General features: G+C 47.2%; 1 protein-coding gene across 1 annotated transcript; it reads right to left on the reverse strand.

Moving 5' to 3' along the window:
* Nucleotides 1-26077: 26077 nt before the first annotated feature.
* On the reverse strand, nucleotides 26078-39367 carry RND3 (Rho family GTPase 3). The gene is made up of 5 exons (XM_062498274.1): nucleotides 39128-39367; nucleotides 38961-39048; nucleotides 32120-32229; nucleotides 30479-30613; nucleotides 26078-26358 (listed from the first exon to the last, which is right to left on the reverse strand). Exons 1-5 carry the CDS (start codon nucleotides 39275-39277, stop codon nucleotides 26107-26109), a joined length of 735 nt encoding a protein of 244 aa, XP_062354258.1. The 5' UTR covers nucleotides 39278-39367; the 3' UTR covers nucleotides 26078-26106.
* Nucleotides 39368-71106: the final 31739 nt, after the last annotated feature.

Raw genomic sequence — 71106 nt, forward strand, 5'->3', positions numbered from 1 at the left:
GTTACAGGATGCAGGCAATTCCATCTTTTTTTTTTTTTTTTTTTTTTTTTCCTGGGAGAATATCCTGAGCTTCCTTTTCCCCCTGGATGCAGGCAATTCCATCTTTTTTCTTTTTTCTTTTTTTTTTTTTTTCCTGGAGCAATATCCTGGTTTAAAGCACTGTCTCCCACTGCCAGCCTGGGAGGGACAGGAATTCCTCTTCCTCAAGCTTTGAATTCCCCCACCAGGAGCTTCCAGAAGATAAAAATCCATGCAGGATATTATTTGTAGGGAAAGTTTGAAATAATCAGGGGATAGAATTACAGCAGCTTTTTTTTTTTTTCCCAACGCTGTGGTTTCCAGGCAGACAAAGTGGGAAAAAAAATGGGATTTAAGAGGGTGACACTCTGAAAGGTTTGTTGGGAATCCCTAAACCTGCCCCAGGTCCTGCTCTGGGTGGCAAATTCTCATTTCCCTGTGCCCCCCTTGGTGCTGGCTCCTGCCCCATTCCTTGCCTCCCCTCCTCTGGATTTCGTTCCTGACATTTCCAGGCATCTCTGATATTTTTTTATTTTTTTTTTAATGTGGTTCCCTGCCAGGTTTTCTGTTCCTGCTTCCAATTCCTGGCTGCAGGAGTGGGATTTGAGAGCTGGGCCCGGTGCAGCGGGGATTTCACCTGCTCCACAAATTCCTGGGGGTTTTCTCTTTTTCCCACACTTCTACAGGGATTTTTCACCACCATAGGGTGTTAAATCTGAGGAATTATCTCCATGTGCATGCAGCATCATTATCCTGACACTTGGCTATCCTCATGAGATGCAAGGAGCACTTGTAGGCATCTCATTAAAATAAATCAGCTTCAAATGGCACCACAAATTTTTATTTTCTTTCCCCCCATCTTTTATCCAGCCCGGAATCTTTCAAATTAAGGCAGGTTTAAAATGCCACTATTGATTTTGGTGCTGGCTGATGGAAGGGTCTGGGTGAGATTTGGGAAACAGGACGTGCTTTTAATGCAATTTGATTTTATTTCATTTCCTCTGTGCTAGGACAGCACCTTGCCATCAGCATTTCTTTTATTTGCACATCTGGAAGCAGGCAGGGAGCACAGCTGGGAAGAGCTGCTGGCCATTCCCGATGCTTTGCTTGCCTCTGGAGAGCTCGGAAAACCACCCTCACTGAAGAGTAATTAAGCAGGAGAGTTAATAAATCCACGCTGGAGATGAAATGAGAATCGTGATACCAACAACCCTGAGCGTATGGGAAGGATTTGGGAATTTATTGGGTTTTCAGCAGTTGGACCATTTGTGGGAAGGCATTTTTAGGGAAGAAGCTGTGGCAGGTACAGGTGGGAGCAGAAATTCCCTGGAGCAGAGGCACATTCCCATGCTGGATTTCCCAGGGCTCAGCATCAACCCACTAAATTCAGAGAAGTGCAGTAGTAAATCATTTTTTAAAAACTGTGGGTAGAAAAACCAGGATTTCAGCCACCTGTGGAAATTTATCCAGGTGCTGAGGGAGGCAGGAGGAGCTGGGCAACACCTTCAGCTTTAATTTGGATTTGTGGTTCTGGGATAGAGACACAAGGAGCCCATGGAGATGGTTTTTAGCCAGAAATAAAAGTGGAATCCCTGCAATTTTGGACTCAAAAATCAGGACTCTTGGCAGCTTGTCTTCCCAGCTAAGCAAACACTGGATTAACAAAATGGGAATAATCTCATTCCATGTCCCTCTGGCTCAGTTTAGGGTCTGAGACTCGGTGATGTCACTGATGCACTGCCAGCGTTGGGTTTTCATCCCTGGTTAAGCCAGGCCGGGGTTTAAGCTCGGCTCAGGAAGGACAGAGCTCAGTAAAACACGGCTGGGAGATGTTGAGCAGTTTGCCAGTTCTTGGAATAAGGGTGTGGGTTCTGGGAGAATTCAGTTCCCAGTCATCCCCTAGACCTTAAATCCCACCCCACCCCATCCATGGGACACCTCCCACCATCCCAGGCTGCTCCAAGCTGGCCTTGGACACTTCCAGGGATCCAGGGGCAGCCACAGCTTCTCTGGGAATTCCTTCCCAATATCCCATCCATCCCTGCCCTCTGGATCCTTCTCACATTTTCCCCCTTGTCCTATTGAAGCATCCCATTCCCATCAGGTCCTGCACATCCTGGCTCACCTCACCTTGGAATGCCATGCAGAAATTCCAGGATTTTCCCTGATCAGGAGCACTGGGCAGCTCCAGGATCTTTAAGCCCCACATTTGCAGCACAGCAAATCTGGTAAATATTGTTAAATAAATCAATCCTTGTTTGTGCAGGGAATTTTCCCCTCAGGGCAGAGCCACGGATATACCTGGATGAGGGAAAAGCCTCCGGCAGAATTGAATTCACATGGAAAATAATCCCACAATAAACTAACACAATAGCTGGGCAAATAAAAGGAGGGGGAAAGTGGAGTTAAAATATAGCTCTATAAACCAGCAGCTATAAAACAGAAATCCTGGGAAAAGGAGGTTTTCCACGGATTTTTTTCTGTTGTATGGAGTCAGAGGCCACCTTAAGTCAAGAGACCACACTGGTGGAGGAGCAGAATCCTCCTCATTCTGCCTTCCTAGGATCAGCCAAAAGCTTGGAAAAATACAGCCAGGTGGGCTCTGAAGGTTGGCACAGGGATTTATAACCCGTTTTATGGGAATTTGGGAAGCACAGACCCCAGGGATGTGGTTCCTGCTTCTCTTCCTGGATTTCACCTGTGCTGCAGCAAGGGGAACATCCCTGGAATTCCAGGTGGGCTCTGAAGGTTGGCACAGGGATTTATAACCTGTTTTATGGGAATTTGGGAAGAACAGACTCCCATCAGCACAGATCCCATGGGAGCTGCTCCTTCAGACTTCACCTGTGCTCCAGCAAGAGGAACATCCTTGGAATTCCAACGGAATTCCAACGGAGCTCAGGATCATTAGGCACTTAAAGCAGGATTAAGGAACTCAGATAATTAATTGGACCAGCTGACTGCGGTGCTGCATTTGAGGACTGCTTTAGATTAATTCCCAGTGCTAATTAATTCCCACCAGCACGAGCTCACGGATGTGGAAGTGTGGGAATCTCTCCAGGTGGGAATAGATCCCAAGGAAGGGAGGGAGAGCAGCAGGGGCTGCCTGGAAGCATCACTGGTGGTGCCACCCCTTTTCCATGGGCAAATCTCCAGGTCTCCAATGAATTCCTGGCTGGATGCAAATCCCTGGGATTGCTGGAGGTGCTTCCATCCCCATTCCCCAAATGTTCCTTGCCATTAGTAACCCATTCCCTAATTAATTCCCTAATTAACCTCTGCTTTTGCAGGTGCAAAGCAGTGGAAGGTGAGTAGGAATAGGAATGGGAATAGGAATAGGAATAGGAATAGGAATAGGAATAGGAATAGGAATAGGAATAGGAATAGGAATAGGAATAGGAATAGCTGTGGGGCCACCAGATCCTTCCAGGACCAGGATTTTTGTGCCAGTAATAAAACCACCAATCAGTAAATAAAATAAAAAAATAAATATGGCACTCAGGGAAAATAAACAACGATTCCTGCCAGCTGGGAGGGAATATTATGGGCTGTGTGTTCCTCATTTACTTCCAGCTCTTGCCAATCCCTCAGGGATTTCTTCCCCCACCCCCGGCCCGGTGATCCCATTCCAGGTTCCAGGCACCAGCTCCATTCACCCAACTTGGGAAATTGTTCTTCCAAGAACAATTCTAAGGACAATGTTCTTCCAGGTGGGAACAATTCCCCCTAAGGACAATGTTCTTCCACTTTAAGCCCCTCCAGGATGTTTCCTGCCAGGAGTTATTTTAACCCTCCGTGGTGGGAATGCTGTCACTTCCTTTCCTGTGAGGTTTTCCAGCTTTTGGGCCATATCCTATTGTTTGCTAGAGCCACCCAGGTGTGCAGAGAGCCCCCAAATCCACCCTGGGATCACGGAATACTCAGAGTTGGAAGGGATCCACAAGGATCATCCAGTCCCACTCCTGGCCCTGCACAGTGGGACATCCAATTTCTCATTCCTGGGAAAGAAAGGAGAACGTTCCCATTTTGCCAAGCACATCCAGGGTCCTGGTGCACAATCCCATCCTCCTGCCCCCCTGGATGTGCTGGTTGCACCAGGGATGAATGAGGTCATTGGGGAATCTCACAAAATTCCAGAATCCCAAATGGTTTGGGTTGGAAAGGACATTAAGGATTGTCCCATTCCGTCCCTAGCCATGGACAGGGATACTTTTCACTGTCCCAGGCTATTCCAACCCAGCCTTGGACACTTCCAGGGATCCAGGGGCAGCCACAACTTCTCTGGGAATTCCATTCCTATTCCTCCCCACCTTCGAAGGGAAGGATTCCCCCCTAAAATTTCCTCGTTAATTGCAGCAGGGCCCCCAAACGGGGGGACTCCCCCACCTGTATCCCTGGAAAGGGCTCAGATCCCACCTTTCCCCAACCAGATCCAACCCTGTGGCATTTTTTTCCCCTCACCAAATTAAAAAAAAAAAAAAAAAAAGAGAGAGGGAAGATCCCAGATCAAAACCTGCAAGTATTTTTCTTCCTGCAGCTCCCAGCAAAGAGCTGCTTTATAAATCATCCCAGATAAACAGGGACAATCAAATCTTTGTTTGCACTCAGGAGATGGAGATGTTGTGCAGGCTGTGATATCCCGGGATTGCTTCATTCCAAGCCAATAAATCCTTCCTGGTTTCCCTTGGATCTTGCCAAGAAAATCCTTTCAGGCCTGGGCTGCTTTGAGCAGAGGGGATGGGAACAAGGCTGCACAAATATTGCACATTTAGGCCACTAAAAGTTCCTTCTTGGACACGGGAGCAGCAGATTCCAGGCCTGGATAGGTTTTGGGATGTGAATGATGTGATGGGATCCCACAGCCCCATCCCACTGGTGGGTTTGTTGTTTTTTCATGGGAACAAAACACCGGGATTTTTCCCTGAGGATGAGGGAAATGAGCCATTCTTGTGGCAGCCACCTGGAAAAAGCAACACCTGCCTTGGGAAATATCCCACAGAACTGAGCTGAGGTTTTCCAGGATTTTCTGCCTTCTGTGGGGGCTCCTCAGTGCCCTGATTTTGTGGAAAATTTGGGCTGTGAAGCAAAAACTTTGCTGAGTTCTCCCAAAGGATTGTAAATCCTGGTGGATCACGAAGGAGAAGAAGCCCAAGTGAGCCTAAATGATTTTCCTGAGGTCCCAAATCCCTTCACAGCCCCAGTTTGGAGGCAGGATTTGTGGGATGAAGTGCCACAGATCCCATATCCCTCAAGGCTCTTCTGTCATCCCAGCTTCCCTCCACATCCCAATCCCCATGGGATTCAGAATCCCAGGCTGGTGTGGGTTGGAAGGGACCTTAAACCCATCCCATTGCTCCCCTTCCATGGGCAGGGACACCTCCCACTATCCCAGGCTGCTCCAAAACAGATCCTTTTGTGCTGTGGGACAAATAAAAGGTGAAGGCTCTCTAAAAAAATTGAGCAAGAAAGCGCTTCATTCCCAATTTCCGATTTTTACTGGGAATGTCTCATATGCAAATAGAGGCAAACAGTGTTGGAAAGGGCAGGTTTTCCTCCTGGAATGCTGCAGCCCCCAAGAACAGATATTAAAGGGGCCCCTTAATCCCCAGGGTGGGTGCAGGAAAACCCAGATTTATAAACCAGGATCATCCCAACCTATAATCCCTTGGAAAAACAGGGATTAGAGTTAGTAGACTCCAAAAATTCCCAAAATGCATAGGGAAAAAAGAAAAAAAGAAAGGAGTGTAGGTTCCTCTTCTCTTGCAGTTTTTATTATGACATCTTTCTCCTTGTTGATTGTCTTGGGCTGGTAAAATCTCTGGGGATTGAGAGGGTAATCCATTAATTTATCATTAATTAGAGCCCTCAGTTTTTGGTGTCCCTTTGGACAGCTCCAAATCCGGGGAATGCAGAGAGCTGGGGGTGCTCTGCTCTTAAAAAACTGAGTCAAAAAAGCATTCAAGCCCCAATTCCTGATTTTTATTGGGTATGTCTCATATGAAAATAAAAATAAATTGAAGTTGGAAAGGGGCAGCATTTCCTGCTGGATTGCTGGAAGGAGCAGGGCAGGCTGCAGTGCTCAGTGAGGCTGGAAAAGCCCCGAGATTCCAAGGAAAGTCTCCTGTACAGAAACAGGGAATTAGAGATGAGAGAAATGCAATGGATGTGCAATTTCCTTTTTGAAGTTTCCTTCCTTGATAATTATTCCCATTATTCCCATTATATCCCTTCACTGGGATAAAACCCTTTGCAATGCTCCATGGTGGAAATGTTCTTTGTAATTACCTGGAAGGGGCTGCAGCCAATCCCTGTTCCCTCAGATCAGTTTTAATCTAAGCCTGGCTCAGCTGGGCAGGGCTGATAAACCTCTCTGCCCCAGACAAACAAGGCTTTAATCCCTCTTTTCCCATCTCTCTTTTCCATTTGTCTCCCAACGACCTCAGCAGATTAAAAATGATCCATCCCAGAGCCGGAGCTTTGCTTTTGAACTTCCTTAAATCCTGGTTTGAGCCTGAGGTCCCAGCAAAGGTCAGCAGTTCCCTCCCACGACATCCCAAATCCTGGGATTTTTTAGGGATTTGTTTTCCTGGCTGCCCATTCCCGAGGAAATCCTCTGCTGGGTGAGGGCTCTGGGATTTGGGGGGGGATGCTGCACGTGGGAATCTTTCCTGAGGAGGGTTGGGAGTGGGAATAACAAAATCTGATGGCTGGATTTGGGGTGTGGGCACGTCCTCATGTCTTCAGTCATGAGCCCCTGCCTGAAATCTCCAGTGATTTTGGCCTGCTTTTTGCTCTAAAAGAGAGGTTTTTTAGCCCAAATTTAAGAAGAATTTACCAGGCAAGCTTTCCCACTCTCCACCTGGGTGAGAGGAACATGACGTTCATCCCTTCCACCTCTGGAAAAATCCCACTGGCAAACCAGTTTTGTGGTTTTCCTGGGAAAATGAGGCTCCTCTGACCCACAAATCCCAACGAGAACCTTTCTTTCTCCTCTTTTCCCACATTTTATCCCATGGCTAAAGGATGAAGGAGCTCAGGGCTGCTCTGGCTGAGGTCCACAGACCTCCCAAAATATTCTGAATTGCAGGGGAAGTGTGGGGGGTCCTCATGGAAAAGGCCACCCCGTGGGGGGACCTCCCACGGTGGCTCCCATCGCTCCATGTCCAGCCACGGCTTCCGGGACAAGCAAAGACATCACAGCTAATCAATCCTTAATTAATTAGAGCAGGAGGAGTTGGGAAGGATGTGGGAACAGAGCTGAACTTCCTCAGAACAATCCCTGCCTGCTCCTGGTGAGCTGGAAACGGGAGTGTGAGGAAAAGGGGTGTCACAGCCCGAGCCAAAACGTGGCTAAAATCACATTTTTCCCCGGAATAATCCATCCAGGGTGGGCCAAGATGGATTAAAAAAAAAAAAAAAAGAGTCCCAAGTAGAGCAAACCCACTCAGCTTCGCTGCCTTTGTATTAAATTTGGGTGATCATGAAATAATTCCACATCCAAATCGTCCTCCTTGGCTTGAGATCGATTTTCCTGAATAATCCTTGGCACCTTTTTAGGATCGAAATATCCACAATTGCTCAGCCCCCAAACACCTCTGGGATTGCCAGGAGATAATGATAATAAAATAATAAAATAAAAAAAAAAAAATAATAATAATAATAATAGTAGTAGTAGTAGTAGTGTTGTCTAGGTGTGGCACCAAAAGCCATCCCAAATAACGCCGCGATTTCCGTGTTTCTGTCCAGATTCCTACTTTGGTTTTATTCCTATAAAAGGATTTTTATCCAATTGCATTAAATATCCCCCTGTAGGCCACACAGGCATGAGAAGCCAAACATTCATGGAATCATGGAATCCTGGAATCCTAGAGTCATGGAATCCTGGAATAATGGAATCCTGGAATAAGGGAATCCTGGAATCCTGGAATCATGGAATCATGGAATCATGGAATAATGGAATAATGGAATCCTGGAATCCTGGAATAATGGAATAATGGAATCCTGGAATCCTGGAATAATGGAATCCTGGAGTCATGGAATCATGGAGTCCTGGAGTCCTGGAATCCTGGAATGGTTTGGGTTGGAAAGGACCTTAAAGCTCATCCTAACCTCCCACTATCCCAGGTTTTTCCAACCTGGCCTTGGACATTCCAGGGATCCAGGGGCAGCCACAGCTGCTCTGGGAATTCCAGCCCAGCCAGGAATTCCCAGTTCCCAATATCCCACCCATCCCTGCCCTCTGGCAGTGGGAGCCATTCCCTGTGTCCTGTCCCTCCATCCCTTGTCCCCAGTCCCTCTCCAGCTCTCCTGGAGCCCCTTCAGGCCCTGGAATGTGCTGGAAGCTCTCCTGGATCCTTCCCTTCTCCAGCTGAACATTCCATGTGGCAGAAAAGACAGGGAAAAACTAAAAATTCATTTAGGCAGATGAATCAAATCTATTAAAATTTCAAGGGAAATGTTCAATTCCTGCAGGATGGAGCATTGGAAGAGGGAGATGAACAAGAGGAATGGCAGCACCCCGGGTGCTCTGCCTTGCAGGACAGGAATGGCTCTGTCCAGCTCTGTTTGAATTTAGGGTGTTTTTTTGGGAATAAAGGTGTCTGGCACTCCCAAACCCACAGTAAACAGAGATAAACGATCCCAGGAATTCCATGGTTCTTGTTTGCTCTGTCTCAGCTGAGCTTCCACATTCCCAAATCACCAGGATCTGATGGAGACTCCTTCAACAGCACAAAGCACAAAGGTTCCGGGGAGTTCTGAGGAATGAATCCAAGAAAATTTTCCTTTCAGATGCCTTTCTTCAGCTCCCAACTCTGCTCAGGGAGATTCATCCGTTCATGGTAAGGGAAGATGATTCCATATCAGCACCTCCCTCTCCTGTTTTAAATTGCAGCCTTAAAATACTTCTTGGTTTTGGGGAGTTTTGTTTGTTTGTTTGGATTTTTTGTTTGTTTGGGCTTTTTTTGTTTGGTTTTTTTTAATTTTTTTTTGTTTGGTTTGTTTTTTTTTCTTGTTTTGCTTTTTGGCTTTTTTTTTTCTTTTTGTTGTAGCTTGTTTTTTGTTTTTATTTCCCTTTTTCTTTTCTCCCCAGCGTGTTTTCAGCTGCAGTTGGTTTCTAACGAGGAGGAGATGACGCCAGTTCCCTGCTCACAATTAAAGGATTTGTCCTTGAGGAGAGGAGTCGGGATCACAGGGATGCAGAGGAGGGAAAAACAAAGCTCTTCACTCAGGATCAACCCCTCCTGCTCACAGCTGAATATTTTTGCATCCTTCACCCTCTCTCTCTCTAAAAACAAAACATCTCTGGAGGTCTCCTTGCTGCAGCTCCAGGGCAGGAAAACCAGAGGCTCTGCTGAGAAATGGAAATATTCCCTCTCTTTGGGAAGGCTTTGGAATGAAGGATCTCATCTCCTTCCCCACCAAGTGCTTTGAAGGCTCCAATTTGTGGTGATTTAACAACACTTGAGAGGAGGAGGCCAATGAAAATTTCACTCGAGGTGGAAATCACAGAGGAGTTGGAAATGCATATTTAAATATCAGAATGGAATAAAGTGATGGAGGAAAACTCAGGAAATAGAAAACAAACACTTCCACTCGAAGGCAGGAATAAAATAAAAACGTTTCACAAAAATAGCTCAGCTCTGCTTAAGCAAAGAAACACTAGCTTGCAATTCCTTCTGTTTAGATGTTTTTCTTGCATCCATAAATCCAGAGTTCTCCCCAGCAGCAGCGGAAATATTCCCCCAAATTCTCTCCCACGTAATGAACAGGTTGGAACAAGCTGAAAAAAATAATTCCACCTTTCCCACAGGGATAATGTGCCCTGATAACACCGTGCAGGGACCTGCAATTCTGCACAGGGAGAAATCTATGCCCAGGAAAACTCGGATTTATCCCTCGTGGTGGTTTCCCTGTGGTGCTCATGATGGAAAAAGATTTGGGTTTGGGGCAAAAAAAAAAAAAAAAAAAAAATTGAATTTTGATAATGTATATATTTTTTTAATATCATGTCCTTACACTGAATTTCAGTGAAAGTCCCAGCTGTTGATGGCTGAGCCGGAGGTTAAATCTGGAAAAGTTGTTGCCAAAAAGAGAGGAATTTATCCAGGTTTATCCTGGAATTCCCACCCAGCTGCTCCAGGGGTGGCTTTGATGGGTGAGCTCCCCAGGCTGAGTTTGGCAAAGCCCCTGCTGAGGTTTTGCAAAGAGCAGCTCCAGCCTGGAAGGGAAAATCTCAGCATCCCTTTTTTTGTGAGGTTTAAAAGAGCACATCCCACGGGGTGTGATGGCCTTAGGAGACTTTTCCAGGCAGGATTTTGTGCTCCCAGTTCTTTCCTGCTCCCCCCAGTATCCCATTCCATCCCTAAAATCCTAATTAAACCCCTCCCTCTCTGGCTTAATTGGTGCTAAACCTGACTTGAGGTGTATTTAAACACTTTTTGTCAGCAAAGCCGGTGCAATTTGACCACAGCAGAGCTCAACTTTATTTTCAATGATCATTATAAATATGTTAATTATGGATTCAATTCCTAAATCAGCTCCTGGTGGCTGCAGCTCTCCAGGTCCAGAACTGAGTTATCCTGGGAAATCTGTTTGCTCAGTGCAGCAGCAGATCCTTGAACACTTTTAAATGGGAATTCTGGTGGTTTGGGGAAGGAAAAAAAATCCCTGAATTTTCCCAAAGCAGAAAGCCAAAATTCCCAGGCGTTTCCAGTGTTTCCACTGTCAAAGTGGGATCAAATCCTTTGCTGTTTGGAGGTTTTTGTTTTTTTTTTTTTTTTTTTCCTAATCTAAGGGTTATTTTTAAATATTACCAGTTGTACATTGGAGCTGGAAAACAGAGGGGACCAGGAATGATGTCCCAAAAATCCGTTATCCACCCGTGCGGGGTTTTGGATTGGTTACAGGATGGGCACGGTGACACCACCAAGCTGGAAAATAAACCAGATTTCCCTCAATTTAATCTCATTTTCCAATATTTGAACACTGAGGGATTAGGGATTTTTTTTTTTTCCTTCACACAGAGGAAAATCTGTGGGTTTGGATAATTCCCAGGGTCCTAAAAAACATTCCTGGAGGTTCAAGGCTGGGTTTGCTCCTGTGCTTCCAGCAGGGCACATCCCAGGATGTCCTGGGGACGGGAATGGGATGATTCAGACCAGGTTGGGGATGGTTTTTCCTGCAAATAGGCAAAGTCCAGGGGTGAGTCAGGCAGCTCCTCCCTGACCATGCAGGAGCAGAGTTTGCCCTTTGCCCAGAGGAGTTTTATCCCAGCAATTATGAAACCTTGGAATGTAATGGCTTTTTATGCCAAACTCTCACTTTTTTTTTTTCTTACTAGGCAAAAAATAAAAAATTAAAAAAAAAAAAAAAAGTTTTTCCTCCGAGCAATGAAACTCCAGAATTTTTCTTTTTCCCCGTGATATTCCCACCAAGGTTTTGTCTGCTCTGTTTTTTCCCACTCTCAGGTGGGGAGGATTCGTTGGAACTCTGCTTCAAGTCCAGCCTGGCTTTAACCCCAGGCTCTGGGAGGGATTATTCCATTTGGGCAGGAGTGAAATAAAGGAGGAAGAAAAATAATCCTCCACTGAAAGAGAAAGAACAGCTCACCTGGCTCTGAGGGAAGCCCATCCTGGATTTGAAATGCTGGGAATCACAGGGGGATTGTGGACAGAGGGGGAAGACCTTTTTAACTAAATTAAGAGAAATTTAGGTGGGATTTTAGGAAGGAATTCTTCCCTGTGGAGGTGGGGAGGGACAGGAATGGGATTCCCAGAGAAGTTGTGGCTGCCCCTGGATCCCTGGAAGTGTCCAAGGCTTGGAGAAATTTGGGAGAGTGGGAGATGTCCTTTACAGTCTCTTCCAACGCCAATGGAAAATGGACCCCATGGAAAATCAAAGGATATTGATTATAAATGTCTGTTTTATTCCCATTCTACTTTTCCTGCTGGGTTCTGTTTGATGGGATGACGGATACCTGTGAGAAAACCGGGAATGGGCTCCTGGCACCATCCCAGACCTGCTCCACGTGCTGGAATTCTGGAATTCCAGGGGCTGGAACCAGAGGAATTCTCAGGAAAAACCCCACAGCAGATCCCCCAAACCCATCAACCTCTGCCCCCTCCCAGGCAACCACGAGCTGTTTGTTTGTTTGTTTGTTTGTTTGCTTTGAAAACTCGGTCAAAATATCCCCGGTAATTGTTAATTATTAATTATTCCCAAGCATTTCCTCGTGGAATGGCTTTGCCTGGTGCGAAAATGCCACGGAGGGAAGGAAGAACCTTTGACTCTGTCCTTGCTGGAAGATTCCGCTTTCATTAACCCCGGCTTAACGAGGCTGGGTTTAAAGCAGGCGTTTAAGTGCAATCATGTCAGCTTTATTAGGACGGGAATTGTCGGGGGTTGACCTTTGCCTGCGTTCGTTCGTGACTTGGCTGACTAATTAATCAAAGATTAATCAGCGGCCTTTGATAACGACCTTCAGCCCTGCAGCTCCCAAAGGTGGTGCCAGAGGATCAGCACCTTCTCCTTTCGGGCACGCACAGAGTCATTCCCTGGTGCTGAGCTGGGATTTGGGGTGCAGGGGGAGAGGTGAATATTGATGCTTCAGTCTTTCAAAGGGTGCGTGGTGAATTTACAGATGCTCTGTGGGTCCATGAAAATGAAAATGGGGAAATGGAGAACGGCCTTGGGTTGTGCCAGGGGAGGCTTAGGTGGGATAATGGGAGGAATTTCTTCCTGGGAAAGGCAGAGCTGCCCAGGGTGGAGCCCCCATCCCACAAAATCCATGTGGATGTGGCACTTGGGGACATGGGGCAGCGGTGGCTTTGGCAGTGCTGGGAATGGTTGAACTCGATGACCCAAGAGAATTTTTCCAGCCTTCAGGATTCTGGGACTTTTTGGGAATCCCAGAATGAGAGAGGGATGTGAATATTTGTGTTTACCAGGGATGAATAGTGAGGGTTCAAGGGGCCAAATGAAAATGAGGAAACAGCCTTGAGCTGTGCCAGGGAAGGTTTAGGTGGGATTTTGGGAGGAATTTTTTCCTGGAAAAGGCCCAGGGTAGTGGTGGAATCCCCATCCCTGGAGGGATTTCAAAGCAGCACTTGTATAAGAAACAGTGAATTATTTATGGAATCGTGGAAAGGTTTGGATTGGGACTGTGAAGATCATCCTGTCCCATCCCAGTTTGTTCCCAGCCTGGCCTTGGACATTTCCAGTTGCACTTTTCTGACTGGGATGAGAACAGCTCGGAGTGGAATCCCAGGAATTGTGTTTCCCTTTCCTGTTCCAGTGCTCTCCAGGAATTCAGGCAGGGTGGGAATCACCAAGGAAATGTCACTGTCCATGGCATTAAATGACCTTGAAAGGTCCCTTCCACCCCAAAGCATCCTGTGCTTCTCTGATCCCCCGTGAAGGGAATAAAGCTGCATCCCAGAGGGGAGGGAGATCCAAAGTCACTGCTGGAAAGAGCCAGAGGAAAACAACTCATGAATTTCCCCCAAATCCAGGTTCTTGGCTTGATTTTAAACTGCAGAGCCAGCCCAGGCCCCAACCCAGGCCCAGCCTCTCTAATCCAGGCACTCAGGATTATCTTGGAATAAAGGATAAGGACAGAAGGGAAAACCTGCGTTCCCTCCTGGAGATTTGTCTGGCTGCCCCACAGTGCTGGTGGCTCTGATTTTATTGTCCTGTCACACCAGGACATGGATTTATCCCAGTTTTCCATGGCAGCAGGGATGCTCCTGTGGGCTGTGCCAGGGAAAAGCCTCCTCCAGCACTGCTCATGGAGTAAACTAAGTTCGGATAGGTTTTGTTGGTTTTTTTTTTTCCCCTTTTGTCCCTGAAGGTCTGGAATGATTCTGGGAGGTTGCTGGAAGCAGAGCCCCAGCTCCTCTGCTGATTTACCACCAGATTGTGCCTGGAAAAGGGATGTTTAGGGAAAAGCATGGCTGGGGAAGGTCTGGTTTTCCCAAATGCTCTCAGTGGCTGCAGACCACACACAGCAAAGCCAGGCCTGGAGGGGTGCAGGCGCCCAGGCTGCCCCAGAAATGTTGATTTTTGTATGAACTGTGAGTAAACACAGAGATAAAAATGATCTCTGCGCATCCCTGGGAATTTCCAGCCCACCAGGAAATCCAGCTGGAGCAGCTCCTTCCTACCTGTGCTGGGGAAAAGGGGCAGAGAAGTGGGCTAAAGGAAAATCCACCCTGGCAGGCAGAGCAGCATCAATCAGCTTTTCATTCCAGCTGCTCCTCAGTTCATTTATTAGTTCCTTGAGTGAACCTAAGGGTGTGGCACTCCTCACCCTCCCAGGAACAGGAAAAAATACAGGGATACAGGGAAAGAGAAACAGGGAGCTCTGCTAGGCCAGGGATGTGGCCACCACCTCTTGCAGCAGGAACGTGGCTTTTTTTCCCTGCTCCAGAGCTGAAAATAAATCAGGATTAATTCCTTCTGGAGCTTCCAGAGCCAGATGCATCCTGGCCATGCCCGTGCCTGACATCTGCCCATTAAAGTTGTGCATAGATGCAGATCTGTAAATGTAATTACACAGCTCAGCTCTAATTTCCAGCTCTCATTTAACAACTGACTTAGCAGCATCCAAACAGCTCCAGTCCCATGGTTAATTCATGAGGATGCTCGGCTCCGAAATAAACTCAAAATCCTCAGAGATTCCCCTGATGAATTGGGAAAAAATTCCTAAGGGGATGTGGAGTGAGGGGTCCAAGGGCTGAGCCCGGCTTGGAGCTGCTTTCCCAGAGAAAATTCCAGCGTGGGGATGTGCTGGTTTGGCCACCACGTCCTTGTTTTAGGAGACCTGGGCAGTGAATTCCCGGAGATCCATTTCTCTGGAGATTTTAGGGTTATGAATCCGGCGAGATGTGTTGGTTTATAACCATCAGCCACAAATCCTGGTTATGCTTGGGTTTATTCCTGATCCTGCCTGATGGGAAATGCTGCCCTTTGATCCCAGCTCAGGCTGGGAGCAGATCCAGCTCTGGAAAAGAAGCCAGAGTTTCACACCCCTGAAGCTGAAACACCTTTATAAATCCTCCTTATCTTCTGCATCGTGGGAGAAAAAAAAAAAAAAAGAAACAAAAAGAAGTCGTTAGATGCTGTTCCCGAGGCTGCATCACAGAATCCCAGAATCCCAGGATGGTTTGGGATGGAAGGGATTTCAAACCCATCCCATTTATGGGCAGGAACACCTTCCATAAACCAGCAGGACCCAGCTCCCCCTCAGGTGCAGCAGAGCCGTTCATTTATTTCCTATTCAACACATCAATAGATTTTGCCATGTTAATGCATTTTCCCTTAAGAACGCATCCAACTATTCCCATTTTTCCCATTTAATGCATTCTCCTGCTTCAAATCCCTCTCCTATTTCAGAGCATCCTCCTATTCCAATGAACTCCCTCCACCTCCAGCCTCCCGGAGAGGCTTCCCCCGGATCTCCTGCTGCACCCAGAGCAAGCAGCCACCCCGATCCTGCTTTTTCCAGGATCCATCCCTGCCTGGGGACCTCTCCCGCATCTGCTCCCGGTCCCACCCATCCCTGTTTAATCTTTGGGAGCTGACTCACAAGGAAACGCCGGCCTCATCTGCCGGGAATGTTAAACAGAGCCTTTTTAAACAAGGGGATGGAAGAAAGCGGCCATCTGGCCGCAGGGAATCGTGCTGCTTCCCTCTTTCTTTTTCTGCTGGAAAAGGGACACAGGGAGCCAGGCCAAGCCGTACCAGGCACCTGGGGACAAACCCACCCGGGTTTTGTCCCCAAAGCCTCTCCAGCTCGGATGGAGGGGTTGTCATGGCAATAACCACCCCCGGATCAAACAATCCCGGGGAATTGGATGGGGACTAAAGCCCCGGGAGTTCTGGAGAAGTGAGCCAAGAGGTGCCCCGGGAGCTGCTGGCACCTGCGCTCCGGCTGCTCCTGCCACATCCCAGCGCTGGCCGGGCTGGGACTGAGCCTCTCCCCCATTCCCGAGGGAACTCCTGGCTCAGGGGGCAGGAGGAGGCTTGGCTCGCTCACCCCACGCTCAGGTTTAGGGTTAAAGCCAAGCCTCGCTTCTCCGTCTTGGTCCCGCAGCAGAAATGTAAAAATGGGAAGGAGCTGCTGGAAAATCACAAGTGATGGGCTGGGGAGCAGCCATCAGATGGAATCAGCTTTTCCTCCTGGTTATTCCCGAATTATCTTTCTGCTGGGATCAGGGACGGAGGGAAAGCCCCATCTCAGCAGCTCCTAAAAACCAGATTGCAGACAGAGTGGGGGAACTGGCTCTGATTTATCTCTGTGCTCACTCAGCCCATCCCAAATTCCAAATTCCAAATCCCAAACCACGGCTCCGGCTCTCCCACCTCTCCCAGCAGGGACCTGCCCAACCTGCCCTTCATTTATTTATCCCACAGGCATTGCTGACTCCCCTGTGGTGCTGCAAATCCACGGGGAAAACACGCAGAGCTGTCAATAAATCTCTGCAAAACGCCTGGAAAAAGAAATCCCTGCTTTTCCTGGGGCTGCCAAGGTGCCACGAGGAGCTTGGGAGAGGGGAAGGAGCTGCTTTTGCGCAGCCTGTTAAAATTCCCAGCACACGTGTGGGGTGGACTGAAGGGCTGAATTTATTCCAAAGGCTCCCTCATTCCTTATATCCATTTGGAGCTGGCTCTGGAGATGTTCCAAGGTGACAACAGCCAGAGAATTCTGGATAAAGGCAAATATTTTCATCTGCTTTTCCTCAGGGAGGCCGTTTCGGACAATCCTGCTCCCATCTCATCCCCGAGCTCTGGATTCCAGGCCTGGAATTCCAGCCCTTGTTTCCATCCAGGGTGTGATTCCTAGGTGAGAAATGCAACAGGAAAAGCTGTTTTCCAACAAATGGCACCAAAATCCCTTCAGGATCACAGACTGCTTGGGTTGGGAGGGATCTTAAATGGAATTCCATCCCCTGCCCTGGGCATGGACACCTCCCACTGCCCAGGTTGCTCCAAGCCCTGGAAGGAGATGCCTCTGGAAAGGTGGGAGGCAGCAGTTCTCCTGGGCAAGGCAAAATCTGGGAGAAAAAATTCCCTCTGCAAGCTGCTACTGGAAATCCAGAGCTTCTGCTTAGAGGAAAAAAAGGTCTAGAAAAAAATAATAAAAATCAACTGTAAGTTTCTAGTGTTGATCTTTTGGAGGACTTAATTACTTTCTTTTTTTTTTTTTTTCCCCATTCTTTTTTTGCTCTGTCTCACTTGAAAACCTGGAATTTCCATGGTCTAATTCCTTCCAGAACTTTGTGTCCAGAGTCAACTCCTGTCCCCTTCTCCTCAGGAATTCAGCTGGAGGCTCTCTGACCACTCTCCACCCCAGCCTGGGGGAAAACAAGGATGTTAAATCCATGAAAATCTTCCCAAGCATCCTGCAGCTCTTCCCATCAGTGCCAGAGCAGCTTTCACCTCCCCACTCCCGAAATTTTAGGAGAATGAACACATTCCCTGCCTTTGGAAATCCCTGCTCTGGGATAAGCAGGAGAGGGATGGGCACTGCTCCCTGCTCTGGGGTGGTCCCCAGCATCCCGCGGATCTCCCATCCCAAGGAGCTGGAAAAGAATTCAGGGAGTTCTGGGGAAACGTTTGGACGGAGCTGAGTTATATCCCAGTGAAATCTGCGTGGATTTTTCCATGCTGGGAGACTTGAGCAGGGAGATTAGGTGTGAAACCGGGAATTCCCGGGATTTCTGCTCTGCTCCTTTGGCGGTGCAACAGAACAGGGGGAATTTCTTTTCCTTGCTGTCATCAGGGGTGTTAATTGCAGGACTGTCACTTTTTTGGGGATGCTGCAGCACCTTCTTGGGATGGATATATTGATTATGAAGTGTCTCACAAACAGAGGGAACATCCTTTTAAAAACTAAATACACCAGTCATTTCCAGGCTTTCCTTTGCTCCAGACCCTTCCCAAGGTCTGTTGTCCTTCTCTGGACAAACTCCAGCACCCAAACCAGCTGGGAATTCTGCTGGGCATCGAGGAATGTGAGCAGGATGGGTCCCACTGAACTCGTGCTGTGAGAGATAAAATTAATCTGCTGCAGATATAAACGGCACAAATGATCCCTGCAAAGTTATTCTTCTCTTCCATTTTAATATCCCTGAGTGCTGTAAATATGAACATCTTGGATATGCCTTGGAAAGGCTGGAAAGGATCCAGTCCCAGAGCACAAAAATCTCACGCTCAAACCTCCAGTGAGGGTTTCAAAAAGTGATGGCTCAGAGCTGTAGCCATGGTGAGAAAACAAAATATATTGGGGAAAAAAAGTGGGAAAAGATGGGAAAAGGGGATTGAGGGCAGCCTGGAGGAGGAAAGGAAAGGAAAGGAAAGGAAAGGAAAGGAAAGGAAAGGAAAGGAAAGGAAAGGAAAGGAAAGGAAAGGAAAGGAAAGGAAAGGAAAGGAAAGGAAAGGAAAGGAAAGGAAAGGAAAGGAAAGGAAAGGAAAGGAAAGGAAAGGAAAGGAAAGGAAAGGAAAGGAAAGGAAAGGAAAGGAAAGGAAAGGAAAGGAAAGGAAAGGAAAGGAAAGGAAAGGAAAGGAAAGGAAAGGAAAGGAAAGGAAAGGAAAGGAAAGGAAAGGAAAGGAAAGGAAAGGAATTTATTTGAAGTTTGGGTTGGAAGGGACCTTAAAGCTCATCCATTTCCATGGACAGGAACATCTCCCACCAACCCAGGTTGCTCCAAGGCCAGACTTTGCCCTGGCTGAAACCTCTGGGAGCTGGGGGGATTCTGAGGACGGAGCAGAAGCAGCATCCGGGGGATTTTTGGCTGAGCATCATCCCCGGGCTGGCAAGGAGCAGGTTCCTGGTGGCTCCTGGAGGTGCCCGGTGCCAGCCCAGCCTGTGAGGAGAACTTCGGAGCCGCTGGTGTTTTCCCGACTATGCCATATGCGGGGAAATGGAGGGAGAACGCCCTTTTACCACCAAAATTAGAAAAGGAAAAAGACAAAAAAAAAAAGAATAGAAAAAAGCACCCCCAACCCAAGCCATTAGCACGGGCACCGTAGCATGAAACACAAACCCTTCCTCCCGAGGCACACAAAGGCCGGCCAGAGTAATTAATGCAATGAAAGGGCCGGGGCTTGCAGATGGAGGTGCGGGGAATAAAGGAATAAAGGCGCTCCCCGGGCTGGGCTGTCATGCATCGCATGCCGCATCTGTTATGGAAATCAGGGCTAGCGGGGCCTTTTGTTCGGGCTGAAGCCCTCCCAACAGGGATTTGGCCGGAGTAGATTTTCTTGTTATTAAACACGATTTCGGGCTAGTCGAGAGCAGATGCTGCCGCGGCGTTTGGAGCTAATAGCGGAGCTCGGAGCGCGCAGCATCCCCGAGAAGTCTGAGCGATTCCAGCTCCTGCTCCCTGCTTTGCACATGAATGATGCTGACACCAGCTGAGCCTTCTGGGCTCCCCCCGGCACCCCCTGCCCGCCTTTTCAGCGCCAGCCAGCACAGGGACACGCAAATCCCACACTCCAAACACATCCCTGCCCTCCTCGACCCCGCCAGGCACCAAGAAACAAATCCACCCGCAGCGTGCCGAGGTCTTTACAAACCATCTCCGATGTCCTCTCCGCTGGATGTGTCCTCTCCTGGATGTCCAAGCCGTGCCCATGGAGGAGGGAAGGACCGGAGGAGCCGGGAAGGGACGAGTTGGGGTCACGAGAGCAAGGGACAAAGGCGACAAAAGCCAGTCCCCGCAGCAGCACCCGGGGGTGGCGGTTTGGGATGGAATTGCCTCTGGCAGCTCCGGAGAGAAGGATCCTGGAGCTGGGATGAGCCACAGCTGGGGGTGGGAATGGGGGAATGGGGAATGGGGAATGGGGAAATGGGGAAATGGGGGAAATGGGGGAAATGGGGAATGGGGGAAATGGAGAATGGGGGAATGGGGGAATGGGGAATGGGGGAATGGGGAATGGGGGAATGGGGAACGGGGAATCTGGAATGGAGATGGGAAATGGGGAATGGGGAATGGGGAATGGGGAATGGGGGAATGGGGAAATGGGGAAATGGGGAAATGGGGAATGGGGGAAATGGAGAATGGGGGAATGGGGGAATGGGGAATGGGGAATGGGGGAATGGGGAATGGGGAAATGGGGAATGGGGAAATGGGGAAATGGGGAATGGGGAAATGGGGAATGGGGAAATGGGGAAATGGGGAATGGGGAATGGGGAAATGGGGAAATGGGGAAATGGGGAAATGGGGAAATGGGGAAATGGGGAATGGGGAATGGGGAAATGGGGAATGGGGAAATGGGGAATGGGGAATGGAGATGGGAAATGGGGAATGGGGAAATGGGGAATGGGGAAATGGGGAATGGGGGAATGGGGGAATGGGGGAATGGGGGAATGGGGGAATGGGGGAATGGGGAATGGGGAATGGAGATGGGAAATGGGGAATGGGGAATGGGGAATGGAGATGGGAAATGGGGAATGGGGAATGGGAAATGGAGATGGGAAATGGGGAATGGGGAATGGGGAATGGGGAATGGGGAATGGGGAATGGGAAGTGGGAAATGGGAAGTGGGAATGGGAAGTGGGAAATGGGAAGTGGGAAATGGGGAATGGGGAAAGAATGGGGAATGGGGAAGGGAAGGGGAAGGGAAGGGAAGGGGAAGGGAAGGGAAGGGGAAGGGAAGGGAAGGGAAGGGAAGGGAAGGGAAGGGAAGGGAAGGGAAGGGAAGGGAAGGGAAGGGAAGGGAAGGGAAGGGAAGGGAAGGGAAGGGAAGGGAAGGGAAGGGAAGGGAAGGGAAGGGAAGGGAAGGGAAGGGAAGGGAAGGGAAGGGAAGGGAAGGGAAGGGAAGGGAAGGGAAGGGAAGGGAAGGGAAGGGAAGGGAAGGGAAGGGAAGGGAAGGGAAGGGAAGGGAAGGGAAGGGAAGGGAAGGGAAGGGAAGGGAAGGGAAGGGAAGGGAAGGGAAGGGAAGGGAAGGGAAGGGAAGGGGAAGGGGAAGGGGAAGGGAAGGGGAAGGGAAGGGGAAGGGAAGGGAAGGGAAGGGAAGGGAAGGGAAGGGAAGGGAAGGGAAGGGAAGGGAAGGGAAGGGAAGGGAAGGGAAGGGAAGGGAAGGGAAGGGAAGGGAAGGGAAGGGGAAGGGGAAGGGGAAGGGGAAGGGGAAGGGGAAGGGACAGAGCAGCAGTGTCAGCCCAAGTTCAGCTCCAGCTCCAGGGGCCCATCCCAGATTTGTCAGGGAAGGACAAGTCTACAAAAATGGAGGTGGAGAAAGGGCAGGGACACATTCCCAGAACAAGGGACACAATCCCAGAAAAGTGGACACAATCCTGAGGGAAAGACACATTCCCAAATACAGGGGACACATTCCCAAATACAGGGGACACATTCCCAAGGGCAGGGGACACATTCCCAAGGACATGGAATTCCAGCCCTCCTGTTTGTTTATTTATCCTTCTGCTCTGTCACTGTGGGTGTTTGCCCCAATCCAGCCTCCTCCTGCTGGGGCTGAAGCTTTTCTTTGGGTTTTTCCCTCAAAAATCCAGGTGCCCCTGGCTGAGGGGCATAACCTGACCCCTCTCCATCTGCAAATATCCCATAATATTAAATTTCATCACCATTATTTCATGGCAAACACACTGGAATTTCCCTTTATTTCAGAAACGCACGCTGGTGGTTTTTATTTTGCTGTAAAATGAGTAAAATGGTAACTTTTATCCCAAGGTCACACCTGGACTGGCTCCAAGGGGGCAGTTCCCAGGAAAAGGAGCCCGGGAACGTGGATGAACCACGGAATGTCTGTGGGATTCAAGTCCACTTTAGGGGCTTTGCTCATCTCTTCCTCATTCCCATGGGAATGATCCCGGTGCTGGTGCCACCTCCAGAGCAGGAACCATCCTGAAAGGATTCACCCCCTTTCCACAAGTGAAAAAAACAGGGAATTCCTTGCCAACCCCCAGAGCAAATTGCAAGGGAAGGAGATTGAGGAGCACATCCCAGAATTTGTTCCATGAGGCAGGTGGAGGGATTAAAAACCCATTTTCCCTCTTGGAATTGCTTCTTCACAGATCCTTTGAAGATTATTTCTCATTCCTCATTCTCCAAAGCTCATTTAGGGAGGATAAAAAAAAAGAAACCCAACAAAAACAACACCAAAAAAAAAAAAAACCCCAAAAACAAAACCAAACCAAAACAAAAAAAAAACTAATTAAAAAAAAAAAGAAAACCACTTGGCTGAACATTCCTTATACCAGATCCCAAGGATCAGGATCCAAGGTCATTTTAGACACTTCAGGAACTGCTGGGAAGATGAAGGTGCTGAAGGGACTGCAGGAAAATAACAACAACAACAACAACAACAACAACAATAATAATAATAATAATAATAATAATAATAATAAATGTTCTGTTTGAACTTTTCAACTGGCAGCAGCCACCGTTGCAACTCCAGCCTCTCCATGGCTTTTTCAGGAAGGTTGGCACAAGAGCAGGATGAGATGGAGAATCCCTGGAAAAATAAGTCCATAAATCATTTAAGAAAGGAAGTTTGGAAGGAAGAAACTAAATGAGCTGAGAATTAATAATTACTTGATTTCCAGCAAATAATCCCTCCCTCAGGAAGGGGGGGTGAGGGAAAGAAATGCCAGCAGCTGACCCCAAATCCACCAAAAAATCCTAAAATACCCTTGGAGCTTTAAGCCACCACCGTCCCTAAATATCCATCTAAATATCCATCTAAATATCCATCTAAATATCCATCAAGCATCCCAACTCTGGAACATTAAGTCTGGTTTTATCTCCTTTCTGGAGTTAAAACTCTTCCTAAGACCACGCCACACTGGGCGGTGACCCAGGAGCACCAGGAAACACCAAAAATTCCTACAAAATTTCCTAAAAACTCCAAAGATTTGGGGGAATCTCAAAACCGGAGGGGCCAGGATGAAACATTTCCATTCCTGAGCCTCACCAGGAGCCAGGGAACAGCAGCTCAGAGGGAGCAGAGGAGCCAGAACTGCCCAGTTCACAGCTCCTGCAGAATTCCCTGCCCTGCTGAAATCCCAGGAACAGCAGCAGGAATCTGCTGAGGGCTGGGATGAAGCTGGGAGTGAAAACAAAAATAAAAGAGTGGCCCCAGCTGCTCCTCCAGCGTTTGCAGCTCTGATAAAGATGTCACAAAGACTCCAAGAGGAAGCATTAATTGGGAAAAATCCTTGATGGAGAGAGGTTCCGAGGAGGGAGGAGGAGTGGATCTGTTCCTGCTGGCTCAGTCTGGGGTCATGATCCAAAATCCAGCAAGGGCTCCTCAGCCTGGCACAGATGGAACCACCAGAAGCACCTTCAGGTGGTGGGGACAGTGAGTTTGGGTAATTAATTAACCCCTCACTCACCAATTACAGCTCCTAGGGAGCTGCTGGGTCATTGGGAATGTCGGGGCAGTCCCAAGAACAGGGAGATGGAACCCTGAGATGGAATCACCGCTGGGAGACAATCCCAAGATTTCCAGCCTGGAATGACACCTGGAGAAGCCCTGGGGAGGGGAGGATGAGCTGCAGGTTCTGTGTTCCAACAGGACATAGGGATCCCAGGATAACTGGAATTCCCAGGATCTCCCAGTGCTTCCAGCACCAGGAGCAGATGGAACCACCAGAAGCACCTTCAGGTGGTGGGGACAGTGAGTTTGGGTAATTAATTAACCCCTCACTCACCAATTACAGCTCCTAGGGAGCTGCTGGGTCATTGGGAATGTCGGGGCAGTCCCAAGGAACAGGGAGATGGAACCCTGAGATGGAACCCTGAGATGGAATCACCGCTGGGAGACAATCCCAAGATTTCCAGCCTGGAGGAAGGGGAGGATGAGCTGCAGGTTCTGTGACCTAACAGGACACAGGAATTCCAGGATAACTCGGAATTCCCAGGATCTCCCACTGGTGCCAGCACCAGGAGCAGCCCTGGGCTGGGAATGAGTTTTTCTGGCAAAGAACAACCTGAAAGCTGAATTTGAAAATGTGAAAATTCATCTTGACAGGCAAAGCAAAGCAACCCCCACGTGTTTGCTCTGCTCCTCTGCCTCTGGCATTTTTGGGAAACAACTCTGAGAAGGAAACTCCAGCAAAGTGGAAAATTTAATGCTCAAAAAAGCTGTTGCAACAAAAAGATTCCTATTCAAATCCCAGCACAATTAAACACACAATTATTAATGAACTACCACACAAAGGTCATTTCCACAGCGAGAAAAATTCTTTTTTTGTTTTTTTAATTCAAAGAAAAAAAAAGGCATTTTAATAAATACTGCAGAAACATTAACCAAACATACAAAGTGACTTCAACAATTAAAAAAAAAAAAGTAATGAATGTCCTGCTTTATAACAGTTATAACTTATTTTTTTTCCACAATATTTAAATACAGAAAGAAGCATTTACCAGCTATTTTGTAATACTGCCCTAAGAGCACTGTTGCATCAGTTAAAAGCTTATTACGGTGATCAAAAAGGTAATTTTTTTTTTAAATTTTTTTTTTGGTGGGAAATAACCAGAACAGGAATGAGATTTGTCTTCTTCTCTCAGATGAAACAAAGTGCTGGGAACACACAGAACTTGAGATTCAATCACGAGTTCATCTTTACCTTTGCACGAGTGAAGTTTTTTTTTTTTTTTTTTTTTTTTTAAAGCACTTCAAAAACGAAGCATCACCATTGGGAACGAAATGCTTGTCCTCCACAAGCAAAAAAACCAGCCTGCTCAGAGCTTTTGTCTCCTTCCTTTGGGAGAAGTTTGGTGGCTCAGGAGGAGCTGCAAACCATAGGGGGGGGAAAAAAAAAAGGCTGATTTAATTCAGTGTAACAACATCAGGGGGAAAAAAAAAAAAAAAAAAAAAAAGATTGGAGTGAACCAGCTCATCCCATTTCAGGATTGGGGGCTGGAATTTGTGGATTTTGTGTTAATCCTAAAACTAAAGGCAGGATCCAGTTCCCACTGGGGATCCCTTAAGGCCTCACAGTTCTTCAAAACCCCATTTCCTCCCCAGAATGAGGAGCATCACAAAAAGGCTCTGCTGGCTCATTTGCAGGTTTTTGAGGGGTATTTTTGTTTTTTTTTTTTCTTTTCTTTTGCAGTGAACCACATCCCAGAACAGCATTTTCTGTGGGATCCACTGGGCTCCTCCCCAGCTCCTGGGAGAAAAGCCCAAAAGGGAGTTGGTTTGTTTTTTTTTTTTCTTGGTTCTTTGTTTTTTTTGGGGGGGAGGGCTTCCCCAGGTGGGCAGTAAGGCTTAAGGAACGGTCAGGGCTGGAAAACCATGGATTATTTGCCATCAGGATCTCTCTCAGCACCTCCCCACGTGAACCTAGAGCACACAGAACACCAGGACTGGGCACCATTTCCACACCACAACCACAACGAGGAACCTGCAGGGCTGCTGCCCCTCCCACCCCCCAAAATCTGATCCATCTCATCTCCACGGAAATTCTGGGAATCCTCAAACATTTGTCTTCATCCTCCGCCGTGGATCAGGAAACTCCAGACTTCTCCAATAATTTTTATTTTTTTTTTTCCCTCTAGGTGACACACAGGCCTAGGTATCCTCTCCATTTTCACACTCAGCTACTTAAAAAAAATTAAAAAAAGAGATCAAATCCTTTGGAAAACCAACTCTAAGGTCACGGGGATAGTTCCTTAATGAGAAGGGCGTATTAATAATGTCTTCATTAAAAAAAAAAAAATCCCATTAAAGTATTATTTGAATGAAATCAAAGTGGTAGCATCCAGGAGCAGAGCACAAAAGAAACATCCACTGTCCACGACACCTCTCCTTTGCAGGGTTATTTTCCCAACCATTCTCTCTTCTCTCAGCACATTCAAACATTTTTCCCTTTTATTATTATTATTTTTTTTAAATTTATTTTTGGCATTGTTTTCCAACAGAAATTCCTGACGCCGCGTCTCTCAGAGCCTCTTCCTCCTGCTGCTCAGTCCTTCAGTACAGTCTCACACAACAGGAGAAGCCTCCATGAAAACACTGGCAAATCCCTCAAACACCCTGTGGCTGTGACTTCATTGAGCTCCAAACCCCTCCTGGATCTTCCTCCTCCTCCTCCTCCTCCTCCAGGGAATCCCAGCTCCTTCACATCACCGTGCAACTCTTGGCTTTGTCCTTTCTCAAGTCCGTGGCCACTGTGGACAGTTCTGGCCTGCCAGGCATGTGTGAAATTCTCTTTGTGGCCCTCTGAGATTTGTTTCTTTTCACGTTTTTGTTTGTTTTGTTCACACACGCCAGGGTGGCGACGTGAAAAATGTCTCTGACACTGTTTTCTGACTGCAAGGCTGAGCATTCGATGTATGTGGCTGCTCCAATCTGTTTGGCCATATTTGCACCCTGAGGGGGAAAAAAAAAAACAAAAAAAAACATGTGATCAATATAGAGTTGTGCAAAATCTTCAGCAATCCTCACTATTCCAGCTCTGCGCCGTTTCCCTGGAAAACCCCAAGCTCATTTGGGAAAATTAACAGAGCAAGTGTCCAAGCATTATCTGCTGTGCTGATAAATATAATTTGGGGGAGAAGAGCAGCTCAGTGATTCCAGACAAATAACTATAAAAAAACTGAATGAGGGATCCCTTTTCCTGGATCTGGGAATTTCCTGGAAAATCTGGTAGTTTCCAGACTGAGAGAAATTTCTGTGCCTTAAGGAACAAGCAGCTACCCTGACCTGGAGCAGAGCCCTGTTAGAGCTGCAGGAAGAGGGAAAAGTTCTTAGGGAAATGTGCTCTGGGATAATTCTACCAACTTCCAGCCAGGGAAGAAAAGGGAAAAGGGGAAAAGGGTATGAGAGGTTGTAGGAGCCCATTTTGGGGAAAAAAAAAAAAAAAAATTGGCCATATTTGCATCCTGAGAGGAAAAAAAACAAAACATGTGATCAATACAGAGTTGTGTAAAATCTTCAGCAATCCTCACTATTCCAGCTCTGCGCCGTTTCCCTGGAAATTCCGAAGCTAATTTGGGAAAATTAGCAGAGCAATGTCCAATGAACAAGTGTCCCAGGTTTTATATAAAATACTTTAAATAAATAACTGTAAAAAGCCTGAAGAGTCTGAGTGAGGCTTTTTCAGCCTTTTATTGGATGTGGGAATTTCCTGGAAAATCTGGCAGTCTCCATACTGAAATCTCCAAAGAGAAATTTCTGTGCCTTAAGGAACAAGCAGCTGCCCTGACCTGGAGCAGAGCCCTGTTAGAGCTGCAGGAAGAGGGAAAAGTTCTTAGGGAATGTGCTCTGGGATAATTCTATCAACTTCCAGCCAGGGAAAAAAAGGGAACAGGAACACGAGGGGATGTAGGAGCCCTTCTTTTGTGATTTTAAGAAGTCAAAGCAGGGATATTTGGTCAGCAGCACAAGGCAAACAACCCAACACGTGACAGATGACAACAGCCCAGTGTCCCGTGGTGGAATTTGTTACTGGAGCACAACACAGCATTATGTGAAAAAGCAGGAGTTGTTCCAGGGGAATTTGGTATCTGAGGGATGACTCTTTTACCCACAACCTTGATTTTGCTACTGGAACACAATAGAGCATTATGTGAAATAGCAAAAAAAAAAAAAAAAAAAAAAAAAAAAAAAAAAAGACAGGGAGAACAGGGAGAATTTGATTTCTGAGGGATGAATCTTTACTAAACTACCAACCCCAAGCCCATCAGTCCCTCCTGGCTGCTGGCACCAATCCCTGGGCACTCCAGTGATGCAGCTCCCTTATCAAGGCTGATAAGGCAGCAGCAGCAGCTGGCAGGACCAGCCCTCCCCACATCCAACATCTCACTCCCACTGAGCTGAGCCTCCCAAATGTTTGCTCAGGTGGAGCTGCCTGAGCTGGGAGGCTGGAGCAGGGTGTCACCAAGCCTGTCCTTCCCCTCCCAGTGCTTCCTGCTGGAGCTCAGAGCAGTGGGAAAGCTCTGATTCCATCCTGGCTCGGCCAGGAAAGGGGATTTCAGGAGCAGATTTTGTGTTCTGCTGAGTCCTGCTCTGTAGGAGGACGGTGGGGACAGAGACGAGAGATCCCTGAAACCATTCCAGGTGTTGGAATTTGGGGTTTATTGCAAAGGGAGTGGGGGCAAGGGACCTGCTGGGAGCTGCCAGGCACAGCTCGGAGCAGGCACCAGAGAGCAGGAGAGGAAGGGGGAGAAGAGGAGGAAGAGCAAGAGGGAAAGCAAGAGCAATAGTAAAAGAGCAATAGTAAAAGAGCAATAGTAAAAGAGCAATAGTAAAAGAGCAATAGTAAAAGAGCAATAGTAAAAGAGCAATAGTAAAAGAGCAATAGTAAAAGAGCAATAGTAAAAGAGCAATAGTAAAAGAGCAATAGTAAAAGAGCAATAGTAAAAGAGCAATAGTAAAAGAGCAATAGTAAAAGAAAGAGCAATAGTAAGAGAGCGAGGTTCCCATTCCAGTACAATAAATCTGTGCTGAATATTCCCATTTTCACTGACCAATCTAATACCAGACCCAAATCCTACAGCATTCACACACAGCCTGTAAGAATCATTGCACTGCCACGCTGTGTTACGTTTCAAACCCTCAAAACTCCTCTGTGGACCCTTCTGCCAGGCTGGCAGGGTCTGCTCTGACCCTGGAGCTGTCTGACAGCAAAAAACCAAAGGTTTAATCAAAAGGGAATGACTTTCAGCTGCCCACACTGCTGTTTTTTAGCTGTTCAGTAACTGAGGTTTGGGATCTCAAAGACTGCTCTCGTTTTCACCTTGTTAAAGTTCCCGTATTCTCCAAATCTTTTGCCAGGCAATGACACTGATAAGGTTTTCCTGTCCCATCTTTCCCAACACTGCTCCTCAGGGGTAAAGGCTGAGCTGGGAATCTGGGGTAGGGGAAAATCCACCTGCCAGTAGATTTTTGATCACTCTCATGGAAAAAAAAACCCTCGATTTTACTGAAGTCCTGCCGTTTTCCATCCTTAATAACCCCACATCAGGAGCTGCTGGTTTGTAAAACAGGAGGGACAAAAAACCATCCCAAAACCATCACCCTCGTCCCCAAGCGGTTGCTGAAGTCACTGAGGTGACTCTGGGGGTGTCCCTGTCCCTCCCACAGGGTGGATGTGGCACAGCAGGGTGATTCACTGCCCCAGTGATCACAGGGGTGAGCAATGCAGCAAGCTCAGCTCACAGCTGCTTCCCTGCCCTCTCCTCCCATGACCTGATTCCTTTCCCTCTCCCCCAATTCCTGCCCTCCAAACTTCTCCCTTCTCTAAAAGCAAAGAGCTCCTCAGGAATTAAGATGCCTTCGGGATTTGCTGCACCTTCAGGAGGAGGGACAAGGTGGTTTTTTATTTTTTTATTTTTTTTTTTTTAAAGGAACTGGGGACAAGTTATATTCCAGGACATAATGTCATGATTCTAAAGTCAAACAACATGTGGATCTGAAGCCTGCAGAAAGCAATTTCACCAATTTGTCACTGAATAAACAAGATGTGTCATATTTTAGTTACGTTTTTGGTGTGTGCAGGCACAGAAAAGCAGGAAGTTTTTGTTTTTTTTTTTTTTTTTTTTTTTTTTACAACTCACCTAAAAACGCCATTTGTGAGCGAAAAGACAGCAACTGATGATGTTTAAAGGGATGATTTTATGATATATCATGGAGCTGCAGGATTTCCTGTAATCCTAATCAGTTTTCAAACCCACCTCCACCCACACCAGAGGTGCAAATCTGAGTTTCAGGTGACCCTGAGAGGGAAAAGTTGGTCACAGTGAGGGTTCCAGGGATATAAAACCAGGACTTATCTTCCCTCCTGAAGGACCAAAAAAATAAAAAATAAAAATAAAAGGAGGTGTCCCCTACCTGTAGGAGTGACGGTGGGGATAGATGGGGATGACAGATTTTTAAAGTTAGGCTTTGGAATTTTTGGTTTACTGAAATTTGTGGTTTATTGTTAATTGTTTATTATTGTGGGTCTAAGGGCCCTGCTTGGAGCAGGCCTGAAAGAATAAGAGAGGAAGAGTAAGAATAACAGTAAAAGGAAGGGTAAGAGAGTAAAAAGTAAGAGGTACAAGAGTGAGGTTTTCATTACAATTAAAATAAATTCTTTTTTGTGTTGAATATTCCAATTTTCATTAACTAATTCAACACAGGATACAAATCCTACAGCACTTACATACACCTTATAAGAATTATTACATTACTATACCGTGTTACATTTTAAACTTGAAAAACTTTCTGGATTTTTTTTTTTTTTGTCAAGTTAGTAGGTTTTGTTGGTTTTTTTTTTTTTTTTTTTTTTTTGACCCTTGGACTTTGTAAGCAGATGGAATTGTTTAATTAAGAAGGGATTACATTCAGCTGCCCACACTGCTGTTTTTTAGCTGTTCAGGAACTAAGGTTTGATATCTCAAAGATTGCTTTCCTTTCAATCTCGCTTACAGTTTCTGTATTTCTCAAAATCTTTTGCCAGGTAATGATATTTGTAAGGTTTTCCTGTTCCATTTTCCCCAACACCTACCTGGTCATAGGACACGGGGGTCTGCCTGTGGTTGGAGAGCTCCACCAGCGTGCTGACATCGGTGCGCAGATCCGACTTGCATCCCACCAGGAGCATCTTGGTGTTGGGGCAGAACTCCTGGATTTCCCCTTTCCACTGGAAAATTGGGAGTTAAGTTTAATCAGCTCTGATGTCTCACACTGATTTGTCTTTTTTTTTTTGGTTTGTTTTTTTTTTTGTTTTAATGTAATGGTCAGGTCTGCCTTCGAGGTGATTTTTGAAGGCGCCAGCTCCGGCAGATGTTGGTCAAGGATGAAATATGAAATCTTCCCATCTCACACACTCATGAATTCCACTCTCTTGCTGATCAGCAGGGAGTGAGCTGAGATTTTTTACCCACACGAGCAAAGCTTTGCAGAGCTGCTGTTTCTCACACCCATTCCCAGCCAGGTGCAGAAATGCTGTCCCCACCTTCACAGCCACAGCATCAGCAGGGCTGAATGTGGCTTCACTGCTCCATTCTCACACCTAAAACATCACAGATCCATCCCAGAACTTCATAAATTCATTTGGTTCCACCCATGATCCAAAAGAGATTACACTCCCTAAAATTTAAGGCTGTAATTTGGGCATATCAAGGAAAAAAAAAAAAATCTCTTGCAGAATTAACTAGCCAGAATTAGCAGGGACAGAATTTGGGTTTTGAAAAACATCAAGAAAAATCTCTTGCAGAATTAACTAGCCAGAATTAACAGGGACAGAATTTGGGTTTTGAAAAACATCAAGAAAAATCTCTTGCAGAATTAACTAGCCAGAATTAGCAGGGACAGAATTTGGGTTTTGAAGCATATAAAGAAAAAAAATCTCTTGTAGAATTAACTAGCCAGAACTAGCAGAAAACCCACAGTTCTGGATGCTTTTTGACACAGAGAGAATAGTTTTGAGGTTTTGTTTTTTTTTTTTAGGCTATTCAGAGCATTGTAAGGCACTTCATCCCAGTGAGACAAGAATCACTGGCCCCAGCCTCAGATGAAAAAAAAAAAAAAAAAAAGGAATTTCAGTTCATTAAAAGCCCCAAAACCACTGTGAAGTTGAGTCATGCTCAGCAGCCAAGGAGAGGCCCAGGACCACCTTGCAAACACAGAGCTGGATTATGGAAATTCCGTGCCTGAGCTCATGGGAAGGGTGACACCAGTGATCTCATGGAGGCTTTGGGGCAGGGCTGCATTTCTGTGTCACTGCAAGCTCTGCTGGTGGCTTCCAGAGGCGTCTGTCACTGGTTCACAAATTATGTAAGGCCATGGCAGAAGTCCAAACACTTGGCAGACAATTCTTTTTTTTTTTTTTTTTTTAGCCATCCCTACAACCCAGCAAAGTTTCCCAATCCTTACAGGAACACGTGAGAGACAATTTCTTACAGCACCTCACACCACCCTCAACAATTCCTTGCTGTCTCAGGGCTGAGGAATGAGAATTCCCTTTCATTAACGAGATTTTCCTTTCAATTAACATCCACCCCCCTTCCAAACAAACGACCTCCCGTCACCGCTCCATTAAAAATGAGAATTTCCAGTGTAGGAACAGCACCACCGAAGGGATTTCAAGATTTTTTTTTTTTTCCTCCAGCAGAGCTCTGTGCTCAGGGCTTGCTCAAACACTTGCCTTTTTTAGGACACTGTCCAGGGTTTCTGGCCGACTGATGTCAAAGCAGATCAGGACAGCATCCGAGTCCGGGTAGGAGAGAGGGCGGACGTTGTCGTAATAAGGAGACCCTGCAGGGAAAACAAACAATAATTCATTAATTGCTCTTTTCCTCTTCCTGCAGCCACTCAGAAAGCCCAGAGAGGCTCTCAGTGACAACCCCCCCCCAGCCATCCATCACCCACCAAAACCTCGGGATGCTCCCAAGGAGAGGGGAAATGGGGTCAGCCCAAGTTTAAGGCATTAACCCACGAGGGGAAACAAATCCTTGAACTCCAAAAAAAAGGCCCTTTTTTTTTTTCTAAAGCAGATTTTAAATCCCTCATTTTTGATTTGTCTAATAGTTAATTTAAAACAAACAGCTCCGAGTGCAAAAAAAAAAAAAAAAAATAAAAGCATCTTTAGTTGTCACGTTGGCAATGTTTAGAAGAAACTCTTGCTTCAAATTAAAGAACTTGTTGCAGGAAACAGATTTCCAGCAGGGGAAAAAAAAAAAATCCCCATCCTGTAGGCAGGCACGCAAGTTATCTGTCACAAAAAGCCTCATTAATCTGTAAGCCAATAAAGCTTGCAATAAATGTTTATGTTTAGCCCATAAACCAGATTTTTATCAACAAGATCAAAGCTAATTTAGTAATCTGGGGGAACAGATGTAGGTACAGTGCTGCTCTTTGTGCTTGATTTACTTGCAGGCCTGTGAAGGGGTTTTCTGTTTTTCCTTAACAACAATCACGGCGTGAAGAGTTAAATTCTGTCCAGAGTTTAAAAATTGCTTTTTAAGCATCTGGAGAATGTGGCAACAGGTTGGAGGCGAAAATAAAACAAAAAAAAAAAAAAAAAAAAAATAAAATAAAAAAATCTTTGTTTTTTCTCAGAAGTTGCAGTTACCCACCCACCATTAGGTTTGGACTCAACTGTGCTGAGCTTCACTTCCCGAGGAAAATACATTTTTAATGCATTTAAAAGGGCATTTAAACCAGCTCAGTGGCCCAAAAGGGCAAGGGCCTGGGGCTACTGTACATCCTTATTTCTGCGTTTTCCCCACGCAAAAATCCTAAACCACAGCAGAACTCTAACACCAGCACAAGAACCCAGTTTTCGGGAGTTCTGGGGGTTATCAGCTCGTTATCCCAGCAATTCCCCAGCTCTCCAGAACTAACTGGCTGTAAGGTGTCTGGTTCTGAACTGGATTAGAGGAATTCCTCAAGTTTTTCCCTGACAGACAGCCCGGGCTGCCGCACAAGGGAACGGTGTGAAGGAGGCAGGAATCCCAGGAACGCTGGTTTTGAAAGGAGGACCTGGCACACGGGGACTGAAGGTTACCAAAGTAGGAAGCAGAAGGTAATTTGGTGAAGGAAAAGGATTTCGTTCCGGCGCTCGTCTCCGTAAACGATGTCACCCTGACAGGGAGGCAGCTGTCACAAAAAGCTCCTCACGCCCCACGTCGGGAATTCAGCACAAGCGGCACCTCGGGAACAGATAAATCCCAGCCAGGTGACCAGAGTGCACTCCTGACATCTCCCACTGCTAATGACACTGCAGCCATCTCCAGCAGCACCACTGCAGCAGCCCAGTGCCGCCCGGAGCCACCAAGAGTCACCTGGGAGCCACCCGGGAGCCACCAAGGGCCACCTGGGAGCCACCCGGGAGCCACCAAGGGCCGCCCGGGAGCCACCAAGGGCCACCCGGGAGCCACCAAGGGCCACCCGGGAGCCACCCGGGAGCCACCAAGGGCCACCTGGGAGACACCAAGAGCCACCTCAGTGCCACCACAAGCTGCCTGTGAGCCACCAAGGTGCCACCAAGAGCCCCCTGGATGCCACCAAGGGTCACGTGGATGCCCACCAGGAGCCACCAAAGCACTGCCCAACATCACCCTGAGCTCCAGCAAGCCAGGGCAGGACTGAGGGAAATCCTTAATGGTTTCTGGCTAGGAAGGAGTCTCAGCAATGCCTCACCCAGAAACTCATTCCTCACACAAATACCTCTGGGCTCACTCAGCAGCTCCAGGGATCCCATATATGTCCAGGAGATGTATTTATGTACACACACAGTCCTCACCTCCAGCCTCTGCAGCTGCTTTGCTTGCAAAGTTTTGCTTTCCCCCCCCCCCTCTACTCTCTCTCTGAATCTCTATTTCAGTCGCTGACTGGAATAAAAGCACTTTTAGCAAGTTTAGGAGTGATATTCCCCAGGTTTGTTTTTTTTTTCCCCTCCAGGCTGGTGCATTGCAGAACAAACAGAGCCCATTTTCAACTCCTCTGGAGCTGCAGGATCCACAAAGGGAAATCTCCTGCTCTGGTTTATAACCAAAGCTTTATTCCTGTGCAAATAGAGGGGGGCTGCAGCCCTCACTGTGCAGGCCTATTCAAGCTGGCATTTCCATCCCTGTGCCCAGAGAAACCCTCAGAAGGCAGGAATGTCAGGAATGAGGCTCACTCAAGTCTGAACAGACAACTCCAGCACAGCACAGCCCAGCCAGGCTGCTCCCTTCTTTCTCATGTTCCCTTTTTGCAGATTTTGAAGCCGTGCCAACCCTCGAAAACAGAAGGAGAATGTGGAACTGGAGCCATGGTATTTGTGGGGAGAGAAAAAAAAAAAAAAAGCCTATTTGTGTTTGGGATTCTGGTCCTGCAAAATAAAACATTTTTGGCAAGGACAACATGGGTGGTTTTGCAGTTTTATCAAGGAGCTGCTGATAAGGCTGTAGTTCATTTTCTTTTGTGCTGGACATTTATTCCAGCTGCAACCCTCCTTTTGTGTTTTTTTTTTTTTTTCCCTAAATTTGTTTGGCAGCTTCAGTAATTTCAGCCAAAAAGACTTACAGCGTTAAGGATGATCTGCTTTTGAAACCTTATGTTTCATGCAGAGTCCGACAGAAATTCAGCTTTTAGACTGAAATAAAACCCCTCCCCGGCCTACAGGGGGATGCCAAGCTTAGGTTTAAATATTGCTATCTTAATAAAGAACAGAATTACATCATTACAAGTTGAAGAATATTGAATTTTGGGGTGGTTTAGCACTGCTTGAAGGTGCTGGATCAGGGAGAGGTGTTTGGCTGGAAGACCCAAAGGCACCAGGAGGGTTCAGGCTCCACATCCTGAGGCCAGGAGGGTTCAATAACAGGCAAGACTTTTTTATTTCCACACCAGCAAGCAGCCACCAGGAATTAGGCTTTGGAGCCTTTTGGAGCCCAGTCAAGTGAAAGAACAACAGATGAACAGCAGCATTCTCACTCCCAAACCCTTGGGCTCACTAATTATCACAGAAAACACAGCAAACACTGGCTGCTCCAAGGAGCTCATTCAGGGCTGATCGTTTTCCTCCTTCCAAAAAAAAAAAAAAATTAAAAAAATTAAATTAAAAAAAAAAATCTAACCCAAATAAACCCCTGGGATTGCATTTTCACCTCGGTTTTTTGTGTGGTTTTTTTTTTTTTTTGCAGGTTATCTCCAGAGGTATCAAAATATTCCCAGCTTTTTGTGCGATCACACCTCCAAAGGAAAACTTTGGGAGGGCACTTGGCATTCCCTGGTATCGATGCTAATTAATTCCCCTGTAAAAGTAATAACAAAGCCCTGCTAAGGTGGGCAATTAAAAACAGGAAAATCACAGAACTCAACACAGCTGAGCTGCCAAGAGAACTGGGAGGCAAAGACAGCAACTGGACTTTTTCTCCTTTGCAATCCTTACTTTGCCAGGGAATTTGGGGGAATTAGCAACTTTAATTCCTCCAAGTTTCAGCTTTCTCCTCAAAGGTTTCAGCACAAAACTTTCCAATTAATTTCTGTTTCTTTATGGACGCTGAGGACTCTGTACACAGTCAAAAATCACAGCAGAGCTGACTCGACTCACAGCTCCAAGGCCCTTCTGGATTTAATTACTTGCTAATCTCCAGCACTTGTAAGTATTTCTGGCCCTGTTGAGAATTATTTTATTGGAGTAGCCACAGTTCAAGCAATAAATAAAACCCCTAAAATGCATTTTAGGGAGACACAAGTATGTACACCTAATTAATGGCATTTCTAAGCCACAGCTGCTGTTGTCCCAGCAAGAAATAGAAATATGAAAGCAGCCCAAAAACCCTGATAAATGCAGATTATATGGTAGATAAAGGCAACTAACACTGATTTTCTTTTTTTTTCCTGCTTCACAGTGGCCCTAAAAGTACAAGACGAAGCTTTAACCTGGAGAAACTTTAAATATTGCACCTCACGCAGCAGGCACAGAGCTCCCCAGCAGCTCAGGACTGCCACATGTTACCACAGAGCACAGTAATTTATGGTGCAGTGAGATTGCAACCAGACATTCCTGCTTTGAGAGAGGGCTGCTAGCCCCAAACCCCATTGAAATTCAACTTGGCAAGTGCTTCCCTTAACGCCGTGGCTGATTTAAATCCTTCTAATGACTTGCAGAACTAGACAGCACCAGCAAACAATTTGAATAATGAACCTTCCCGTTCCATTCCACTCTTACTTGTCCCATATTCCTATGGGCGAATCCAAGATGCAACAACAACAACAACAACTCCCCAGTGAATTTAAAATTTTCTACCAGTTGCATGACACCTAAAAAGCTCTCGCGTAAAAACAAGTTGTTACTGTTGGTATATAAAGAATTATAAACCAAAACTGTGGCAGCAGGGCCTGTTCTCAACCTGTTTTAACCAATGCACACAGCTTCTCTGATTTTTCTCAGTGAGAAAAATCCGAAAAAAAAAAAAAAAGAGTTGGAAGTGGCAGTACATCCTTCCAATGGATCCACTGCAAAACCCAGTTATCAATTTTAATTCAAGAGACTAGGTGGCAAGGCTGTGAAATGCTCCCAAGTTTAGGGAGAAAAAAAAAAAAAAAAGAGTTAAAGATGAAGAGAAAATACTGATTGAGTCACCTTGGAAGTACCTGCAGCATCCTGCAATAAACTCAATTAAAGAGCATCTTTTTCCTCCTCCCAAGAGATACTAAAGCACCACAAAAACTGCAGCCATCACCTCCCCCGTGTTGCAATGATCAGCCATATTTTTAAAGTTAATTAGATTTAGTCCTCCTTTAAAGATGCCATTCAGACATCTCTTCTAACTCAGTAGAGGACCAGGACAAAGACTTGTAAAAATTAAATTACCAAGACTTTCAGATAAGGCTAAAACACTCCCTTATCTTCTGCTGTCTCTTATCTGCTGCTGTGATTTTGCTCTGGGTTAATGGGTAGGGTTGGTTTTTTTTTGCAGAGGGTGAGAAGGGATGTTCCTGGAGCCAAAATTCCTCATCCAGAGTCCCACAGCCAGAGGATCCACTCTGTAAAACCAAGCACTGGATTTTTCAAGTATTTCCTCTTCACTTTGGGATGTCAGGTAAATCACAAGCTTCTGACTCAACCACAATTTTCTCAGAGTTCCAGGACAGAGGACAAAAGGCTGGCAGGTGTTTTTTCTTCCATTGCTTTTTGTCCTTTGAAGTGCTAGGGAATATTTCACTCCATGGGTGTCTCCAGCCTTTGACAAACAGATTCCAAACCTTCCCATCTGCGTGCGTGCTTGCATTTTAATAAAGATAACATTTTCCAAAATAGCTATTAATTTTTAATAAGCCCTTGCTCCATAGGTCCAGCCAGCTCAGTAATCAGCATGAAAGCTCCAACCAGACATAGTCCAGAAATCTGCAAGTCTCACTTGGCATAAGATGAAAAAAAAAAAAAAAAAAAAAAAATCAGCTCAGAGCAAAGCTGATACCGGTTGTGGGCAGAGGCTGCCTTTTCCCAGCAATCGTGTTGCAAGAATTTGGAATAATTTCCTCAACAGCAAGAGGGAAGCCAACCCGCCGCCTAAACTCCTCTTTTAAACAGGGATTAACATTTCCATTCCTGGTACAAGAACTGCTGTCACACTGAGGAGAAACTGCCGGGTCCAAATTCAGCATTACCGAGCCATCTACACGGAGGAAGACAGGGATTGTGTGTTCTGCCAAGTTCCTCCAGGTTTTTGGTTTTTGTTTTTTTGTTTTTTTTTCCCATCAGCTCCGCAGATGATGTTGATCCACACCTCAGGTAATGGTTCCTCGTGTCATTTTTTCCCCTGGACATCCTCAGTTCCCCACGCTTTTCTCCAGCACTGAGGCAGCAATTTTGGGGTGCTGCCTCACCCCCCCCGGCTGTAAGGGCAGCCCAATTATCCAAATTATCAAGGACAGGCGGATCTAGAGGAGCTCCTGTCTCAACATGCGAGCGGAGCCAGCCAAACACCAAACCCCACAACCTTTGAGGCATCTGAGCCGCTTTCTTCTTCCAGGTAGAACACAGAACGAAAAGCCCCGATGGGGGAAAGGATCCCAGAGAATCAGAGGGAAATTCTAGAGGTTTTCTCTAATAGCTTTAAGGACTCTAAAACACTAGGAAGAAAAAGTGCTGTATATTGTAAAAAAAAAAAAAAAAAAAAAAACAAAAAAAACAAAAACAGGAGGCCACCAGGAGCTCCGGAGCGAGCTGAAATAATTCACCATTAGCACATGAACACCTTTTCCCCCCTGCTCCGCTCGCACAGGAGCCGAGGTACCCCCGAAGGAGCTCCCCAAAAAAACCTCCTTCCACGCAGGCAGGTGAGAGAACACATTCCCCCGCAACGCTGACAAACCCGGAGCCTTGCCCACACCCTCAACCAAGGAGACACAAGGATAACTGAGTTTTTTTCGGTTTTTTCAATCCAAAAATCCGCCAGCCCGGCACGCAGAACCGCCGGCTCCTGCCTTTACCCCCCCCCCCGCCAGTCCTTGTCTCCCCGAATTCCCGGGATGCGAACGGGAGCGCTCACCCGAGGTGTCCCACAGGCTGAGCTCGATGCGCTGCGTGTCGATCTCGAAGCTGGCCGTGTAGTTCTCGAACACGGTGGGCACGTAGCTCTGCCGGGAGACAGAGCACGGTTAAACCCGCTCCCGTCCCGCTCCCAGCCCGCTCCCACCGCGCTCCCATCCCGCTCACCTCGGGGAAGCAATCCTTGGCAAAGACATGGAGCAGCGCCGTCTTCCCGCACTGGCTGTCCCCCACCACCACGATCTTGCACTTCACGTTCTGGTTGGGATCCATCACAGCCTTGCTCGATAACTTCTGGCTCGCTCTTCTTTCCTTCATTGATCTCCTCTTGGTCCCTCCGCCCGGTCACAACAGAAGACGGGGAGGAGGGGAGGGGAGGGGGGGGGGGGGTGGGAAATTAAAAAAAAAAAAAACCACACAGAAAAAAAAAAAAAGCCAGCCAAAAAAAAAAAAAATCAAACCATACCCGGGCGCCTCGCGAAAAGGTAAAAAAAAAATAATGCGAAAAACACAATAAAGCCGCCGCGGTGGAGGAGGCAGAGCCGCGGACTCGCCGCCGCCCGCCCGCCGGTCCCGCGCTCTCTGCTTTGTCCCCCCGCCGTCCGCCCCTATTTATAGCCTCGCGCCCGCCAATCACCGCCCGCCGCCGCGAGGGCCACGCCCCCTCGGCGCGCGCCGCCGGGGCAGTGCGCCCCCTAGGGGCAGAGAGGGACGGCCCTCAGGGCCGCGGGGCCGGGAGGGAGAGGCTGGAGGAGGGCTTGGGGTTTATTGACGGATTTTATCTAAAATGTCAGCCGGGAGAAAGGGAACTGCGGGATCCGGCGGCTGGAGATGGGCCGGGGTCCCTCAGGGGGTGAACGGTGCCTCGGGGTGGGATGAGGGAGTGCTGGGAAGAGAAGAGGAGAGCAGGGGGATGAGGGGCTTGGAGAGAGGTGAGAGATAGAGGAGAAAGAAGGGCTGGAAAAGGATGAGGGGAGATGAGGAAGGATGAGGAGAGATGAGGAGAGATGAGGAAGGATGACGAGAGATGAGGAAGGATGAGGGAGGATGAGGAGATATGATGCTCATCATGTCAGGGATGGTGCTCGTGGTGGTGGGCAAAGGGGCTTTTCCCTCAAAACACACACAAGGAGTGTGTCACAAAAGAGATACCACAAAAACACAGAATCATGGAATGAATCAAAATTTGCTCAGATGGAAGGACTGGGTGCTTTCTTGGTAAAAAAAGAACCCCAAACCACTCTTTTGTTTGAACAGGCTCTAGAAGTACCCCAGATAAAGGATCCCAAGGGCATGGTGTATGGTTATTTCATTAATGCCATTTCTTCCCGGCAGCTGAGCAATTCTGAAAGTGTGGTACCAGTGGTGGTGTTTACCAACATTGTAAAGAAAATACAGTGCGGGGGGTACCACAAGGATCTGCATCCAACCCCTGCCCAGACACCCCAAAAATCCCACCCTGGCAGCGTTGTCCAAATACTCCCAGAGCTCTGCCAGCCTTGGGAATGTGCCCATTCCCTGAGGGAAGTCAGTGCCCAGCCCCCTCTGGGGAAAGAACCTTTCCCTGAACATGCCCGGACACAGCTCCAGCCATTCCCTCAGTCCTGTCCCTGTCACCGGGAGCAGAGATCAGAGATCAGCGCCTCCCAACCATCGACATCCTCCTCTTTTTTCCTCTCCCTGGACACAACCCCGAGCGAAGCTGGCAGAGGTTCAGCAGAGGATTGAGCATCGCTCTTGAAAGGAGGGCCCTGAACAAGGGATGGTTTGTGAGCCGCTCGTAGCACTCATCTCCCTCAAGAGCTCCTCTCTTTTGCCATATGGATCCCTGGAAAAGGGGCTGGAGCAGAGCCTGCCTCCCCTTCTGCCTCCAGACTCATTTTTTGGCTTGGCCTGGATGCAGGGGTGACCTCCCTGAAGGTGCCACCTTGCCTTTATCTCTTGAGTCACCCAGGTCATGAACCCAGCCCCTGCCATTTCTGGGCTGAAACGTGAGCAATTCATCACGTTTTAAAACAACACACTGCATAAAAGGATGTTGGCTCGTGCCTGTTTGACCGTGGGGAGAAGCTGCCCTGACTCAAGTGGGAGAATCCCAAACACGACGTTTCAAAATTCAGTGCTGATATTTTTTGGGGTTTGTTCCTACGTGTCACATCTTTCGCCGGTCAGATTACTCATTTCCGAAGAATTGGTTGCTGTTTGGAAACAGTGTGCAAAAAGCCAGAATTTGCTGTGTGTGCCTTATTCGTAAGGCCCTGGAGCAGACTCATTTCCATCTCCTTTTTTATGTTTTTAAATTAAAAGCTGCTCCTTTTCAGTCCCCACCCATCCCTGCTGTCCAGCAGCTCTTTAGAAAAATGGTGGAATGGGGTAATAAGCCGTGAAGAAAATTAATGCTCACGGGAAGCTGAGTTTCTCCCTTTTGTTCAATGTTGGAACAGGAGATAAATCTGGCAAAATAAAGTTGTGTAAGCGCTCTCAGGTGTTCTCCAAAGGGCACAAAACTCTGATTTTTTTCTGCCTTTCCGTCTGCTCCACGTGGGAACACGAGGCAGATTGACGGGCAGAGGAAGGCAGGCTCGAGCTCTGCCGTTTCAGCTCTTTGGGAATCCAACCAAGGAATATCTTGGCTCTAAGGAGAGAAGAAGACGGGGTTGGAAGTTGAAAGAGCTCTTTGTTCATCCTGAGTGGGATCTGGGTGTGAACATCTGCTCCTGCTCAATCCTTCGGGCAGAGATGGATCCTGCCCGTTCCTTGGTGCCTTGGCTCCCAAGGGGGAGGAATTGAATCGTGGAAAATCCTCCTGCATCCAGCTATGCTTGGAATGTGGAAACTTTAATGCACGAGGAACCCTTCCTCATGGTGAGCAGACAGCTTCCATCAGCAGCTCCTGGTGGCATCATCTTCGCGTGATTTGTTTGCTACCAACATCACCCAGCCCTTCCCCAGGGATTTCGGCCGCTTCGGGCACTGGGGGCAATCCTTGGAAGCCACCAGATTGTTGGAATTCCTTGGGGAAGCTGCTCCAGATCCGTTAAACCCCATAAACCCATTATTCATGTCAAACCCTTAAGTTTAATGACTCTTCCCATACCCAAATAACTATGGGGATAACGCAGTGGGGGTTGATGCCTCCACCAGGATTTTTCGCACGCAGTCCGGATTTGTGAGCTGTAGGGCTGAGTTTTGTGCTTTGCTTCATTCAAATTCCCCATTTTTCTCCAGACCTGATCAGAGCCTTTCACAGTTTCTCCTCTTTCCACCCCAGGAATCGTGATGTGTATATTAATAACGCGCACACAATTTGGGATTGGCGTGGTAATGACTCCTGATCCCATCTAAGATTTCATGGGAATATCAAAATACATTTTTCTCCCCTCACAAATAATCTGCCTGAGCACTTTCTATGACTGTAATAAACCAGCTGAGAACAAGTGCTTTTAGTTTCAGAATAACTGCTCGATGATTTAAATCTAAAATTGCTCTCCACATCTCTCTCCCTGCAATGCCAACCACTAAAGCATCCACGGAAAATATCGAATAATATACATAAAACATGGATTTTACACATCCCACCCCTCCTCTGCGCTGCTGGTGTGCAGCTAAACGCACATTAAAAGAACATTATCGAGGTTTAAGGTCAGACATTTGCAGATTAGGAAATGCGTGTTTCCTGCGTGGTGGGTCCCTCAGGAATACGGGATGGGCATTAATTCCACGAGCACAAACAAAAATTTTTTTGTTTTGTTTTGTTGTATTTTTTTGTTGTTGTTGTTGTTGTTATTATTTTTAATTTTGTGTTTTGTTGTTGTTGTTCCAGAACCCAGGAGTGATTTTGTCACCCCAAGGAGCAGCTCTTGAGGGACATCTGCAGCTCTTCGGGGCCACCCTCCTTTAGGGCCGTTCTTCTGCTGAATGGAGACCCATTTGTTATCTCTTAGGCTGGGCTCATCAATGCGTATTTAACTTCTTAACAGATGAAAAGAGATTATTTCTAGCCGACATGCCACGAGCTGAGCCGGCCTGTTCGACAGCAGAGAAGCAGCGAGGTCACAAGTACCCGCTAATTCCCGCCGAGGGATCATTCCCAGTCCTTAACATTACGCAGATGTTGGAAAAGGAGCTCCTGCTCCTCTCCCATTAAGGACCTCAAATCACAAACCACGCGGCCAGCCCAGGGAATTCTCACTTCGGGAAAAATCAGCTGCAAGGAGCTCGGCTGCCACGCGTGGCTCACATCCTGCCAAGGGACAGGATCTTTGGCTGCCAAACCCAAACCCCAAAAGCCCTTCTGTTCCAAGGAGGGTTTAAAATTGATGGTGGCAGGGTGAGAACGAGCCTCTCCCTTTTGATGATGTCCGTGGAATACTATGCAGGAACAACGGCATGAAAATCAATGCTAATTAGCTGTGAACTGAAAACAAAATGAAGCTTGACACTCTTATAATCTCTATTTTGGCATTTAGAAATCCGGCTGTGACTCCAGCGCTGGGAGAGAGCTGCATAAATCCATAAAATCAGCTCGAGACACCAGCGAGTCTCCCTCACCTGACTGACGGGTCCTTGGGTGCTAAGCCTTGCACCAGAACACAAACTCAGCAATTCCAAGTTTCAGGAGCTGAGGGCAAAGCTTTACCAAAGCCAAAATGTTTTTAAAAGCCCTTAATGAAGGCGGGATATTAAAGACAGAGGTGGTTTAAAATCCTGGCTGTGGTGTCATTACTCACGGGCAGAATGGAATCCCAGCCCTGGGATCTGTCCTGCAGGGCCTGCAGCTCCTGGGTTGTATCCAGAGGCTGTCCCAAGGAATTTATCCACATGGCGGGATGGCAGGTGTGAGGTTCTCTCCCCTTTACAGAGGGATAATACGGCAGAGAAATGATTTTTCCAGGAGGCCACGGCAGCGCCAGAGAAGTGAGGGCATGTTGGAGGTGATCACTCCCTTCCCATCACACCACCCGAATTCGGAATTCTGAATTCTGCCTCTGGAAAAGCTGCACGTTTTGGGACTAGAAAACATCCTTTAGTAGCCAGCGAAATGCTCTGAGGCCACGTAGAATCGGAGAATCCCAGAATGGTTTGAGTTGGAAAGGACCTTAAAGCTCATCCCATCCCACCCCTTCCATGGGCAGGGATACCTTCCACTGCCCCAGGCTGCTCCAAGCCCCATCCAGCCTGGCCTGGGGCATTCCAGGGATTCTTGTGAGGGGTCAAGTTCAGACACGCTGTTCCTTATGGCTGTTTGACCTTATCCCACCAGCTGGGGAATCACCTCAGATCAGAATGATTCCTTTTGGATAAATGCATCCAAGCCAGGAAAACTCCTGGATAAACGCAGAGCAATGATCTTGTGCAGATCCGGCTCTGCTGTTCCATATTTATGATTTGTTAGTGCTCGCAGGAAGAACAAATTGCACGTTGGAGGTGCTCTGCCATCCATGAAATCCCACGGAGCTCAAGGACATTCCCTGCCTTGGGATGGAGGGGTAGGAACAGCCAGAACTCCACATTCCCAGCCTGCAGCTTGAACTCCAAGATTTTGTCTAAATTCCTGTTGCTGTTGTGCATTCCAGGCTCGTACAAAATCAGCACAAAACATCTCGGGAAGGACTTGTATCCACAGGGATCAAAGGCTGCCAGTCCTTAATCTGAATGATAACACAGGGTTGGATTTCAACAACAAGGAAGATTTGTTTTGAGGGGTTTTTTTTTGTTGTTGTTGTTTTTTTCCCAAATCCCTGGTGGAATTTGAAGGAACACCGGAGTTGTGTTGCACTGATCTGGCTCTGAACTTGGATCTGAACTAGGCCTGAAGATCCATAGAAATTTGTGGAGAAATCCCATTGAATTTCTTCTGCTTTGGCTCAGAGTGAAATGATTCTTAGACGTTGTTGGAGAATATCCTACCAACAAAAAGATTTCCTTCTGGTTCCTGCAGGTTAACTATGGAAATTCCTTACACAGGACCAGCAGTGCCAGTTGCTGGGGAGACAGGAAAAGCATTTGTTAGGGAATTCTAGCCTGGAGCAGCATAAAAATTTTCTGACAGGATGGTTTTCCATCAGAAATATTGACACGCTGAAGGCAGCTTGTTTTGCAGGGCTCCCTGGATTTCAGTGGAATTTGGTATTAGGAACTTGCTGAGTTGAAATTCTGTGCTCAGGTTGCAACTTTCAGGTTTAACCTCTTTTTATAACGAAATATTAAATTCCAAGATTTATTTATAAAGTAGTTTCTGAAACGGACAGGAAATGAGTAAACTTGGAACATTTTTAGTCAAAGGATGGAGTTCATTTCACAAGGAATTTTGAAATCCTTTTGCTTGCATCCCATTCTGGGCTGGAAAAAAATGAGTGAAATTGTGTAATCCCCACTCCTCACCCAGCTCTGGCTGATCCCGGTGCGTGCTGGGGGCCAAAGGCAGACTCTGGGAGCAGCTTCCAGGGAAAAGTGCACTGGATTAGGTCAGTACTGCATGTCCTTACCCATTCTTCTGAATTCCTCCCACTTCCCTGAAGGCAAAGCAGCTGGAAATTATTGCTGAAGAGCACAAAACTCAGCGAATGAGAAATGTCTTTTTTTTTTTTTTTTTTTTTTTTTGGCTGTGGCACCACCAAGGTGGATTTGTTATCTTGAGGAAGTTTGGAGCTTTTCTCCTCTCCCAACCCCCTTCATTCTGCCCCAAGCCTCAAATATTCGGTGACCCAAAGCTTTCCTGGCTGCACACACATATTTGTAATTCCTGCCCGTGTGAATGAGTAACAGCAGCGCAGACCCTTGGAAACATTGCAGGAATTTTTTGGGAGCCATTTGAAACTCTTCACGCGCTCGGGCGTTGATTTTTTATTGTTTTCTGTCCCCCAGGCACAACATTTCCCACCATGAAGTTGTGGGGACGAGTTCAGAGCTGCATTTCATCATTTGTGAGGCTGGGAGCTTTAGCTTGGAGGGTGCCAGGCTGGGATTAGTCTGGCTCTGAGCTGCAGAAAAACCTCAGGAATTTCAGGGGGGGAGAGCAGGATGGCCATGGGCATCCATCAGGGGAAAGCACCAAGCAGAGACAACCAGAGAAGTGAGAATTGGACAGAGCTCCTGTAAAGCAAATACAGAGAGGAGAAAGCTCTAGGAGAATAATTATTTTTTTCTGGGATTTGAGAGATGCAAGATCCATGGGAAGGGGGCAGCTAAAAAATATGAACAGCAAATGTTTCACTTTAGGAAACTCCCAATCGCTGCAAAAGCTGCTCCAGCAAGTCCTCGCTCCCAGATTCCCAGATTTCTAATTAACTCAAATTGTGGATGCAGCAATCCCTGACGAGGGATTGGCTTCAGGAGGAGCTGCTCTCCAGAGCTCTTGGAGGGGAGGCAGCACAAAAATGAGATTTCAACCAAGCCCCGGGTCAAACAGGACATTTCTGGGTCATGGGGGCCCTGGCCTGGATTTTCAGCACCTCTGCCTACAGCCAGCCAGATGAAATGCAGAGCTCTGCTCCCTTTCTCTGCTTCCTTTGAGCTGCTGCTGTGCTGTGTGGAAAAATGAGACAATTTCAGGAGCTGGAGCTCAGACAGCAACAGGATGGATGGATGGATGGATGGATGGATGGATGGATGGATGGATGGATGGATGGATGGATGGATTGAGGGATGGATGGATTGAGGGATGGATGGATGATGGATGGATGGATGGATGGATGGATGGAGGGATGGATGATGGATGGATGGATGGATGGATGATGGATGGATGGATGGATTGAGGGATGGATGGATGATGGATGGATGGATGGATGGATGGATGGATGATGGATGGATGGATGGATGGATGGATGGATGATGGATGGATGATGGATGGATGGATGGATGGATGGATGGATGGATGGATGGATGATGGATGGATGGATGGATGGATGGATGGATGGAGGGATGGATGATGGATGGATGGATGGATGGATGATGGATGGATGGATGGATTGAGGGATGGATGGATGGATGGATGGATGGATGGATGGATGATGGATGGATGGATGGTGAGCGATTTGGGGCTTCCACACCACAGTGAGAGCGTCTCCCACTTCAGCAGCTCCTAAAGCAGCTTTCCCTGGAAAAGTGTGAACACCCCTGGATCACACACAGCCTTGGACTCTCCTCTAAGTGAGGATAATTAGGCAAGTGTTGGTTGCAGCAAGTTTCACACCCTTTCCACCCCTAGATTCCCATAGGCAGGGAAAGTTCCTCGGTCTCATTAAATGACTCAGAAGAGCCCAACTGGTCTTCTAACACATTCTAGCTCTGCTTTTGTTGTCAGCTGTCTCCACAGGAATGATTCAAAGTTGGAAATCTCTTCTTCCTACACTGCTGTTTACTGATTTAAGGAATTAGGGAATTACTGGAAGGCTGCAGAAAACAAGAGCTTCACTTCATTCCCAGCCTGGTGGGATGTGCATTGTAAAAGGAGGGTTGAAGGGAGCCTGCAGGAAGTTGCTGCTCCATCCCTTCACCTTCAAACCCCACAAATCAGCTGGATCCAGGATTTCTAGGCTTTCAGGAACAGCCTAGCAGCAGGAGTGAGAATAAATCCCTCCAAAACTCTCGTTGGATGGATTAGAAACAAATCCCTTCGCTCAGTTATTTCATTGGGAAGACAAGACAGAGCCATGAGAAGCTGTCCTCAGATAAAACCATGACATCAGCTAACACGGGGCGGTCTGGGAGCCTCCAGGAACCCGGAGCTGATCTTCCCAAACTTTTGCATATCCTGTGCTCAGCACTTCCAAGCGAGCGGCTGCCGGAGCAGGCTGGGAGCTCAGGCAGGGCTTGGATTTCAGAACATGTATTTGCAAAGTCCAAGTAGAGTCTAATTTTTTCACCATAAAAGGTTGGGAGCGAAATTCCAGAGCTGAATTAACACGTCCTGCTGCTCCTCCACGTGGGAAAAGAATGCTGCATCCTCCCACGTCGCTGCTTCCCATCCCAGGGCTTCTTCCCTCTTTCCAACTTGTCCCTGCAAGTCAGACCTTGACTGCCATGAGCCAACAATTAATTAGAAGGATATAATTACCTCTCATCAAGAGAGATACCTGCAGAAGCCAGGTCTGGTTCTCTCCGTGCTTACATGGCTTTTATCCCGCTGCATTTTCCAAATTAATTGGAGTAGTCCGGAGTTTTCACAGTTCTGGGGGGAAATCTGGCACAGGAATCTCTTCTGACCTCCTGCTAATAAATAATGATGGGAAGAGAGGATTATCCAGCAGCCAAATGTGTTTCTGGAGGGAGGTTTGAGGGGTTGTTCCTGGTGGAAATGGGATGCCAGTGTAGGTCAGCATCCCTGCTTGGTGCTCAGGGTCACAGCGCTGCTCCACGTTTTCCTCCTTGTGAAAATCAGCAATATAATCGAATTATCAAACGATCGGTCTTTTCCAATAAAAGGAATTGGGGATTCAGGAATTACATCACTTGGGGAATGAGAAGGATAGTCCTGGCTCAGTTTTCCCCTGTGGAAATGAGGATGACACAGAGGGCTGGCAATAACTAAAAGCTCATTTTACACACTAAAATAGTGACATTTTCAGCTTTGTGGAATTTTCTGGTCCAGGAAGAAGAGAACCTTGTTCTGTTCCTGGTTCTCCTGCCAGTTTTCCAGCGGGATGTGGGACAAGCCAATTCATGTCTCCGTGCCTTTCCTTATCTGAGGCTCGCAGTAACTCCCAGGCTCAAGAGGGCACCAGGAGGGTGAATTCATCACCACCAGCTCCCAAAGATCTCTGGCTCCTCCTGGGAACCTGGGATTCAGCTGGAAAATGTCCTTCCTCATGGATCCTTGGGAGCTGCTGGCAGAGGATGGTGCTGTCCCATCCCCACTGCCTGGCATATCCCACCTGTGTTCCCAGGACCAGGAGACTCCAAACCCAAATGAGCTGATCCCAACATCAGGGTTGTGGTGCTAAGCTCCAGAAAAACCAGGGACGTTCTCCAGTGCTTTTCCAGCTGGGAAAGGCTGAGATCCCACCGGAGGGTGGGAGCTGTGAGCACAGGCAGGGTTTGGGTGAGGAGGGTGATGCCGTTCACATGCTGCCATTCCTGCCCCAGTGCCAGTTCAGCCACACCTGGAGTTCCCAATCCCACCCCACAGATCCCAATCTTGCCCCATAGATCCCAGTCCTGTCCCACAGATCCCAATCCCACCCCACAGATCCCAATCCCACTCCATAGATCCCAATCCCGTCCCACAGATGCCAGTCCTGTCCCATAGATTCCAATCCTGTCCCACAGATCCTAATCCTGCCCTATAGTTCCCAATCCCACCCCATAGATCCCAATCCTGTGAGGGATCTATGGGGCAGGATTGGGATACATGGGGTACAGAGGAATCTGCAGGGAAGATTTGGGATCTGTGAGGCAGGACTGGGTTGCTGCAGACAAGCCAGGTCACATCCTTGACTTTCCCAAAGCCACGGTGAATCCAGCCTGGAGAATTCCCCCTTTTCCTCCATGGAGGATTTACCAGCTGTGTGAATTTTGGGGATTTAATCCCTGCTCACCATGGAGAGCTGCATCTTATCAGGGTGGGTGTCCCCCAGAGGTGGCAGTGCCATCTCCAGAGCCTTTGAGCAGCACAGCACCAGCTCCTGATGGAGAAAACCACTGCAGTAACTGGAAAACCAGGAATGTTTTGCTGGAGTTCAACCCTTCCTGTGCCTGGAGCAGATGTGAGCCCTCAGGAGATGGTGGAGCTGAGGCCACTCGAGTTTAGCAGGGCCAGAGGTGGAGAAATCAGCTTGGAAACAGATCCAAGCATTCCCAAAGGCACGAGGCTTCTTCATCTCTGGGGTTAGGGACTCTGTGTTCCAGCGATGCGGGGCTGGCTGGATCCGTGGGATCCATTCCCATCCCTTCCCAAGGCACAGAATTCCCTCCAGGAGCTGCTGATGGAGCCAGGTTAGTGTCGGCTCCTCCATCCCATCATAGGAGAAGCTCAGATCCTGGTTTTAATGATGCCCCCGCAATGCCCAAAAATGGAGGAGCATCTCCTTTGGAGACCTTTCCACCTGAAGGGATTTTTAGTCCATGACTCCTTCATTTTACTCAGCCTCACAAAACCACCATGAATTTTCCACAGGGCATGAGGGGGGTGATTAACAGGCACGTGGAACCAAAGCTGAGCAACTCCCGTCCTCTCACCTGGCGGGTGTAACACAATCCAGACATTTCATCCTCAGAAATCCTCAGGATCCCGATACACCGCATCCCTGCATCTTCATTTTTGGAGGCACACTGCTCCAGGCTTTCAACCTGGAGGAGTATTTAAATCCATGCTGCTCACAGGGGGCAAAAACCCAAGGGTTTGGGGATGAGCCATGGATAAAAGGAGATTTTTTTTTTTTTTTTTTTTTTGCCCTTAGGAAAAGCCCAGCTTTCCGTCAGCTGTGACAATCCTGAGCAGAGGGACATCCCCTTGTCCCTGTGCCAGCAGGACACCAAAGCCCTGTGTACAAAACTATTTATGAGAGAGCCTCTCCCTGCAGTGGGCTGAGAGCCAGGGTGCTGGCAGAGGGATCCCAATCCCTGCTCTCCCTTCCTCTCCAGCAGGTGGGAATCTCCCTCCCAGCCCCAGAGCCCTTGGCATGGGCACATTCCCAGCAGGGCTTCCGTGGGCACCTCGGAGCTGTGTCCTGAGTCACCCCGGAGCAAAGCTGAGATAAGGAAAAGCCTGGCAGCCCTCCAGCCTGCACAGATGCTGCCTTATTTTGAACTCCACCAATGATTTGTGCACTCATGGAAGGATCCCAACACCTCCTCCTCCTCCTCCTCCTCCTCCTCTCAAAGTTCTTTTTCAAAATCCTCAATTTCTCCCCTTTTCCTCCACATTCTCCCCATAGTGTCAATACCTTCACTATGGGTACCTCCAAAAACAAAGCAAAACCAAACAAAACAAAAAACAAAAACAAAAACAAAAACAAAACACAAAAAAAAATAAAACAAGGAAAGGCCAAACCAAATATTTTATTGGGAACTAAATAAACCAAAGCTCCAGGGGTGGGGCAAGAAGAGGTTTTGTTTTATCAGAAAACCAAACACCCTGTTCAGGAGCAAAATTCTGTTTTCCCTCTTGGAACTGCCTCCTGAAAATGAGGCCAGTGCAGTTTTCATTTGCAGCACTAATTTGATGAACTCCGGCGGGTTAATGATATTGCTGGATTTAATTAAAGCAGTTGTTAGTCAGGCTGACTCCCTCTTCCTTAGGAAGGGACTGGTATTTTGGGAGCATTGCTGACATCCGGCACCGGAGCCCGGCCTCTGGCCAGAATCATGGAATCGTGGAATCATGGAATCCTGGAATCATGGAATCATGGAATCATAGCCATGGGCAAGACATGGGGGTACAGCCCCAAATCCCCGTTTCATCCCCAAATCCCTGTTTCACTCCCAAATCCCCGTTTCATCCCCAAATCCCTGTTTCACTCCCAAATCCCCGTTTCAACCCCAAACCCCTGTTCTAGCCCTGAATCTGCAGCAGGGACTTGGTTGCTCAAAGGGTTTTTTCTCAGCCACACAGTGCCACCAAGTTTGATTTGGGACACCAGAATTTCCACACTCAGGTGAGACACGTGGTGGGGGGACACAACCCCACTCCTGCAATTTCACCTCATCTCTTCCCAAAATTTCCTGACACTAAAGAGTGTCCTTAGTGCTGGGAAGTCAGAGCAAAGCAGCAAATATCCCTCTGTCAAATGTGAGGATGAAGGCTCTGCGTTTTTTCTGCACCCTAAAATCCCTCAGCTTCCTTCTCACACTCACCCTGGCCTCTCCACTGATGTTGGGCTCGATCTCAGAGGTCTTTCCCAACCTTAATTCTGTGTCTGGGAATGTTTTCCCAGAGGATGCTCTGGCTCCTGGTGGTCGATTTTCCAGTCCAGTCCTGCATCCCTGCTTGTGAATCAAAGGTTTTTTACCAAAATGTTGGTTTTTTTGCTTGGAAAACATGCAGAAAGTGTTTGATTCCTCTATGTTAATTAAAGTCCTAAAAATCGCTGTGATATCCCTGCAAGTTCCCCATCTCATATCCCAGTTCCTGATTCCCAGTGGGATGCCTGCCAGGAAACCTTGGGGAATGAGTAACCTTCCCTATCCAGGACACAGAGATCCTTCCAGGGCCTTAATTCCCATCCCTAAATTTCCTGGCATTAAGTTAATAACCCCATTGTTTTAAGTGCATCTTCATTTTTGGAGGCACAGCACCCCAGGGTTTCATCTTGGGGCAAGATTTAAATCTCCTTTAGTCAGGGATGAAGCCTTGTCCCTTATGGGACAAACACCACAAGTGACAGAGAAAAGGGGTGACTTGTTCAGTACCTGGAAGTTTTTTTCAGGAATTTAAATGTTTTTGAAGGGGTTCAACACCAATTCTTTGATAATTTGGATTTACAAGAGTATGGGGTGACAGGACAAGGGGGGAATGGCTGAGGACTAGAAGAGTGTGGATTATGATTAGGAAAAAATTGCTCCCTGTGAGGATGGTGAGGAATAGGAATAGGCTGTGGCTGTGGCTGTCCCTGGAAGTGTCCAAGGCCAGGCTGGACATCGGGGTTTGGAGCAGCTCTGGGACAGTGGGAGCTGTCCCTGCCAAGTCAGGGGGGTAAAATAGGACAGGCTTTAAGATTCCATCCAAACCAGGCTGGAATTCCATGATTCACCCCCACCCTCAGTGCAACCATTCCCCGTTTGGCTCAGCAGCCCCTGGCACAGAGCACAGCCAATGTCACCCACCCCTGGTGACATCCTGGCTGCCCCCATCGTGGCTCCACACATCCCAATCCCCTGTCCTGTCGGGATTTTCCCTTCCAGCCTTTTGCCTGCACTTGAAGAAGGTTTCCCTTGTCACAGCCCAAGCCTGCATTTCACTTTCATGCATTTAAAGCACAGACAGGCTTGTAATTAAATCCTGGAATATTTTAAGCACTCGTAGTGATTTGAAGGGCTTGTAACAAGCTCAGCATATGTTGCTCTCGTAGTAAGCTCGAGTTCTGCCAGCTGCCTGCGTGGGCTCTCCCTGCAAGTCCCATTCTCCCATCAATGAGCTGCACCCAGGAGCAGGAATCCTTCCCCAACCACAGCAAAACGTGTCCCCTTCTCTGCCCAGCAGCAAAACCCCACTGTTTTCCCAGCCAAAGGCTCCAAAGCTGCAGAGGTTCAATAGGAGCACGGCAGGAATTCTCCATCTCCCAGCCCAGATCCTTTGCTATGGTTACACGAGGCAGGAAGAGAAAACGAGAGGTGGGGGATGCTCCGGTGTTATTTTTAATTTTCGAGCCCAGACAGTTGCCAAAGGCAGTTCCTGAAGCCGTGGCAGGAATGTCACCAGGCAGGAAGAGCTCGTGACTGAGTACCTGACCCAAACGTGTGCCTCACCTTCCTCCTGACTTGTTTTGGGTTTTTTTTTATCCCGGAAAGAATCCCATCCTCACCTACCAGCTGGTAAACATTGCTGCTTCCTCCTGCAAAGGTCAGCTTCATCCTGGTCCCCTCTCAGGGGTTGTTCATGGATGGGGGCTGCCGGGGACAGGGGTGGTCCCAGGGGATAAGGAATCCTTGGAGTGGATCACTCAGATCCTCGCTGCTGGTGCTTGTGGAGCATCCAGGGGCAGAGATGTTCCTCAGCACAATTCCCAACCTTTCTGTCCTGGAGAGATGATGGGAGCTGATTCCTGGAAAGGCTGAGCTGAAACAGAGACTGGGCAGAGCAAAAGGAATAAAATAGGAATTTATTGGAAGGATCCACCTTGGGCAGTGCAAGAGCGTGGCCGGGGCTGCACACAAATCAAATCCAAGATCCCACCCAGTCATGAATTTTCACACTTTTATAAATTTTGGCTCATCTACATCTTGGGGTCAGTTATCGAAGCACAGCCCCAGGCTATGAATTTGGAACAATCCTACTCAATAATGTAATCAAAAACCAATACAAAAAGCAAGCATGTACCCAAGTGATCCTATTCCACATCCCACTGTCCTCCCATGGCCTCTCCCACGAGCAATTCTCTGGTGTTCAAACCGCTGGGAATTGTGAAAGTGCCTGGAGCCAGGGCTGAGTGCTTTCCATCCATCATCAAAATCAGGGACATTCCCGGTGTCATCCCAAAAAAAAATCCCTCGGTGTGAAATTTTCCCAGAGTTTGTCTGGAAACGTTTTCGTAGCCGCTTTTTTTCTTGGAACAGCTCATTAACACCGAGAGGAAATCTGCGGACTCCCGGCCAGGTTTCGTAATGCTCCAGGAGCAAAGCGGGGACAGCAGGTTTACATGGAAAAATAAAAATAAAATAATAATAATTTAAAAATTCCAGAAAAAAAAATTATAAACCTGAGCTCCCTGGGTGCACAAACATCGCCTTTGCTCTGCTCTGCACACAGCTGGAGAAACCACATGGCCACAGCTTGTCCCAAAATAACTTTTTTTTTAGCAGAATATCCAGCACGTGGGATTGTTGGCTGTGTGGAAATCGCTGTTCTGAAGGGCCGGGGAAGGCTCTGGAAACACAAAATTTTGGATTTGTTCAGCCCTCCCCACAGCAGCCAGGCTCCCACACATCTCAGCTTTCCCCTGGGTGCTAAAATGAGGGGAAAAAAAAGGGGAAAAACCAGACAGAATCTAAGCACATTTCAGGGGAAAACGCAAAAAAAAAAAAAAAAAAAATCCCGTTTATCTGTCAGAGTCAGATCCCATTCATGCTCTGGTGTGAATCCATGGGGGCCAACATGGGAGGAGGAAAACCTGGAGCTCCTGGGGGCTCCATGCCCAAGGCACGAAGGAAGAGCTGCCAAAATCCAGGGAATGAGGAGAACCCAGCATGTCCACACCCCACCCACGGCTTCCCAAAGCTGCTCTTTTTGTTCGCCTCACCTTTCTATTCAAATTCAGCGGCGCTAAACCAATATTTATTCTTTTTATTTTTTTTTTTCCTGGTCAGGAACCACTCCCTGCGTGCTGATATTTCAAAAACGTGTCTGGTTACCCTGAGGAGTTGTGGCTGTGTGTGTTTGAGGAGGAGAAAAGCTGCACAGGGATATTTTTAGCTGCTTGTTTGTCTGCAGAGCCACATCCCAAAAAGAATTTTTGGTTCCATCCCCTGCCTGGGGAGTCGATCATTTTTGGGTGAGACGCGCAGCGCGAGGAGCTGGGTGTTACCGCCCCGTGCAATAGGTTTATAAAGGGAATTATCCAAACAATAAAAAGATTCCAGTCTGGCGTGAAAATCCTTGAAAGCAGAGCTGGGACTGGGCAGAGGGAGTGGAGAAGGTGGGAGGGATTGTCTGGGGACAGCTGTGGGTGGGTGACTGTCCCTGCTGCCACCCTGGGCCTCCTCAGAGTTCCCAGGACAAGGCTTTCCCAGGATAAAGCAGATGCACATCCCAATTCTTTTGGTTGCTTCCAACCTGGAGCAGCTGGAGCATTCTCATCCGCTGCCCTGTCATCACCTTCCTCTCGTCACCGGTCAGAGGAGCCTGCTGGGGTCAGTCTGAGCTGGGGTCTTCATCTCTTCTCCTGCCTTGTGCGGGGACAGAACTGGAGTGATTTGGTTCCTGAATCCCCAAATCCACATTTCCAGCACTCCTCTGTCCCCTCACCGCCGCTGCCCCAGGCAGGGATGTGCTGCTTCCTCACTACTGTGATAATTTATAAAAGATCCGTGCCAGTCATAAAAGTGATGGGGTTTGTATAAAGCAGAATGCTGAGGTCTGAAGTGAAGCGTGGGCATTAGATAGAGAAAAATATTAGATCATTCTGTTTTAAATCCCCCTGTTATGCTAAATAAGTTGTATCTACTACCAGTTTGTAAAATCAGACTTTCTGATAGATTTTGCAAAATCAGACTTCCCACCTTCGTTTGATCAATGCTGTCTACAAAGACCAGAATTCCCAATTTTTGCCGGTTATCTACGAGACTGACCATCACCCAGAGACTTTACGGGTGTTTATTCGACCACCGCTGCTTACCTGGCGAAGTTATGACTGCAAAAAAAACCCCAAAAATTATTGATTACAACGAGAGCTCGCGCTGTAAGAAGAGGCTGCAAAGCAAGGTTGGATGGAGCGCGGAGTGGGTGGTGACCCCTCATGTTCTAGATCAAATAAAGCAATCTGAATTTTGCTGAATATCGATACTTCTGTTTCTCATTTATAACACCTTTTAAACGTTTTATAACTTTTATAAAAATTTTTAGGGAGGGGTAGGAAATTATCTTATTTATTTATTTTCTACCTCGCAGTGGGAGCCTGCTCCGTGCTGCTCCATGCACCACCAGCTGATTTTAAACTCATTTTTAAACTCGTTTTAAACTGAATTTCCTGAGCACGGAGCATGATCTGAGTGCTCTGCCCTGAGTCCCCTCTTTAAATAACAAGAGGTGGAGAAGGAAAATGCCTTTTCAAAATGCCTCTTCAAGCCCTTCCCTCTCCCTGCAGCCCGGGGTGTTTTTTTCCAGCCACTGCTGGATTATTCATGCCTTCGGTATCTTCACCACCTCGGCTTTAGGATGAACTCATAAAACATAAATATTTTGTGCTTCAGAGGAACATTTTTTTTATGGTTTCAGGGTATTTAGCAAGCACTTGGTGTGACCCAAGCTGTGGATTTCCCCCCAGGAAAGGGAATGGGGGCAGGGATGGGGTCCCTGTACTGCAGCATCACCACTGGATCAGTAATTGATGGTTTTGCTTTTTTATTAATGTATTAAATGCCTGTTTTTTAGTGCAGATAGTTTTTTTTTTTATAGCTATTAAGACATAATTGCAGGACATTCAGGGCACATCTGTCAGGGACAGGGGTTGTCTTGGCCAGGACAGCCCCTCATGAGGAGAAGGAAAATAACTGTGAGGAAAAAAAAAATGGTCAGAAAATGAGAACTGGTGACTTCAGGCAGGGCGTGTTCATGAAATGTAAGGGAGGAAGTGCTGACAGGGATTTTTTCTGCCTTGGAAACTCGGCTAAAGATGAGCTAAGTGTTGCACAAAATATACATTTCTGTCCCTATATCCGTTGTGGGATGAGAAATATTCCAAGGATTGCCAGGAAAGGTGGGGCACAGAGGGTTGGGCACTCCCAGGGGAGGGAGTTCAGGCTCCTTTGGGATGGGGAGGGAGTTCTGGTGAGGGAATCCCACTCAGGGATGCAAACATGGAAAATCTGCACTTGGAGCCTTCTATTCCCAGCAAAGGCCTCTGCCGGTGACAGATGTGCAAAAACATCCCAACAATGTGCTCCAAACCACTTCCAAATGTTTTTCCAGGCTGGAGCAGAGCTGCCACAAGTGCCACTGAGGCAGGGAGCTGCCCTCAGCCTGGACACTATTCCCAGAAAACCTTCTTCCTTTGCTGTCCCAGCAAATTCCTGCTGGGAAGAGTGTGCTCCTGGAGGGAACAGACAGGCATCACCCTGCTCCCCTGCAGCTGAGGGAATGCAGCATTTTATTCTGTTTTATTGTATTTTATTTTATTTTATTTTATTTTATTTTATTCTGTTTTATTCTGTTTTATTTTATTTTCTTTCATTTGAGTCATTTCCATGGCTGCCAAGCCTCCCCGAGGCTGGCCACCCACCGTGGATGCAGTCACCTTTGGCCATTTATGCCGTGTTTCCTCAGGAATCTGGGAATGGCACACAGCGTGGGGCTCTTGGCAAACTCTGAAGCAGTTCCAGGTGCCAGGGACACCTGGATGCACATTCTGGAGCTATGGAAAAACATTCCCAATCCTGCCTCCTCGTCCTCCCTGGGCAACCACCGTGACTAAAGGTGAGCTTGGGATTGCTCCACATTCCAGCTGGCTCCATCCTGGATCTCCTTTCCAACAGAAACAGCAGCAAATTCCCTGGTTTTGCAGCTCCATGAGTCCCAGATCGCTCCCAGGATGGGATGTGGGGTCTCCCAGTGCTGCCACTGCAGGGCGGTGTTTTGGGTCCTGCTCCCTCTGCTTTCCCCTTTGGGGATTTGGGATAATTTGTCCCAAATTATCCTAAATTTCTTCCCACACAAACTCCAGCGAGGTGTAGAACCAGGAAAGGAGCCCAAGGTGGGGAGGCACTGATGAAGGTGAAAGTGCCAGCGCTGTTCACTTCCCTTTTTTTGGTTTTCCTGGGGGGGGGGGGGGGGGGGGGGGAGTAGGGATGAAAAATCCATCTCCTTCCCATCTTCTGTGCATCTCCACTTGCCTGACCCGGAATTCCACTTTTTAAAATAACTCCGTTCTGCAGGAGCAGTGTCCTAAAATAAACACCTGACCTACTTTACCCAACTCCCTTCCCAAAATGTCATCCTGCAGCTCCAGCAGCGGGATCTGTGCAGCAGGACACGCCCGGGGGTCAATCTGATCCTGCAGCACCTGCTGAGAAGGTGAGGGAATTATTTCCTTTTCCCTGAGGATGAACACAGGAATTGGAGCTTGACAGGAAATCCAGCGTTTGGCTCGGTTTGGGGACACACATTTGGAGGATTCAGGATTTGTCCAAGCCACACAGGAATGCAAACTCTGCTTGTAAATCCCTGCTGTGAAATTCCCGGTCTTCCTGCCTTCCCCTCCAGAGCTGGGAATTCCACATGGGAAGAGCTCTGGAAAAGGGGATAACAGCCCTCAAGCCAAAATTTCAGTGCCAGGCACGTGGCCTGGGACATCTCAGTGGTGTCATCACCCGAGACCACAGGGATCCGGTGCTGCTCATGATCCACCAGAAATCCAGAGCTCCTTCCCAAAGTCCCAGACAGCAGCACCACCCTGGATTCAGAACCGGAGATGTGGATATCAGGACAATGTTCCATTCCACCAGGATCAGGAAAATGTTCCAACCCATCAGGATCAGGACAATGTTCCCATCCCATCAGGACCAGGACAATGTTCCATCCCATAATGATCAGGACCAGGACTATGTCCACATCCCATTTTCCTTTCCATTTAACTCCCATTCCAGAGGCAAGCTCCCTCATTCCTGAGGGATTTAAGGCCCTGCCAAGGTTTATGGAGAACTTTCCCCCAGGAAAAAGGGGGAAATGCAGGAGGCAATGTAGAACCGTGAGGAGGAGAAAAGACATCCAACCTCCAAGGACTGATGAGTGCATCCAGGAAAATAATGGCTTTATCCAGGTCACCTTTTCCATCCTCACCCAGGAAGGAAATTAATGAAGCACCCGGAGTTATTCCCGTTAATTGATGAGCTCTTAATGGCAATAAAGCATTAAGAAAGCACAATTGTATTATGTGGGAGGGCAGAAGTGAGTGGCTCTTGGTGGTTTATCTTGGTGATTTGGGAAGGGGGAATTACAGGGAATTTGATCCCCGCTCCAAGGCCTGCTCCACATTTTAGCTGGGAATAGAATTGGAATTAATCCTGGCACTTACAAATGGTGATTGGGTAATTAAAGGCTGATTAATCCAATTTTATTTAAGAAAATGGATGTGGGAAGGAGATGGTAAATGGGAAATGATGGAAAAGTGGAGCAAAGGTGAAACAAGGAATAATTGGGCCTGGCTTTGGAAGAAAATGGGATTCTTAGGCAAAGGGAATGCAGGAGGTTGGATCTGTCTGGACAGCAGGAAAAGGAGGGCACGGGGACAAGAGGGGATGGCAAATGCCGGTCAGAAATTAAGCAAGGACAGGTGACAGCCAGAGGAGCCAATTCCTCCCAGATCCATATGGAAAACAGCATTTGATATTTTCATTAATGATCATAAAAACAGAAATAAGTGCATGGAGGGGTTTTGCTGGAGAAATTTCCTGATCAAATCTGCTGATGGCACCGACTGAAGGGGAAAGCTGGCCAGTCTGGAATCTTAAGGACTGAAATAGAGCGCTGAAGATCTCACAGGGAAGATTTGAGCTGTGTGGGAAGAGTGAATCGGCTCAAAAGGATGGAGGGGGAGAGCTCCCAGGAGATGCACAAGGATCTCACTAACCTGACAGGTTGGATTCAGCTCTGATCCAGAAAAAATTTCAGCTAGCCCAGTGCATCAGAAATTCCAGGATTCTGATGCTTTTAATCCACCAAATATCTCAGCAAAGAGACGCCCGAGAAAATCTCTGAAGATATTTAAGGGCCAGAGGCGAATTTCTCACAGTGGGAACTGGAGGAACCCTCCAAGACCTTGCAATCCAACCGTCCCAGGGCGAGGTTCCAAAGGTTACAGCGCTGCTCTGGTGGCCAGCTGGGCAACCAAGGAGCCACCTCTGCCCAGGCCTGGGTGAGGAGCCGGAGGAGGAGAGGGTTTGATGTGGTGCCTGCAGGAGAAGAGCCCTGATAAACCTGGGATCCTTCAGGTCAGACCTGAAAAACCTGAGGTGCTGCCACCCACCCTGATCTGATCCCTCTGTGATAACTGAGGGCCAGAAGGTTTCCAGGATTCCTTTGTTCCCACGGAGCAGATCAGATCAACACCCAGAAATGGGAATAACAATCACCTCTGAGTCTCCTTGGGACAATTCCCTCCTTTTCCCGTAGAGGAATCCCAAGAGTTGAGATGTAGGTGCTGTGGATCTCAATAACCTGATGATTTTTGAGACTGGTAAAAAAAAATAGATAAAACGAGGAGTGTGTTGGCGACAAATCATTTGTTTTTCCCACGTTTTTTCCACAGCAGCAAATTGGATCAGAGGAAAAGAGGGAGGATTGTCAGCTTCTCCTCAGACCCCACCTGCAGAGCTGCCTCCAGCTCTGGAAATCCCAAAATAAGGATGTGGAGCTGCTGGAGCAAACCCAGAGGAGGCCACGGAGAGGGTCCAAAGCTCTGGAGCCAGGCTGGGAGAGCTGGGAATGTTCCCCTGGAGAAGGGAAGGATCCAGGGAGAGCTCAGAGCCCCTGGCAGGGCCTGAAGAGGCTCCAGGAGAGCTGGAGAGGGACTGGGGACAAGGGATGGAGGGACAGGACACAGGGAATGGCTCCCACTGCCAGAGGGCAGGGATGGGTGGGATACTGGGAACTGGGAATTCCTGGTTGGGATGGAATTCCCAGAGCAGCTGTGGCTGCCCCTGGATCCCTGGAAGTGTCCAAGGCCAGGCTGGAGCAACCTTGGACAATGAGAGGTGTCCCTGCCCATGGAACTGGATGGGCTTTAAGGTCTCTTCCGACCCAAACCATTCCAAGATTCCCTGAATTTGGCGCCAAAACCTCCTCAGTGGATCCCAGACAACCTCTCCGTGTTTTCCCTGCTCCAGACATTCAAGCTCTCTGTGGCTCAGGGGAAATTTTCCCACATCCCCACAGGGCTGGGTTGGAAAAACCAGCCCCGTGGCTGCATTGGAATGCAAAGTCCAGCGGAATCCTCTGCTCCTCTCAGCCTCATTAGCAGGGCCAATTAAGAGGAGCCAATCACAATCCCCTCTGCACAGCACGAATTCCCAAATGGGGATGTGCGGACCCAGCCCTCAAAGGCAGCTGTGAGTGGCTCCAAACGGAGAGCAGGGAACGCAAATCCCACAGAGCTCAGCCAGCTTTAGGAACGAGCTGGAATTTCTGCACGTCGATGTCGCGACAGCTGAGCTGGAACTTCCAATATTGCAGCTTTCAAACCAGGATAATCCCAGCTCTGAAAACGCTTTGATTCCACCCAAAACAATGGTGGGAAAAGCACTGGCAGAGGAGGAATCTCTGCAATGGCCTTGGGGATGGAAGAGGTTGGGTCAGGCAGCAGCTCCAGGTTGGGAGATCCCGACTTTCCCGGCTCAGCTCTCCTTCCCTTTGGAGATGGGAGGGATGAGGGCTCTGGCTGTGGTCAGGGTGACAAAGGGACAGAGCTGCAAAGGATCCCCTTTGGGCGGGAATAAAATTCCTGATCCAAACTCCCAGCAGGTCTGGGGGATACGGCAGCGATGCCAAGGACTGGAATCTGCTCCATGGGATGCTTGTGCTCCATATCCTCCCGAAAATGGTGGGAATGTGAAATTTGGTTGGGATTTTGAGCCTCCTGTTCCTGGTAGACCCCTAAACCAGGGTTCATGAGTTAATCCATTAGGATATGGATTGATTTGGATCCCAAAAATCAGGGTCAGATCTGGCGGGAACAGCCTTGGAAGGTGTTAGATCCATATCCAACCCCATGGAAATCCATAGGAATTACCTGTTTTAATGAGCTAGGATCTGTCCTTTTCAATGGCAAATCCTGATGATTTTTCCTTGGAGCTGTTATCTCACTGGGCAGGTTTTACCATGATATTTGGGTGGTAAAACCTGGGAGAAATGGGAATAAAAGGAGTGCAAAACCATATTTTGGTGTTAAAGAGTCTCCAGACAGAGAGTTTGGGTTATCTTTTGGGAATTAATACGGTTTTCCCATATCCAACCCCATGGAAATCCATAGGAATAATCCTTTTTAACGATTTAGGATCTGTCCTTTTGAATGGCACAACCTTTGTGGGTCTCCTGATTTTTTTATTTTTTTTTTTTCTAGGAGAAAACCATTCCCACCACTTGTTGGACTGCACTGGGATTCCTGGGATGCAGCACATCCCTGTGGAATCTGCTCCGGGAAGAGCCGATAATTCCCAGTTGATGCATCTAGAGCTCAAAATGAACTCAAAATGAGCCATAAAATCCTGACATTCCCAGGGATGAACTCCACCAGGAATGTTCTCCATTCCAGCTCAGTCATGGATGTTCTCCATCCAGGGAGAATAATTTGGCCAAACCAAACCATTCCACAGGGCAGATTAAAGTGTGGGAAGAGCCTGGAAATCATTCCCACTCCTCACAGAGATGAATTTTTCAGAATTCCCCCCATACCAGGTGAAAATCCCGCTCCAGGGTTTTGTCTTTAAGCTCATCCCAAGAAGAAACATCCTTGGGATGCCATCCCAATCCCAGCCTTCGGTGAGAACTGAGTTTTCCAACATCACATTAAAGCTTCCCGAGTGAGAAAATTTCCCCCCCCCCTCCCCCCCCCCCCCAATCCATTCTGCTGAGCAGATTTGGGAGAAGAGCCGAGTCAAAATATTGGGAATTCTGCATTCTGTGGCCTCCTGCCGCTGCCAGACTCGTGAGAGGGAAGTGTCAAACGCAGCATCTGCCTCTGGGGATTCATCCCAAAAACCCATTAGGATCCCTTAATACAAGGAAAACACTTTTTGGGGAAGGAGGAGTCGGGAAGAGCGGGTTTTTCCTGCGTGTTTCAACCACAGGTTTTTGGTTTTATCCATGTTTTTAATGAATTCCAAACATTTTATGAAAATTAGTTTTTAATTAACTTTGTGAGTTTCTAACGTTGCCCTGGCCAGGCCTCACAAAGCAGACAATAAGGTTGGAATTTCTTGCTGTTTTCCCCTAAAACTTGCCCTTTATTTTTTTTTTACAATTAAATATTGTTCCCTCTGCTCTTGCTCGGCGCACAGAGAACCCTGGCTTTGCGAAGTAGTAGAAATTGGGAAAGAATTTAAGGAAAATCCCCCCTGGAAATCCTTTCCTGAGGATAAAACAACTTGTGGAGATGGGGGAACATTTAAGGAACCAGCGAGTCAGAGAAATTCCTTATCCACTCTTCCCAAGGCTCTGCCCAGTGAAATCTCGAGGCTCCAGGTTATCCCAGCAGTATTTGAGTGCTCCAAATGTCCCTTTTCCCAGGAGCAAGGACAACCCTGTGGAGCAGGCAGGAATTCCTGCCCTTTGGAAATGCATTCCTCAAACTGCTCCTGGCATCAATCATTACTCTGCAGCACAGCCCAACATCCTCCCCAGATCCCAAATCCCTCCCCAGATCCCAAATCCTTCCCCAGATCCCATATCCCAAATCCCTCCCCAAATCCCTCCAGAGGGTCAGTCACCAGCTGGGTTAGAGATAAATGGCAATTAAAACATCTCTTTTGTCATTGATATCATTCCCATGGTGGAAAAAGCAGGAATTCCTGGGGATTGGAGCCCAGGGCTGAGCTCAGTTGGAATTTCAGGGAGGAACTATCGGGCTGGCTGGCTCTGAAAATAGAGAAAGTTGTAATAAACGTCAAAACGGCAAAACAAAACAAAACAAAAAAAACAACAAAAAAAAAACCAAGAAGAACAAAAAAACCTCAAAAGAAACAAAGAAAAACAAAACCAAAAAAAAAACGACAAACAAAAAATCACCCCAAAAAATACAAAACAAAACAAAACAAACAAACAAAAAAAAAAAAAAAGAAAAAAATTTCAAGTCTGGGGAAGTAAAGAAGGAAAACTTTTGCTTTCCCCCCCCCCCCCCTCCCCCCCGTTTCTTTCCAAGGTGTTTGTCAGGATTGAGGGGGGATCTGCTTGGACACAAATGAAGGATGAGGGAACAATAATTCATCGTTAATTCCTAATCCCAGAGCCCTGTGATTAACTCGGGTGACGCTGCCCCTCCCTGTTATCCAGCAGAGAATTCCCAAAGCGTCGTTTCCCCTCTCAGAAAACTCCTTTATCCAAATGAAACCACAAAGGTGGCTGAGCACCCAGACTGTGATTCCAGGAGGGAAAACTCCCCTTTTTATTTTTTTTTTTTAATGGAATTCCACCCCTTAATCCATCCTCTGGATGCTGAGAGCTGAAAATTTGTAGGAAAAGGATGTGGAAAAGCGACTTTTCCAACCCAAACTGTGATTCCATGATTTCTGGTGCCTACAGAGTGCTCAGCTCCCCAAGAATTTTTTGGGATCCTGTTTAGTTTTAAGCAGAAACAGTAAAAAAAAACAACAAAAAACCCAAGGAAAATGTCCCTGGTATGTCCTGGTATCCCAAAAAATCCCACAGCAAATCCCATTCCTGGCTTTTCCAGCTCCCTGACCTGCAGCTGCACTTCATTCCCTCAGCACAAAAAGGGAAAAAATTTTCCAAACTCATCCTGAAAAAAATCAGAAAACACACCCTACCCCATTAATATCCTTATTATTATTATTATTATTATTATTATTATTATTATTATTATTATTATTTTTATTTTTATTTTTCCTGGGCAAGAATCCAAAAGTTGCCTACAGGAGGATTTATCCCATTCCCAATTATCCCTCATTCCAGGGGTTCTGCTTTCCCCACATTTTTTTGGTTGGGATAAAGGAACAACCCCCCCACATCCCTGAGCCGGGAGAAATCCCTGAGCTCGGCGCTGAGTCCCTGGAAAAGGAATTTTCCAAGCTCTCACCACTCCCCCCCTGGTTTTAAATTTGGTATTTTAATGAGTTCTCTGAGAAAGGGGGGAAAAAAAATAAAGGAGGAAAATCAGGGAAAAGTGGGAGTGATGTCGTCAGGTGTGGGTTTATTATCTCAAATATCAGCAGCTTGTTCAGCTGGGACAGTTTTATTTTATATATAAATAGAGAGGTGGAGGCAACACAAATATAAACACGGAAATGTAAATATCAATGTAAAAAATACAGAGGTGGAGGCAGCGCTGCCCCTTGGGCACAGTGGGAAATATTTCTCCATGAGAAATGGGAATTAAAGGAGTTTAAAAGCACATTTTGGTGTAAAACCTGGGAAAAATGGGAATAAAAAAAAGTGTAAAACCATATTTTGGTGCTAAAACCCGGGAAAAATGGGAATAAAAAAAAGTGTAAAACCATATTTTGGTGATAAAGCCTGTGAGAAATGAGAATAAAAAGAGAGTAAAAACCATAATTTGGTGGTAAAAATATGAGAAATTGGAATAAAGGAGAGTAAAACCGTATTTTGGTACAAAACCTGGGAGACGTGCTGGAAGTGCTGGAAGGAATTGGATTGAGGTGATTGGAAAAGTTCCACTGCAACTTTTTAATTGAGAAAAAAAAAAAAAAAACAAACTATTTTTGTTGTTGTTGTTCCAAGCTTGGAAAACCAAAAATGTCCAAGCTCATTCTGTGAGAAAATGATGGTGGCCTCTAATATATGATCATATAAATAAAGATTAAATAAAAATTTAAAATTAAAATAAAATTTAATGAGAAAAATTTAATAAGTATTTTAATTAAATATTAATTAAAATAAAGTATTAAATTAAATAAAAGTAGTAATAAGTAAAATAAAATTTAATGAGTAATAAATCCCTCTCTTCAGTAATATTTTTGTCCAAACCAGTGTTTTCTGGGAATTTCAGCCAGGAGAATTCCCCCTGTAAAAGAAGGAGAATCTTGAGGTTTTTCCTCAATTTCCTTGAGGTGTTCAGAGCGTTTTCTACAGGACTAATATCACATAATTAAAATAAAATAAAATAAAATAAAATAAAATGGAGTTTATTAAATTCCAGCCTTCAGATGTTTCTATTTCAAGCTCCGTAAAATTCAGGGTGGTGCCCAGAGATGGAAGGACAGGGATGAGGATGAGGATGAGGAATGTGCCATGGGATGAAGGAGAAGGCAGGAAAAGGAAATCAAGGAAATGAGGAAAAGAAAATAAAGGAAATAAATAAACTTAAAATAAATAAATAAAAAATAAAAGTGAAATACAGCGAGACCTGCAGCAAGTGTTGTCTGAAAACTGATTTTTCCATGGATTTGTGCTGGATTTACATCCCGAGCAGAAATGAGGGGAGAAATGTCCCTTTCCCAGCTTTTCAGAGCCCAAGGAATATCCTTGGAGAGCAAATCCAGGGATTTGAGGCCAGGCAGGATAGCAGAGTGCTCTGGGAGAAGCTCTTGCATCTGTTTATTTGGAGAAAATAAGAAGGAAATTGGTGTTTAAAACTCAAATCCTCATGGTCACCCTCAGGCTGGGACATCCCTGCTCAGATCCAAGCAGCTCGTTCGGATCTCCTGGAGTTTTCCAAACTTTTTGGAGCAGCTTGGAGAGGACTGGGATTTGGGGAAGGGCTGTGCCAGGGCATCTCTGTCCTGCTCTGATGCCAGTTTTTGTCCAGAACCCTCTTGGATCAGAGCTGGTAAAATTTGGATCCAACCTGACCCTTCTATCAGATCCCATCCAGGGAGAGGCCAACAAGCTCCTCCATCCCATCCCATCCCATCCCATCCCATCCCATCCCATCCCATCCCATCCCATCCCATCCCATCCCATCCCATCCCATCCCATCCCATCCCATCCCAGTGATCTCATCCCAGTCATCCCATCCCATTATCCGATCTCATCCCAGGCATCCCATCCTATTATCCCATCCCATCCCACTATCCCAGTATCCCAAAGTTCAGCCTCCTGGACAGTGACCTCCTCAGTCTTGATCACATAAAAAATTCCAGGGAAAAACAATTTAAACTTTTCCAGGGAGAGCCACTTCATTAATACGGTGAGAATCAAGTCCTTTAATGAATGAATCCCTAAAACTTGGGATAAAATTTTGGAAGTGCTGGTGTACTGATAAACCCCAAAACTCCTCTAAAATAAACCCCAAAGACAGCCTAAGGCTGTCGATAAGGCTCAGCTTAGCAGTGCCGAGGGGAGAAAGGAAAAAAAAAACTGCATTAATTCCAGTTGCTCTTTAATTATCCACAACAAATCCCAATTCCCAGGCTCTTTCCTCAGCTTCTGTCCCGTCCTGGACTGAGGGATGAACAGGACAAAAGGTTTAATCCAGGATATTTTTAGGAGTTCTGCAGCTGTTTGAGGTTTTTTGGGATAAATCCTCGTGCCCAGTGTCAGTTTTTCCCAGTTTGAGGGTTAGGGTCCCATTCCAGCCATGCTGTAGGATGGTAATCCACAGGTTTCTGCCAAGTCCTGAATTATTTGGGATCAGGCTTGCATGGAAAAGACCACTGAAGTGTTTGGGAAGCACCCTGAGTCACCACGGACTGCGAGATCTGTGAGAGATCCAAATTTGGGATACCCCGGGCAGTTTTTGTATCCACACCAAATCCATCTAAATAAAAGGAACGAAGTTCTGGGAATAAAAAGCAGGTGAAATTCGGTGTCTGTGGGGAATTTCGTGGTGGTGGAGGGCAGCAGGAGCCTGGTCAGGGGGAATTTTGGGGTCAGTGAAAAGCCAGGAATGGTCAGTAGGAAGTGATCCCAGGTGTGAATTCCAGGAATTGGAGCCTCGGGTGCTCCCAACAGAGAGATTTGAGTTTTCTGTGCCCATCCCGCCCGTCCGAAGGCAGAGATGTGAAGCTGGATGCTCCTGGAAAAGCAGATGGAGCGGCCTGAGGTTAAAGCCAGGCGATCCCAGGAACTTGGCAAGGCACCAGATGTGGGATCTGATCCTTACCTGGATTTTGGATCCGGCCACTTCACAGGGCTGAGCTCCCTCCCCACCCCCAGGCGACTCTCGGGGATCTGTTTGGGTTTCCAACCCAGCTTCCCCAATCCAAATTCCCACAGCTCCAGGCTCCTCCAGAGCATCACCCAGAGCTGACTCAATCCTGAGCCTTGCAATTATGGATTTGCCCCCAAATTCTCCCTCAAATCCAACCTCCAAAGCCATTTCTGAGGTCCACAGAGACCACTGGAATATTCTCTGGGATGCTGCATTTCTCTACACCACGTTTCATCTCCACGCTCCACAGAATTCCTGAATTTTCCCTGTTTTTCCCAGACCCATCCCTTTGTTCATTTGCTTTTGGCTCTGCCTCTAATCACTCCCGTCGCTAACGAGTGGCTCCTGGATGCTAATTAGCATCCAGTCCCATCCACTGATATTTTTTGCATTCATCCCTAAACCCCAGAGGCCATTTCACACATTCCATGAGAGAATATCCCAGGAAGCAGATGCGGGGCTTGTGGTGTGAGATGCCAGCCTGAATTCCACGTGGGAACGGGTCAGGAGTGATTTATCTCCCACTCCACCCCTTGCTCATGGCATCCATTCATTTTTCCAGCTCCAAATTGCAGGAGACAAAACATTCCAGGCGGATCCGAGGGGATCCGAGCCAGACACGCGTTAAAAACCCAACTACAAGACAATTTCTCAATTAATAAATTCCGCGGGCGGCTGGGAATGTGGCGGGGAAATGTGGCACAGAGCAGATGTCGGATGCTCAGGAAGAATTCCTGCAATTCCTGCTCCAGGATGAATTTCCAGGAGGATTTTGCAGATCCCTCAAGGAGGAATCAGAACCGCTCTTCTCAGGGTTTGTCTCGGTTGCAGAAATGTTCTGGAGCGAGCTGGGGTTGGATTTCCAGCAGCATTTATGGGATGCAGCTGCCCCTCCCTCCTACAGAACCTTCTCCAGCCTCCCACCATTGGATTTCCTCCTGCTTTTCCAAGGTCAGCTTGGAAACCAAAGGCAGGGAAGGACTTTTGGGGGGTTTTGCTGTGAAAACATTAAAATTTAACCTTTGATTTCTGCGTGGCCCGTCCTCTCAGCGGGGATTTGGCCAATAATTATCATGGAATCGTGGAATTGAGTTGGAAGCGACCCAAAGGATCACCGAGTCCTGCATAGGACAGCCTCAAACTCCCACCCGTGAGGGCGTTGTCCAAACACTCCATGGATATTCCTGATCCTTAGGAAGGTTGGGGCTTCTGCAGACGGCACCCACCTCTCATCCCACCCTAATTCCTTCCCCTTGTCACTCATCGCTCCCAACATCCACATTTCTCCCTGTGATCTGCATCCGAAGCTCTTCCTGATATTTAAAGCAGCTTTTTCTCTACCTCCTCCTTGCTAATTCCCCATCTAATTTTAAACCTCATCCATGATGGGAGCTTTTCTCTGCTTCCTCCATGTGTCACCACATTTTTCCTCCATGATTTTTTCTTAATTTTATTTTTCCATTTGCGACCGGCTCCTATTTACATCTGTGTTTGGAAGAGACACGAAGCAAAACTTATGGCCAGACCCAAACTATTCCATAGAATCCGGAGATGCTCCCCAGCATGGAGAGTTGCCCAGGAAAGGAGCTCTAAATAAAATCCCAAAAAAGCAGGAGATGCATCCAACTGCTACTCGAATCTGTGAGCTGGGAGCTTTGGCAGGGCTCTAAGAGCTGACAGTCAGCAAGTCAGGAAAGGAATTAAATTCTGACTATTTAATTAGAAAAATATTCAAAAATGGGGGTGTATGAAAAAAGATTAAATTCAATATTCAAACAATTTTTTCACACTCTACCAAACAGAAGAGCCCCAGATGGTGAAGGCTGTGATTAAATAACATTCCTGAAGTTTAGGAAAAATGAAGGAAGATGTTATACAACAGCAATGGGATCCCCACCCCAGGCTGGGAGTGCATTCCCTGCCCAGCCAGCTCCTCTTCCAGCAAATACTCGGAGTTCACTCAGCTTTGACCTTAACTCACTTTTCAATTTATTTTATTTTTTCTTTTTAGTAGGAAGTTGTCAGAACGGTCCAACTGGCGAAACATCCCGCAGCTGGAGGCTGCCCTGACAGAATTATGGATTGCAGATGTTGCCTGGGAGCTGCTGGGATTCTGAGCAGGGCCAGGAGTCCCTGGGGTGGCTGTGGAGCTGCTTCCCGAGCCTTTGGGAAGAGGGGTTTGTTTTCCACTCCAAATGAACTTTTAACCATTTGGGGTTTGCTCTGTGTGCTGCAGACAAGTGAAGGAAAGCAGAAGATGAAGATCCTGCTCCCTCTCTCCTCAGGAGGAATTTCCTCAAGGAAAAGGATTGGAAGTGCCCTCAGGGAGGTTTGGAGTGCCCATCCTTGGAGGTGTCCAAGGAATTCCTGGATGTGGCGCTGGTGGCACGGTGGGGGTGGGGAAGAGCTTGGACTGGATGACCTTGGAGGGCTTTTCCAACCTCAGTGATCCTGGGATTCTTCATGCACTCATGGGAATTCCTGCAAAAACTTCGCTTCAGGGCTTGGATGACCCCCCAGCAGTGGTGGCACATCAGAACTTGGTGTCAGCGTTGGCCATCAGGGACTAGGGAAAGTCAAAGGCTGAAAAGTATTTAATTTATTGGAATTGTTGTAATTAACCACATTCCAGGTGTAAGGATAAAACGGACAATGCGAAATACTGACTTTGGGTGAAATAACCCTGAGATCAGGAAACTGAAAGGACAGAGATCCTTAAATCAGCTCCAGAGAACTGCTGGAGGCCCAGCCTTTGAGCCAAGCCTAGTTAAACTGAGCTCTCTAGGTTTTCCACTCCACATTTATTCTCCAGGGAGCAGAGGTACTCTTATCTCCATGGCCTTGTTCATAATTCCATAGGGAAAATGTTATATTTGAAATTATGCTCCTTCTCCTTCTCCTTCTCCTTCTCCTTCTCCTTCTCCTTCTCCTTCTCCTTCTGTTATTTTTATGTACAAATGCCATTTATTATTCTGCCCATTTTCTCCCCAGAAGCCA

The sequence above is a fragment of the Cinclus cinclus genome, chromosome 9, assembly GCF_963662255.1.
Source record: "Cinclus cinclus chromosome 9, bCinCin1.1, whole genome shotgun sequence".
In the NCBI taxonomy this organism is placed as follows: Eukaryota; Metazoa; Chordata; class Aves; order Passeriformes; family Cinclidae; genus Cinclus; species Cinclus cinclus.

Bases quoted from the DNA above. Each gene is read 5' to 3' on its own strand.
- RND3 (XM_062498274.1), bottom strand. From the start codon at position 39,277: ATGAAGGAAAGAAGAGCGAGCCAGAAGTTATCGAGCAAGGCTGTGATG. The intron at 32,230-38,960 runs GTGAGCGCTCCC...TTTTCCCTGCAG, and splicing joins CAGCCTGTGGGACACCTCGG to GGTCTCCTTATTACGACAAC. The intron at 30,614-32,119 runs GCAAGTGTTTGA...CCAATTTTCCAG, and splicing joins TGGACAGTGTCCTAAAAAAG to TGGAAAGGGGAAATCCAGGA.